General features: G+C 39.1%; 2 protein-coding genes across 3 annotated transcripts; both read right to left on the bottom strand.

The window, feature by feature from the left end:
* Positions 1–2,063: 2,063 nt before the first annotated feature.
* si:ch211-102l7.3 (inactive serine protease PAMR1) lies at positions 2,064–12,139 on the bottom strand. The gene is made up of 11 exons (XM_041063550.1): positions 11,831–12,139; positions 10,712–10,882; positions 10,262–10,387; positions 8,688–8,802; positions 7,826–8,043; positions 6,461–6,658; positions 6,143–6,337; positions 5,631–5,697; positions 5,029–5,297; positions 3,618–3,958; positions 2,064–2,990 (listed from the first exon to the last, which is right to left on the bottom strand). Exons 1-11 carry the CDS (start codon positions 11,934–11,936, stop codon positions 2,418–2,420), a joined length of 2,379 nt encoding a protein of 792 aa, XP_040919484.1. The 5' UTR covers positions 11,937–12,139; the 3' UTR covers positions 2,064–2,417.
* A 2,913-nt stretch (positions 12,140–15,052) lies between these two features.
* slc35c1 (solute carrier family 35 member C1) lies at positions 15,053–20,068 on the bottom strand. Of its 2 annotated transcripts, XM_041042958.1 has the most exons (3): positions 19,953–20,068; positions 18,719–19,230; positions 15,053–16,799 (listed from the first exon to the last, which is right to left on the bottom strand). In XM_041042958.1, exons 2-3 carry the CDS (start codon positions 19,197–19,199, stop codon positions 16,219–16,221), a joined length of 1,062 nt encoding a protein of 353 aa, XP_040898892.1. In that variant the 5' UTR covers positions 19,200–19,230; positions 19,953–20,068; the 3' UTR covers positions 15,053–16,218. The 2 variants fall into 2 exon arrangements, with proteins under 2 accessions (XP_040898892.1, XP_040898882.1); XM_041042948.1 differs by lacking the exon at positions 19,953–20,068 and having other exon boundaries at positions 18,719–19,355.
* Positions 20,069–72,089: the final 52,021 nt, after the last annotated feature.

Genomic DNA, 72,089 nt, shown 5'->3' on the forward strand with positions numbered 1-72,089 from the left:
ACAGAGCGCCGTATCTCTAATGATGCACATGTGGCCCAGGGCCAGCAGTTTTGCATTGCTTTAAGAAACTGTCACTTCCATAAAATGCATGTGTTGACTTGTTCCTGTCCTGATGTAAAGTCATTAATCTTTTACTTTAATAACAGATGTGTTTTTAGCATTTAAGAAGCTGGTGAAGGTCCAACTCAGCTCATTTCAAAACTTGGTGCAGTGATTTTTTTTTTTTTTTTCCTGGCAGGCATTTTGCCAGTACCCTGTGTCGACCTACAATGAGCCATTCACTCAAGAGCAGGAGTGGGCATACAACAAAGTGCGGCACCAACCATTAAATTCAGGTTTGCTCAGAACTGGGTCACAGCACTAATAACACGGTGACAATTCCTCCTTAATAGCTGCACTACATCTAACCTAGCAACCAGTATGAGGATGATCAACGTGCTGAATGACATTAGAAAATGTCAAGACTGGGTCACACTATGGGGAATCATTTGAAAAGCTGGCAAAATTGTTTTCCTTTACATTTTAAATTACTAATAATGACCTGTTTGCCAGTCATACGCATACACAAGTGTTCTCGTAAAGAAAGGATGGTCTAATCATCCACCTCTAGCATCCTTAAAGAAAAAATGCTCACCTGTGGAAGTCTAGTCTTCTTTAAATTTTCTTTCCTGGTTGGGAAAATTGTTAAAATTCCTTCAACTGTGCAAAAAAAATAAAAAATTAAAGAAGTAGAGTTAATAATTTGCAGAGTTTTTGGAGTGAACTCATACAGGTATTGCTGCAGGTTCCTACTCCTCTCCTACTCTAAGGTATAGAAATCCTTGCACCTCCCCCTTGCAACCTAAACAAACACCCTGCACATGCACAGTGTGCACATCGATGCACAGACAGAGGGGTGAGGATTTGAGATGAGAGGTCAGTACCTTCTCTCAGGTGTGGGCGGGGTGTTCTCTCAGTTAAAGAGTAATAGATTAGCAGAGGTTCACCCCATTTTTAGAAGCATGACATCATGCAGCAAGATGGAGGCCTCTGCTAGTACAAAACATTAAGGCTAATGCCCATTAAATAACCTTAAATGCATGAAATTTACAAAAGTGCCTTTGTATTTAAGGTGCATGTGTTTATTGGTTTGCTTGTTCCTTTCTTTGATTCTTGGGTGTGCGGCAGAGTCGCCAGTGTGTTTGCAGCTACTGTCTATTGCATTTTATAGTCTTGACTTCTGCATTTGATGTGACATTTTGTTTTATACATGAAGAATACATTAAAGCTTGGCTTTCCAGACATCATTTGCTTTGTTCTGTCTATTCACTTTATAAGTTGCAGAGGATGACGACTGAACTGCTTACTGTTTGATTGGCTGGGCTTAAAAGGTGTCCTGCACAAAGCTGCGGAGAGCACAGCGGGTGTCTGCGTCTCAGGAGTAAGAGCTAAGTTTAGCAAATCCTCTCAGTGTGTTTCTCAATGACAGCACATGTTGGACAGTCTGCAGAGAAACTCACGAACGCGGATCCTCACATGCTAACAGGCTGCAGACACACAGGTACTGCACACATTTACTGTGACAGATGAACATGCAGTCCGTACGTGCTGTACTGCCATGCACGTGCACACATGCAATAGCTTAGGAATGCATGCAAATGAGGGCAATGATCTCTCAGTGCATTCTAAACAAAAGGCTGTTTGCACGTCAGTGCTTTTTAATGGATAACAAAAATTTTATATAGTTTTAATTTGGAATTTGAAACTGTGGATGCAAACTGAACAATACTGAAAAAAAGTTAGAATATCAACTTAGCAGAAAATAAACATAGGCAAATTTCCATACAGGTGGCTTACTATGTGCAGATAATGACTTATCCTTCTTGGAATAATTTTATCTCCTGGATAGTCAGAGGTCAGACGCCTGGAGCTGACAAAGATTCAGTGCCCAAGGACATGTCAGCAGCAGGAAGGAGAGCTGAAGCTACATGATGGAGACAGGAACTCAGCTCTTAAACATGCTATAAATTTCAAACCTGCTTTTGAATGTATCTTAATTTAGTGTTCAAAAACAGGACATAACAGCATCTGAAAATTTTGTTTATTTTTAAACCTTTATCTACTCAAGGTAACACAGGTATCATAGGGGAAGTGGGTGTCTTAACCAGCTCACGTTGACTTATTTGAAGTGGATTTGACCCAAATACAGAACAATAACATGCACACATAAGAGACAAGAGGAGTGCCAGGAAAGCTGTTCTCACTTCAGATGATATTGACACAGATAGGAGGTACAAAGTTGTGTTCTCATTGTTTGCGCCACCTCCACCATTCCCACTACCACCAACTGAGATTTACAAAACTCAAAAAAGAAATGACTATTTAAGATTTAAGTTGCTGAAAATTAACTTTACAAAAGATACTGAGAAAAAAAAAATCTATTTCATGTTTTTCTCTATCCAGTCTCGAAAGTGGCCTATTCGTGTCTGAACTGTATAAATCTGTTGGTGACAGTTCTTTTCCTCAAAGCTGAAACTCTCTAAACCAAGCAGCTGCCAGCTTGTGCTGGAGGCTCCCTGAGTCTCCTCGTGACCCGATAAGACACTGCTTGTGGATGAAAACGCAGCTGGCACGACGGTGAGGCCTGGAATAACTCTAGGACAAGGGCTTTCAGGACTGGACGGCTTCCTAACGAAACACAGTGTATTGTCGCTAATCACTGTGGTATGTGTTCCTCCTTGAGCAAGTTCTCTTTCACACTGAGCAACATCACTCAACTCAACAAGTCTCGTCTGGCTCAGGGCAGTGTGGCGGCTCAGGTGCCTGTGATTGTTTGGTAAAATCCACCTCGTTGTAAAAGCCTCCTGCACTGTCACCTCTCCTCCCTGCATTTTGGGCAGACACACCAGCAACACACGCTCACTGATCTTGACCTTGTCTTTTAGCTTGAGCACAGCCACATTGGAGTCCGGTGCAAAGTAAAAGTTTGGATGGACTAAAATATCTGAAACCTGTGGAGGAAGAGAGAGAGAGAGAGAAAGAGAGAGAGAGAGAGAGTTAGCAAGTTAAAACACCTGAGAAAATCTGATTCTTCTATGAAGTTTTCTTTCCTTTGGAAAACCTGCTGGCATCAGATAATATGCGTCAAGATGCACAAATATTTCAAATCCAAATCAAATATAGATGTGTCCCAGTAAAGCTTTAAGTGTTCATCAAAATGCCAAAGGCTTTTCCTCCTGTACCATTTACAAACAAAAACCTATCCAGAAGATTATATGTATTTAACTAAAATTCTTTGCTTAATACTTTATCACTGCATCTGCTGTTTGGTAGATTTTGCAGTCATGGGAGAGTCTGTGTGCTGTATGACCTGAAAATAATACAAGAAGTAAAACCAGTGAAGGCTGGAATAAGCATGGTTTTGGTAATTTAAAGGTGAAAAAACATTTAGGCTTCAAGGTTAAAAGTGGAATAAATGTGGTTTAAATATCTTTTCGTTATCTATGCAAGCATCGTTTTACTGCTATTTAAACTGGCAGAAATGTGGTCATTTCAGCCAATTAAAAGCAAAAATATAAACCATCTGAGAGATTTTCACTCAAAAGTAGGTGTTTTCTGACAAGTCGGCTGTGATGTACCCTGAGGTGGTGCTGGCTTTTCAGCCGATCCTTGGATGTCTGGTACTGCATGCCAATGGCAACCTTCACATGTGCTGGGTGAAGGGGCTGCTGCTTGTCCTTGTCTACCACACACTGAGCTGCCACTAGGACACTACGCTGGGTGAGCAGAGCCCCGCTGCAGGCCAGGTGCCAGAATGTGGACTCCTCTGAGGCCTCCTGCTGGTCGGACATGGTCACTCCACGGTACCTGGGGGTGCTGGCAGTACGATCAGGAGGTGAGCGGATATAGATGGCTGCATGCCATGGCCACTGAGTGTCTGAGAGGTTGTGAAGACTGAAAGTATCAAATTTGCCACAAACTGTGGGACGATAACCATAAAAGAAGAGAAGGAGTGGGAGTCAGAGACTGCAATTTCATAACAAACTGACGGAAAAATGATGTGCACAATACTGGTTAGAAGCTGTTCATAAAAATTCAAAGTAATACTTGGGTAAACATAATTCTTCTGTCTTTTTTAAGGAAAATGTTCTGAAACACCTAAAGGCCCACACACACACACACACACACACACACACACGCACACACACACACACACACACACACACACACGCACACGCACACACACACACACACACACACACACACACACACACACACAGGTGTTTCTACTTATTCTTGCTAATTAGAGTCCACCAAACTTCACAAACCAGTACCAAGGTGGTGTAAATTGTTCAACCTCAGCAGGTGCAACAAAACTAATAAGAGGGTCATGAGATTTGTTGAGCACAGTTTGCACATGACCACACAGTCCTGAGACTATTAAGGCAAAATAAGTGAAAACACCTGTGCAGGGGGACAATCTGTGAGTAGGGCATTTAAAGGAACAGCGACATTTGGAAAACCTGTCTATTCATTTTCTTGCTGAGAGTTAGGTGAGAAGATAACCTTTGAACACAGAAAAACTAGGTAGTTTCACCCAGCAGCTGGCTCTGGCTTCGTATGTATCATGCAAATGTGAGGGTGGCCTAAATCTTTTGTATCTAATCAAACTCTCTCTAAGAAAGAGAATAAGTGTATTTCTTAAAACGTCAAAGTGCTACTTTAAATTGATTTAACTTTTTCTGAACAGCGGCCACTGTGGCCACAAGTGGGAATTACAGGATGACGGTTAATCTTAAAATGTCGAGCAACAGTAACACAAGCAGAAAAGATAAGCATAAAGAGTCAAGTCATGCTTTTTAGCAGTAAAACCTGTAAGTGTGTTGAACTGAGTAAACTTGTTTTATTGGTCATAAATTCAACTTTTCATCTGTTCAGTGGTGTGCAGTCTCACTTTAAAGTAGAACATGCACGCGTGTTGGTTTTTCTGTTTGAAAGTAACTCAGGTTTCACTTCAAAAAGCTGTGTCTAAATTGCTGCTGCTCTCACCTGGTGAGCAGGAAACATGACGCCCGCTCCACCTGCCAGTCTTCAGACAGGTGCGTCGAGAGCTTCCTGTGTGGCGGTAGAGAGGTGAGGCACACTTGTACTCGATGCTCGTGTAGACTGAGTGAAAGCCACGGGGAAGCTCCTCCAAAGCAGAGTCATCTCTTTCAGCACTGGACTGCCTGTCCAACGTAAGTGGAATGAAACCAGCTGACAACAGATCATGCATGCCGTACCTTGATGAGAGCCCGAGTCTCTGGTTTGGACTCTCCCTGTGGGAAATAGAGGAAATTTGTCTTAATATCTCCTCATCTACACTTAACTGAGTTAATATGGGAATGCTGTCACTAATGTGACATTCATATCAACACCAAAGTAATTAATTTCAAATGTTAGCTATGCAAACTTAAAGGTAGTTTGACAAAAACACAAGATGAAACAAACTTCCATCTGTAACTTCCCCTGAGTAGACCTTATGTAAAATGTTGTTTCAAACCACTATTTCCAGTGTTAATAATGAACATAAACAACATATAAATCCTACACATCGTTGGTTTTAGTGTGCTACAATTATGTAAATACACACAGTGTGTCATAGAGGGCACCTTGACGACAGATGTGGCTTCACAACACTTTGTCGCACAAGTTCAGACACTTTGGGTTCTCGACAGGCTGTAAGGACAAATCAAGCAGGTGACTGTTAGTGCATGCGAATCACTCTCTGAGCTTCCACTGTCAAACAGCTTTGTTTCAGTAACATGAGTATTTGTAACCAGAAGTTATTCAGAGTAAGCAGGAAGGATTCTAAGCAGAAAATAACAGGAACAAACATATTCCTCATGAAGAAAAATTTAAAACCATTTACTGATCCCTCTTTATAAATGGCTTTGTTTACTATACATTCATCACAGTGCTCTAATTGCTAGATTGTTCCTTTTTTCACGTCAGGATATGTAAATTTCCAGGTAAATTTTCGTGCCATATAAACAAATGGTAGGACTTACTCTATGTGTTGACATTTTGTGCCGTCCTCACATAGTAATGAAGGGGAAAAATAGGCTACTTTGTGCGTGTAACAGTTTGTTCCCAACCCTAATGTGGTTTTGAAAACAACTACCTCTCACACACTTTGGTGGCCTGCTACTCCAGGATCCATTAGAGAGGCAGGTACTCTGGTGGTTTCCACTCAAAATGTAGGAGTTTTTGCAGAAAAACTCAATTGTCTCTGCACCACCCGCTGTGTCAAGAGCAGACCTGTGGTACCCGTTGAGCAATTTGGACGGAGGGGCACATTGGACTCTGCTTGTTTGGTCTGTATAAGTATAAATGAGAGAGAAGAGAGGAAAAGAAAAATTCCCTTTCAAATTCAACATGTGATTTTTGTACTTTCTAAACATAAGAAATGAGGACCGGAATCATCCTGCTGAAAAAGTACCTTTTACACATGTGGGAACTGTGCCACTCCACATGCCATTAGGTAGGCAGGTCCTCTGCTGTGGGCCGGTGAGTACAAAAGGTGGATGGCATCGGTAGGTTACGGATACAAGCTCCTTCTTGAGGCCATATACAGGCAGCAAATATCCATTCACCAGCTTCTCTGGAGGTGCACACACCGGATTCCTGTTGGCTGAAACTGTGGAGAAATGTTCTGACCGTGATAAATGAAAGACAAACCTACACTGAATCAACAGCGGATGCAAAACTGAATAAAGACACACAATTGTTATAATTTTATGGTTAATTGAATTCACATCAGTGGTACAACAGTGATGACAGAGTTTGAAAATCCTCTCATTCTGCAGTTATTTGAGATAATGGGTTTGGATTGTTGAAAAATGATTACTGTGCTAAATAAAAATGTATTTTTTGCCCTGAACGGAATTATGTTACCACAGTTACCTCTTGCTGCATGATTATGGCAATCCCTGACAAGAATGAAAGAGCTTTGGAGTAAGCAATCAGGAAGTAAACCATTTACAGTTTTCTAAGCGAAGCCTTATCTTATTTTGAGTAATTATTTTCTATCTAACAGTTTCCATGAGATTGATGTAACTGGTACTGGAAAGAAACGTACCTTTTTTTATTGTAGCCTCTCTACAACTACCCTATAGTTTGGTCTGTTTTATAAAGATTTTTATAGGTGTTTTTCCCCAGACCTGCCTGTATGCTAAAAACTCTTCTTTGACTTATTGACGTAACCTTTACAGAAATGTTGATGAAATATGCATTGGCATCCACTCATGCTGTACCACTATGATATGTTTACATTATCTCGCAAGAGTGAAAGTCCATGAGGAAAAAATACTGGATAAATGAGATGCAAGTTAGAAGGCAAATGGAGAGGAGCGAGTATGATAAATCTGTGTCACTGACTGCCCGTCTTGCATCGCTGGCCTGTGTAGGAGGCTGCACACACACTGAGGAATAAAAGAAAAAGGTCCATGTGTTCCATGCAAACAGAGAGAGGTGAAGCGCTATGTATGGAAGGACAGTGAAGCACCATCTGTATCGTGCATTCATGACATTTGAAATAGACACCTACAGTACATCATGAATGAGAATATATCGGACTGTTACTTCATTATTCTGTGTACGTGGACTCCACAGAGGAAAACAACTTTGAATAAATAAACTTCAAATAACAAAATAAGAGAAATATCATACATAATAATGCAACATTTTCTTTTGAGGCAACTGTATTAGATTGCATGATATTGTTAAGTGTTTCTGTAATTTTGTCTGTCCTGAGTTCATACTGTATGTATGCAACATTTACATTACCAAGAATGATTATACCTGCCTGAACTCTCCTGAAAAGTAAGAACAAATCCATCAAAGTTGTTGTAGCCGTCTGAGATGAAAAGGATGTGCAAGAGGTTCCCAGAGCTTTTTACTGGAGGAGGCAGCTGATCCCCACAAAACCGGCCAACCACAGGAGAGCTCAGATCGTCGCCGTCACGCACCTCAATGTAGTCGTAGCGACAGTTATGGTCAGACTCCAAACTGAGCAGTGAAAACCTGTAACATGACCAGAGAGGAGCTATGTTTAGCTGATTTTTCACTGAACAGCAGTCTTCCAAATGCTGAACTGTGTAAACAAGAAGTCCAATTAAGTGGGCTCATGCAGGGCTGTCTGTCCACTCTGCTTTGACCTCAACATCATTTGACAGACTCATAGTGAGTTTATCCCTCATAGTGTCAGTTGCTCTTTGGGGAAAGTATTTCCCAGCACATAAAAACAGAAAGCATCCGTCAGCTTTGGCCTGTCTCAGTAGAATTACTGAGTTAGTTACCTGAGTAAGACCTAACAGAGGTCTTCTTATGCCAGTCCATTTTGCAGATATGGAGGGGAATCCCAGAATTTACTCATCACACCGATTTTATCAACATGGTTTTGTGAGACAGACTTTGTATGTCTTTTTCAAATCATTTCACAAAAATGTTTTAGTTGCACTCAAACATAAAAACAAGTTATTTCAATAACAAGAAAATTCTCAAAATGAAAAATGAAGCTAATCAGTGAAATAATTAGGTGTACAACTTGATAAATTGCTATCTTTGTCTAAACAGTGGGAATGTTTGCCCTGACTTGAGCTAGTCCTAACCCTAAAGCTTTCTCAAAAGACTTGACTTTGCATCAGAGCCCTGGAAAAGCGGCCTACCTGAGCTCGATGTTACTGTCCCTCTGCGCTTCCACTGTCCATTCACATCTGGCGTTTGTTGGGTAACTCTCCAGGGCTATGTGACCTTGAGCCCGCTGGATGATGCCTCCACATGCTGCTTCCCACAAAAGTACTGTAATTACTTTTTACTTAGTGAATTCGCATTCCCATCAAATATGTGTTTATCACAGCGGAACCGAGCATTTTTATTGTGACAAGCAGTACCAGTAATGTGACATGCTGTGTGAGAGGGCAGATAATATCCATAAAATGACGAGATGACAGGATCCAACCAACCACTTCAAAAACCATGATTATTAACATCATGCTGGCGTTCATGCTGACATGTGTGTTCTTCAGTGAACTAAAAAAACAAAACAAGAGCATGGAAATTCTCCAGACTGTTAGTCCTCACTAGTAAAAAGCTTTCAACTACTAGTTGAAACTAGGATTTGATTTGGTATTTAGTGGTTAATGGTTCACATTTCAGAATTCACAAAGGCTGTTCTTTCTTCAAAGCACTGGTGAAATAATACAGCCTATTTGATTTAAACACTTTGTTGTTTTGTCTTTTACAGGTTGTACAGGACAACATAAGTGGCATGTTGGCCCCTCTTGTGTATGTCAAACTGACTTGACATAATAGAATGGCCTCCGAGCTGTAATTTCCCCTGGGCCATGAAAAAAATAAAGAATGGAAAAACACCATGAGAGTGAATAACAGGAGTGGCAGCAAGGTAAACCTGTTTGCTTAATGTCACCGTGAGCTTTATCGGCACACATCTCATTTAAATCATCAGGGTATGGGAGCGGCAGCGGCATCATACTAATAGTTAGTTATGTTTTCAAAAGAAAAAAAAAGGAACATTTTTCAACATTTCAACATTTTTAGACTAGATATTAGATACTACAACTAGCTACTAACTATTGAGGCTGTGGTTTTGCTGAAAGCAAATAAAAAAGCATTGTCGCCACCAAGTGACCTTATGGTGCATTACAACTGTGGATGTGGCAGTCTGGCTGTCTGACTGTGGACCACAGAATTTACAATCATCACAGCCCCAAAATTAACGTGTTTACTTGTGTACAGTTGTACATTTCCTCATAGATCTTAAATTGATTCAGTCTTACATATGACAAATACTGGAAATATCAACAAAGCCTGTAAAGCTTTGCAATATATGATAAATGTTTAGCTGATGCCTATTGTCGGTCTACAAGAGCTCTGCCAATCATGACTGAATGACTCAGTTGTCAGTTGGGTTAGTTAGGCCTCATATATACTCTAGACTCAAACATTTCATTTGTTGACTAGCCAAATAACACTATACTGGCAAATGTAATCTAAAAAAATATCACAGACAAAAAAGGTTATACTAATGAAAAGAAGAACACAACATCACTTGGGCATGATGGAGGGCAGCATTTCAATTCTTCACAACTGTGTGTTTCTGAAATGTGTGCACCATGTGATCCGTGCATGCTCTCGTCAGCCATGAGATTCAGAATGCTCGGTCAGCTCTGTGGAACGGTAAGACCTTACACCAACACTGTATTACAGCAGTCTAACTCACTCCGACAGTCCCCTCCACTCCAGCCTTGGCGACACTCAGTGCAATACTTTCCGTTGACGAAGAAGTCATCATTGGCTTTCCATGTTCCATTGTTGCAGGTTTTACAGTTCTCAAACAAACTGCAGCCTCAAAAGGACAAAAGAAGGAAGAGGGTGAGAGTAGCAATTTTAAGACAATTTACAGCTTTTAGCCAGTGTCTAATAAAACACCTTAATGATTTAGTTTATATTGAGCATTTGTAGATTTAAAAAAAAAAACACTTAGTGTCTGGCAGGTCTTTACCAGGAAAACTCTTATCTAATAAACAGGAAGTTCTGTACTTTATAATTCTGTGAGCAGCAGCTGCTTGTTTGGGAAGTTAGCAGGAGCAATGATAGCAGAACAGGACACAAAATAAACCACAGATCATTCTAAATAAAACAAATTGTATAAGCAGCACAGAGAGTGTACCTGGGTGAATGATGCAGGGGTCACACTGATCCAGAGCATTGCGGCAGCAGGGAACAGTGTAACCTACCCTCGACCCTTTTGAGGGACACCTGCACTGGATCAGGTGGTACTCACAACAAGGACGACACATGACGTTCCACTTCGAGCTCGGGCAGTTGTCCCCTGTCACAGCTGTGCAACCAAAACAAAAGACTTTTCAAACTTAATAAAACCTCTGACTTCTGACAGCTTTGTCTTTGGTTGTCAAGATAAAATTAGTCTATAAAAAAAAACCTGATTTGGTTCTACAATTTCTGTTTCTACATTTGGTTGTAAAAAATATAGTAAACAGTGCAAACTCATCTCTATAACATATTTTCCCGTAATCTGATGATCCAGATCAGACTTCTCCCTAAGACACAGATAAAACATTTCATGATGACTGAACAAATTACTGAGGTGTGAAATTTATCTTGGCAGGTGATGCTATCAAGCTCCAGCTGGATGCCATACCATGCCAAATATTACATCTTAAGCTGCCATGGTCTACCTTGTGCACTTTGACCCATAATAGTAACCAGATGGGATGCAGGGACTTATTCAAATATGCCCCAAGATACAAGCAGATATTCTATGGAACATATGATAGATATTGAACATGTGTACTGTATTATACTGCTGTTCTCTGAAATGCAACAAACATACAAGGGAGCAGTGCACAGTGGACTCAACATGAAGCTCAGAAGGGGCTACAGCCAATTGCCATCATCACAGGTTTAAGTCTACCCATCAATAGCTATGGATTTCTGTGCTAAATGAAATGTAAAAGCCTCCCCCAGATATTGAACCCTCTTCCATGTGTCCAATAGCTACATTAATTGGCAAAAGAAAGGCTGTATACTGGCTATGTATTATTCTTATTTCAGTGAGGCAGCATGACTAGAAGAAGTGACTCACTGTCATGAAATATCTCCACAGTTAGTCAGCAACTAACAAGCAGTCAACAGGCTCATTTTTTTTGTTTTGTTTGACAAAAACTAGCAGCATTTTCACAAAAAAGGGACCATGTGATGTAAAAACTATCCAATACTGTGAAAGAACAACATTAAATCAAAACTGTAATAAATGACATTTACGTACCATGTGGCCAAGCTGTTACAGAGAAGCAGAGATTTAAGAAGAGATAGTAGAGCTTGGGATCCACAGGAGTGGGCACAGGCATGTTCCTTATGAGGAAAGTGAGCATGTTGGCTGCCAAACTCACAGCAATAAACTTCCACAGAAGTTCCAAGTAAGTCGCACCAGCTCAGTGTTATCTACAGACCTTCCTGTATGCTCAAAATGTGGTGTAGCTATGGATAAAGAATTCACCCATCTCAGAAAAGCAGGGAAGAGATCCTTAACCCATTCTGTCCATGATGTTGTGAAAGCCTGTGTTTGCTTTGAGATTGTTTATCTCAAATCAACCGTCAGTCTGCAACTGGTTCCCGTTTCTCTGCTCCTGTTATGAGTTCAGAATGAGAGCGCTGCGTGCTGAAAAGTAACAGGGGAAAAATACGTGCTGGCAAAGGAAGTGGAAAGTGCATTTGAGGGAAGTAAAGACACGTTAATGAGGAAAACAGAGTAGAAAGTCCAGAAAGAAATACCCATCTGTCAGTTTTCTGAGAGACGTTTCAAGGAAAGAACAGAAGTGAATCTGTCTGAAGCTGCAAGTTAGTTATTCAAATCATTCTTTTTTTCCCCCAGACACTTCAAAAGTAAAAATAAATTTCTGCACACGCATCGAGCCAAATGTGTTTACTGATGCCTCATCATACAGCAGCTGTCATGCCAGACATGACAATTTCAGAACTTCTTGAAGGACAGACAACAGATGTTCTCTCTAATGACCCTATGAAATGTTTATGATGTCAGTTTCCGCAGATTTGCCAGGAGCAATGAGGCTGATAGGATCGTCACAGCCCATTTCAAAAGGCTGCTTTTCCATTACCTAAGGCGTTACCAAGGAACTTCCATGTTTTGATATCTGTTCTCATCTTCTCCATTACAGCATGTTGTAATCAGACACATTGAAAGTGATGACATGACTTTAACGGTGGTTTGCTGTTTATAAAGACTGTTGTCTTTTACTTTTTGTGATATCTCATACCATCACTTGCTCGTAAAAAATGATTGAGAGACTCTGAGATTATTGGCCACTTGTCAGTAGATTGCTAAACGTTTGCCTTTTCTTCAGGAGCTTGTCTTTATCTGTATTCCGTCCGGTGCTGGGCAGCTGGTGTGAAAATCTGTCCAGCAGGAGTGTGTGAGCAAATACACAGGTGGAACGAGGGGGAAAAAAAATGTGAAAATTACAGATATGCCAAAGAAAGGGAACGCTGTAATTAGAGCCAAAGGTGGTCATACAAAGTACAGTGCAAAGCTGTATTTCAGCTGGAATAGATTTAGAAATAATTATCAAGTCATGCTTTCATGTTGTCATTCTAGTACATACACCGTATTTTTTTCTAAAAATGAACACAAATATGTAGAGCCCTATACTTTCACAGCCACACGTCAACATTTATTTATTTTCTACCTGGCATCTATACAGCAAGTCTGGCTGACAAACTAAACTTGGTCAGGAAAAAAAAAATGTGGATTTGCAACTTCAGGCCATAATTTTTGTTTCATAAGGAAAATATTTCAGGTAGGTAGAACCTACCCTCAACAACTGCTTTAATCTAAATGCAGGTTTAAGATGCATTTAATCATGAACTTGATAATATTAAACCATATAAAACAATGTAACAGGGCTCATGTTGCATGGTGAGAGTGTTTCTACACACAGCAAGAAAAAACTGTCGTGATTCTTAGCTGAAAAACGCTGCAGTAGTAATTAACTCTCCCATCAACAAAATGACAACTACATTTTGACCACCACTTTGAGCTGACAACATGAGTGACTACTTTTGATACTCGCAGCCTTTGAACTGTCAATCATTACTGAAGATTTCGCCTCCTCCTGTCATGTTGAACCTGACCCAACCAGACATGAGAGGAAAGATGAAGGGTGTGGGATTATGTATTCCACATTAAGGCACAGTTCTAAAACTTTCATTTGTGTCACAAGGCCAAACTCACTGTGGAAATTAGTTCTTGACATCAGAGACCAGTGTTTTTTGGTTCATGTAATTACCCATGGTGCTCTGTCAGCTATTTTTAGCGCCCACAGTTGCTCAGAGGAATATTCCATTTGGAGCCCAGAGACTCTCATCCGACCCTACTCCCACATCCACTGACCTTCCTACACGCCATCCAGTGTTGACAATAACCAAGCTACATTCACAGACAATAGGGACACATATAGGGGACTGAAACGCATCTTATCGCCTTAAATGAAGCCCCGGAAGTAGCAAGAATGAAGATGGATAGATATTAAGCTTTGCAGAAGTTACATGCATTTAGCTCTGAGTGCCTTTGACAGCAGACATCTTAAGTACAACTACAAACCCAAGACAGACTAAAATGACCCACTCGCATTTATTACATTAGCTGAGAATCAAAATGAAAAGAGTTAAATTGTAAATCCTCCAAAGCAAATTGTCCAAAGCAAGAAATTACAAATTATATCCTAAGAAAATCCTGAGCACATGGTCCACTTCCTGGAGCTTTCAGCTGCGTTTTTATTTTTGTTTTTTTTTTTGCAGTTTCAGAAAGCGGAAATTAAAAGAAAATCAAAATGACTGAGCAGAGACAGAGAGAGAGAGATACTTGGACTTAAGAAGTGAGTTTTGTCATAAACTGTTACTACATTTGATTAGGATGCTTGGAGGTATAACATTGTTTGTCATTTCTTATGGTGCTGCTTTAAGTCAGAGATGTCTGGTCTGTTTTGGTCATTTCACTTATCAGTCAAACGGAACAAAAAATCTCTCTGTCGCACAAGTAAAACTCGTCAGTGGATTGCAGTCACACATTAAATAGAAAAATTATATTCCATGTTTTCTTATTTAAACACTAGCACTTGTAATTTATTGAAAGACACCACATGTCATTGCCATCTTCAGCAGTGTACTTTGTTCCTGGTGCTACTGGTGACCTAAAAATGGGATGATTTATAAACAGTAACATATCTGTAGATGTATGTCGTCTCATTTTGTTGATACAGTATGCATTTATTTCAGCAGGTCTAAGAATACTCACCTTCTGTGCAGCTGTGAATACTGTTGGTCATGAATCCATAAGCCATGTTCTCACTGAGGGAGTCCTTTGCTCTCCTGCCTTCATACCAAACATCAACTTCAGGAAGGCAGAGCTGTTAAAAGGTTCATATATGCTCCCTCATCACACATCCTCTGCAATGAAAACACATTTAAAATCTCTAATTTCATTATTTAATAGTAAAACCACAAAGTACAATCTTTGTTTATGATAAGAAAACTTAACAACTTTTAAATAGTACACTATCTTTAATGTTTTCTTTTAAACTCTCCGACAGTGATTTTGTTAAACTGAAGTGTTACAATGATTTAAAGACATTTTAAAAAGCTGACAGACAATGGTTTCCCGAAAAACATTCCCAGGCTGATAAAAAGAGGTACCTGCTTTACAATAAAACCACAAGTAAAGAGTGAATGACAAGTGCAAACTAAGAATTCTCAGCCATGGTGAAACTGTATACTGCTGCAACATATAAAGACGTTGACACATGTAAGGCCTACTTTGGTCATTAGAACAACATGTGACCCATGAGACCTTCTTATAAATATTCTGAACAGGGCCTTCCTTCAGTGTGTCCCACTTTTGTATTGAAATGAAAATATGTCTTTTCAGAAACATAGTGTGTTGGAGCAAATAATGCACAAGATTGTGACTACAACAGTTCAAAATGCTGAAGTAGCGTTTTCTTTGGAGGTAAAAGGCCTTTTTGTATGTTAGTTCCACTGACAAGAGGTTTCTGATTACCTTGTCTGTTGTATCCTCTATGAACTACAAGATGTCACAAACATGCTGTTGTCTTGGCTTTGTTTGTATTTGAGAAAACAGGTCAGCTCCTCGCCAAAGGCTACCCTTCAAACATTGACATGATTGTGATATAATTTTTATAAAAAGTGGCAGCAATTTGCACGTTTGCAAATAAAATTTAATCAGAAATAAACAACTGGCATAGAATTTCTGTTTGAAAATGATCCCAATATCCTCAAACTGAGCAAATATCTTATACCCTCCCTGTGAATTTATCCTTTACTTAAAGACTTGATCATAAAAGACACATTATTATATTTTTGTCATATCAATTAAAAACAATAAAAAAAATGCCTCAAATGAATGTGAAGCTTTAAATATATATGTATATATAAATTCCTTCAGATCTTAAGTCAGACTGTATAAAAACCACAAGACTATTAAATCCAACAAAACATGATTACATGTATGAATCCCTTCAATCTACTCAGGTATATTCTTAAAGTTACATTATTTCACATTCTCACGCCATATGGATAAAAGCTGAAGGTTGCTCAGCTTAAGGTTTCGCTGGACAGTGGTTACACTCCGAGGTTGCCCTTCTCCCTTTGAATGAGTTTTTCCTTGGCTGAGTCCTGAGGGTCTCTGTGGGGAGTCTTTTTCATTTCTAGACTTTTGACCCAAGTGTAGGCTGACGAGCCACCAAGAACCAACAAGTTACTGGTCCACCACAGCAGGCTTTTACTGGAGGAGTTATACACTACTGCAATGACAGTCTGCGCACAGGCTTTTGCTGTCCCTGAGACATTGTGTGTGAGTGGACTGGTATACTTGATCTGGAGACCTGTGACGTAGCCGATGGCGAAACCAAACACTCCTCCGAGTGTCATCATACCCCAAAAACCGAGGTCAGTGAGGTGGCTGAAGCTGGCAAGACGGCCCAACTCTCCAAACACGAGAATGAGGGGCAGGAAGAGGACGCAGGCATTGATGTTGTTGTAGTAGGACAGTTTCCAGATGTTTCCATCCACCGCTGGCATTACCTTTTTGGTGTAGATGGCATTGAGAGAAACACAAGCGCTGGCAAGTACCCCAAAAAAGACTCCTGACCAGGAGAGGGACCCTGCTATGCCCTCCTGATCCACACCAAGCCAGAATCCACCTGAGAAGCAAGGACACAGTCGACTGAGACATCACTGTACACAGTAAAGCATTTCAAACTCTAGAGCAGTGCATTTTGGTTTATGCCTTTCCAAATGTGACTATACAACAATTAGTTTTTGAAGGAGTCAACAACTAAAACTTAAACAATAAGTACAATACGGCCGAAAGGAAGTGGACAACTCCACAGAGTTTAGCATACCAGTGGTTGAGGCCTGTTTTTTTTGAGCTGTTACAGCAGCATAATAATGCCCAGGGTCATGGAATGAGGGTGTAATGCTCTCATGTCCTCATACCTTTGGTTATAAGTAGGGATGGGGGCGATCCGATCCAGTATCGGTACCGGGCTCCACAAGTGATTCCCTGCCGACTGCTTTGCTAACTGGCTGCAAAATGTGGACTGGATTTCCTGAACGGAGGCGTGTTTAAATGAGACAGGCTACCATTCAGGAAATCCATTCCACAGTTTGCAGCCAGCTAGCAGGCGAGCATTGAGCAGCACCGTGGCTAACCAACTTTTCAGCACATGTCCGCTGTGTGGAAATATTTTGCGCTAGAAACACCCCGAAGCAAGACAGCAACATTTGCAAAGCCGTTGTACCGAGGGGCGGAAGCTCCGTCGCGACCTACAAGTGGTAATAAGTAGCGATTAGCTCAATGCTAATATAATATGGAGAATCCCATTGACGGGCTAGCGCATTAGCATCGGTCGCGCTATTAACTTTTACACACAAAGGATACATACATATCATACTTGCCCGTGGAGAAGATTACAGCATCATGTTAAATTAACAATAATGATAATAATAATATTAAAGCAAACAGCTCTGGTATCGGTATCGGCAGATATCCAAATTCAGGTATCAGGATCGAATCGGAAGTGAAAAAATGTGGATCGGTGCGTCCCTAGTTATAAGTGTGTGAGGATATACAGACACGTGACAAATTAAAGGAAAAAACTTGTCTTAGTAAGGTGTTGGGACACCAGGTACCACCAGAACAGCATCAGTGCGCCTCTGCATCAATTCTACAAGTCTCTGAATTCTACTGGAGGGTTGGAACAACCTCATTTAATGTTTTAATGATGGTCGTGGAGAGTGCTGTCTAATAAATTGCTCCAAAATCTGACTTCCCTCTAAGGGGACAAGTGGACCCAAACCATGCCAGGAAAATGTCCCCCCACAGCACAACAGAGCCACCGGATCCCCTCACTGTAGGAGTCAAGCCTTCTGTGGTTTTTGCACCACTTAACTCTCCAATATGCATTAATTTGAGAACAAATTCAGCCCCACTTTGCTGACATGTTTCCTATAGATGTAAACACAGTAGTCACTGTCCCTAATGAAACATGAACCAGTTGAACAGTCTTTGTCGCTGAAGCTCCTGTCATCTGTGCCTCAACAATGAACCCTCTTTCAAAGTCATTCGGATCTTTTCTTCTTGCCATTCTGATAAAAAATCTGAATCAACTGAGTCTGCTCAGCATTTTTACACGTGCCACAGAACATGACTGGATGTAAACCGCATCAATGTGCCATGCAGTGCACCTGTCTGAAGCATCAGCATCCATTGTTTCTATTGACACCCCTCTGAAGGTAAATATACAGTTGCAAGGGAAAGTACTTATTTTGATGACTTTTAAAGTGAAAAGTAGAAAATACAACCCCTGCAGCAAACAATGACAATCATTCTTCCTTCAAAATGTAAATACACTGACAATTATCAATTCATAGACTCAAAATAGAAACACACAAACAAACAAACAGTAATTGTGGCATGCACAAAAGTGCCACAGACGTATTTCAGCAAATGTCAAGAGTACTGTGATGCACAGTCTTACAAATCATTTATTATTTTGCCTAACACAGAAAATACTGCGTTAAAACTCCACATACAGGAAAAAGGAGAAAGTTGACCTACCTAGTATGATCCCACAGCACAGCAAGGCTTGGAAAGATGTAGTTTGTTTCAGAATAACATAAGATAACAGCACATTGAAAACTGTGCTGAGTGACCGGCCGACGGTGTAGAAAGCCACTCCGACATATTTCAGGCACAGGTTGTTGAAGGTGATCATGCCGATGAACACGACGGACAGCGGCAGGACCTCCCGAGACGTCTTCACGTCGAATTTGAACGACGGGAAGTCGATGAGCCCCGGACACAACTTGGACAACATCTGCATGAGCCAGCACAGCCCGACAGTCACCACACACTGATAAAAAGTGACAAACAACGGCGCGTCCAGGTCTCGGTTGTCCAGCAAGTAATTATTAAGGAACACCATTGTTATTGAAACGAACCAGTACAGTGCAACCACAGCTGCTATTTTGGCAGCGCGCAGTATGAAAGTCTCTCCGTGTCCGTCCTCGTCCATCGTCTCCGAGCCGGCCAGAGCCATCTTCAAGATAGTGAAGCGCTTCAACGGCGTCCTGTTCATGATTAGAGAGGCAGAGGAACAGCCTGGGTAAAAAGTGGAGCATTTACACTCGCTAAAAATGTAGCTACACAGCAGAGATGCTAGCTATACGATACAAACATGACTGCTGTTTTCCGCCAGCGGCAACAACAGGAGGGCTTCCGGTGTGACTTTTTCAGAATAAAAGCGTCACACATCTAACTAATCCCAACCTGATCGAAGAAATTAGTCTGTCAAAACAAAACGCAAACTCTCACTCTCATTATATACGACGGAAATAGCTGTTATTTATGTATTTTTTTTTAACAAATCTGTTCAGACAGTATATTCTTTCTGAAACATAACATAACATGTTTATCTTTTTGTTTTTTTACAAAAAAATTAATGAATAAATAAATTCCACACTTTTATCTTGAAGGTAGACCCCCAAACCGGAAGTCTCTTTGAGCTGGACTACTTCCTGGCATGAACGAACTTTATTTTAATTTAAAGAGACAGGGTCCGTGAATAAATGTATTTAAAAGACAAAAACTCTCTAAAACCTGTTTCTTTCATTATCGAAACGACGTTTCGGCTTTAAGTGTTTGGTTTCTCCAGCTTTAACTGCATTTACTCCTTCATCCAGTAACCAGTCCATTCATTTTAATGTTTGTTCACCTGCCAAAACGTTTTCTTGATTGGTGCATCGGTTTAAAATAGATAAAATAAATATTAAAAAAATAAAAGTTTTCATACCTTAAGCTGTCGGAGATTGATCTGTATTTGATCGGTCCAGCACAGAAAAATGATGCCTATAAGGAAGTGTTTTGTCTTTTCACTGTTTTTCTCACCCCTCCCATGAGGCAACCACAGAGGTGCCTTTTGTATGACCAGAATTTCCTGGTATACTCCATTTGCCCTGTCAGAAGACTATGCATGGGATAAACGAGAAGATTAAAATCAAATGATTATAGTATCAAAAAAAAAAAAAAAAAAAAAAAAAAAAAAAAAAAAAATGAGACTACTACTACAGAGATTGCAAATTTAATTTCCATGTGGAAGGTTATGTAAAGTCATGGAGGCAGTGGATCATATTAACCTGTTTACCTTTTGCTGTTAGAATTTAAATCTGTCAGGAGTAATCTGAGGATCTCAGACTGCAGTGTGGCTCATTATAGACAGGACCAAGTACCAGGTCTTGCGTTGCTCTGTATATTTCACAAAATATATTCTAATTGACTGACTTTCAAATAAAAGGTTTATTTTAAAGAAGGAGCACATAGTTATTTACTGCAGTCAACAATAGTGTATTAATTCTATATATCCTATCTTTGGTACGAAGAACAACAATAATTTATCATTATTTTTTAAAAGAGATTCCTTGTTGTTTTCACATGAATGGACATTTAAAAAAATTCTAATACTGTACATTATACGTGGGCAGCGGCAGGCATTTATGGTTCTCTGATACAGGACCATTGTACTACAGCCTCAAGACAGTAGGTGGCAGAACATAATCATGAATGCTGATTATGAGGCTGGCTGCAGGATTATCAAGTTGTACTGACAGAACTTGTGCAAACACGATGTTGTTGCATCATAGTGATTAGTATGATTCCTTTTTTATTTAATAGTCAAATGAAGCAGTATAAGACTACAGATTAACAACCAAAAACACAACCACAGTTACCTGTAAATGACAGAGGGGTGTCTTCATTTATTCATACGCCAGTCTTTTCTCATTTAGACAACAGGATTGGCCCTTTCACTTGCCTCAGAACAGCAGCATGGTCAAAATATGGCTGCTGGGCAGTTACAGTTAACTCTAATCTTATACTATACGAATCCATCTTCCTCCAAAAAAATGGAGGCAGTATTTGTGCAGCCTATACAACACATCCATCAGGAGGTGTCTGTCCCCTCATTGTGCCCCCTTTTGCTCGGGCTTTGGAACAGCAGAAATGCTGTTCTGGAGCAGAGTTTACAATTCATAAGACGGTCTGCCTCCCTGACCCCTACCAGCTGCAGAGATTTCCACAATTTATTAGCAAGTACAAAAATGTAGGGAAGATGGTGCAGGTGGTGTCTTGGATCATGAATAACGTGATCTCATGGGATTCGTTTAAATGGCACGGCATTTTCTGGGACATTTTGCATGTCATTTCTATGCATTTTAAGTTTTTCGCGTTTCATTTAATGCTGGATGATCCCACGTGTCATTTAACACCATTTTCACTGGGTCAGGGGTGAGTTGATAGAGAAATGACATATAGTGAAATGATGTGTGAGAAGAAAAAAAAGTACCGTAATAACACTCGAAATGACTTTAGGAAATTGGTAGGTTATTCGTACGTCATTCAGGGACACCAGGTTGCCGTGGTATCTACACTTTGTTTTGATGCCCACATCAGAAACTGTACAGGAAAAAATCAGTTATGGGAAATACATTACGGGTTTCACAGACACTAATGTTATAGGCCCCTGGACTCCAGAGGCTGGAGCTTAATTCTGGATCTCAAAAATCACAATTGGAATTTGAAACGACTAAATTTTTTTTTTCCTTTGAAGTTGTGTGGCTATTTCATGCCTAAATGTTTTTGTAAAGCCTCCCAACATCATCTGCAGTACAATATACTTCCTTCCACTTCCTTTGCCTTCACATGTTACATTTTACACTGAATACTATAAACCTCTAAAACTGAAAATTTGGAAAAAATGGGAAAATGTGACAGTATGGCTACATAGAGTATTTATATTACACACAACTTTGTCAGATATTAGGGGAATTATACAACAAGGCTGTCACAATGATGAGGCTCGCTATGAAGCTTTTCCAACTGTAGATACAGTAATTCACATACCCTCCAGATGGCACCTTTTATCTTTTACCACAGTAAATGATCTGTGATACCTCCAATTATTCTTCCAAATAATGAACATGTATTTCAGAAACACTAATCTGATCTATGGTTTCAAGAGATACATGGCATTTTTTGTTTTTCATGGAGCTAATGTTGCATGTTGCCACCACAGAAACAAATGGCACACTTAAAAAACAAAACAAAACAAAAAGTAAAATAGATTTAGTATAAAGCTGCTGCTGTAAATCTATCTAGCTGTTGTTCTGTCCGCTCGAATCAGCTAGTGATAAGTGCCAGAGTGACACACTTATTGAGTCATAAATTAACACATATATACTCAATCCTACGTGTAAGCATCTAGGATGTATTTTACTTTTCTCTCAACCTTTCTGTTAAATGTCAGGGGCCTCATTCAGCAAACATTTGTGAAGGATGATGGCCACTTGATAATCCAAATGACATAAATGCCCTCATCTAAATATCTCTTTGCTGCATTTAGCTCTAGTGTCACAGCTAAAGACACGGTTTATGTTCATTTCAACACTCTGTAGATGGCCAATTTAACAGATGTTTAGCACCAGAAGAGTAAAACAGGTGCAAACACGCCAAGATCACACAATAAAAAAGACTTGTTGCTTGTGATTGGTCAGAAACAAAGTCCCTGGCAACAGCTCAGCGTCATTTCCTGTTTTGTGCTACTCTCAGCAGTGTCCTTGCATGAATTTTAAACTGAGTTTGAAAGGATGGAAGAGGAGATTGAAATCATAAGGGAATATTTTAACCAAGGACATTCATATGATGTAACTGTCGACATGATGTGCTAAGTCATGATGTGACCATTGCCACAGTGAAACAACCAATCACAGCAGGGTAGAGTTTAGTGGTTGTTTGTGCTTGACATGAGTTCTGTCCAGTCACAAACAAGAAGAGCTGTCTCACCCTTTCTGTAATCTGAGATGTGTTTTCTCAAATGTTGTAGTGTTTTGACCTTCAGGGTTATTTGTTAACGTCGGCTGATTAATGATTAATCGGTAAGAAGTGAAAAGAAAAGTCAAGGAAGAAGCTTCTTCCTAGACCAAAGATAACAGACCCCCCCCCCTTATATAAAGCCATGGGTTTTTATTCTAAATGACACCACAATTATCAAATGAGGCCATTGTGACTACAGTTTCAGTAACACTGCAGAACTAACCCAATGCCACTGCTGCGCTGCTCTATAGGTGATTTCTGTTCATAATGAATCTTCCAGCAAGTAGGGTGAGTAGATATTGGGCCAGTGAGGGTGAGCTGTGTGGTACAGTCCACAGGGCAGCTTAATTTCAAACACATATAATCCTCCCTTGTGGACCAGGGCTGGTTTCCCAGCTATACTGCGTTTAATACTTTGATCTCCCAGTGGTTGTAACAACCTCCACTTTCTCGCTGTGTAGATAGAGACAAGAAAGAGCTTTGGTCCTTCTTAAGGATATGTTCCTTACATTTGGAGAGTTACAGTCAGCTTTAAAAAAAATACAGTTGTTCATGCGTGTCCTGGATTTCATTTATACAGTACAGTTTGTGCCTATGTTTATATATTCCATGAGTTGAAGTAGGAACTAATATTGCTTTTCTGATATTATACTATAGAACCTACCCGAATGACCAGTTCGATGATTTATTTATAAAAACAAACTAAGATAAGAGGAGAGTAAATCATGAAAACCTGTACAACTGGCCCAGCAAAGCTTTTAATTTCTTTTCCTATTATACTGAGAAAAAGCTGAATTTGGCCACTGTCCTTGTAGCTTGGCTACATGAAATACAGCTGCAGTGTACACGCAGCTGTCCTGTTTGTCACTGTCAGACTGACATGTTTGGCTTTGTTCAGTAGGCTGGCAGACTCCGAACCCCTGCCATCAGAGACCAAGACGAGTCTGATGACTCATCCTTCTGTGAGGAGCAACAGCCACACTGAGGAGCAGCGTGATGACAATGGTGCTGCCATTTTGTAAAGCAGAGCTTTCCAGCCATACATCCTCTTGTGTGTTCCTATTTATTCATGTGGAGCACAGGTATCTATCCCAGCATGCAGTGGGCGGCATAGAAACACCCCATATAAGCCAGCAGTCAAATAGCATAACACAGACTCAGACAGCACAAACACATTAACACCTAAAGGCAATTTGCAGTGGAATGAAAGTGAAACAAAGCCACATGAACAAAGAGGGAACATGGGAGCTCCACACAGACACGCGTTGTTTGGCTTTTACCTGAGAGACTTTATTTTCTTTCTATTTTCTTTTGAGTACTTGTGCTCATCTATTGTTCTGTCTGTTCCTTCATCTTTGTTAGATTTTTTTTTATTGGCCTGCTAAAAATTGCAGCTGCATTTTTATGTATGAAATGATGCCATACAAGTAAACTTGAACTTGAACCTCTACTGTGCTGCAAGGGGACAGAGCTAACAACTGAGCTACAGTGCTACAGATACAAGCTTTGTATTTTCATTTGCATTGGCCAGTATTTTGACAGTATGACTATTATCATGACTAGTCATGTCAAGTCAATATGCACATTATCTAACTGATGTGCTCCAACCATTCATTATATCATCCCACTAATCTTTTGCAGGTTTGTGGGGCTCAGCCTATCCCAGCTCAGACTGGGCAAGAGGTGGGGTACATCCTGAACAGGTTGCCAGTTTATCACTTACAGACAGACAACCATTCATACCTACACACTTGGAGAACATGCAGTCTCCACACCAGTATTCCAGTGGATTCTGCAAAGTGGCAGTGGCAACCACTGCACTGTAATAACTGAAGACTTTCTAAACAGAGAAGTTTAAGTTTTTAATTTAAAGTTATTAAAAACACTTTTCCAGAATTTGTCACAGTGGTACATTTTCTCCAAGCTAGCAAGAAAATTGAGTTGAGTTTGCATTCATACTGCAACACAATGTGATATCTTTAAATTGTACATAGCAGTTGACAGATGTTATCTTACTGGACTGAATATATGTTGATTTTGTGGAAAATATGAATCCCTCATCGATATGTGGATGAATTTATATTCATGTTAGCGACAACTGAGCAGAAAGGAAATAGAGCTGAAAAAACCCCCCCAAATCAGCTAATATACTATATACAGGTAGTTTTAATACGCTTGAGACATTTCTGGTTAAGATAAGATTTTTTTTAGTTAATCAAGTTAAACTAGTCCATCCCTGTGGACTAGTTTAACACATAATGTGCATATGAGTGCACAAAGGTCACCAGCAGACTACCTCACCGTGTGACTCACTGGTTACAACACTGCTAATGAAGCTAAAGTGGTTGTATACTCCATGCTTGTGTTTCCACTCCCCTGCACTGCTGCCCACGGGCTTGGTTAATTATCTCCTTTGTTTAAAACTGGTCTCACACCAGCCTTGAATGTGCTGTTAGTAGGGTGAATGAGCAGTTTGTGCTTGATCAATAATAGGACTCCTCTGTAGCAGTAAAAAAACAAAAAAAAAACCAACCACCTTTCTCTCTTCTTGTGTGTGTTTTTCTCTTATTCAATCATCCCCTTTTCTTGCTGTTTATCCTCTCCGTTGTTTTTCCTTTCATCAGTTTCCTGCTTCATTTTCCTGCTTTCCGGTCAGTGACTCATCTTCTTTAAACCAAAGAAAAAGGCCCAATGAGGTTATCTGCTGCATGAAACAGTTTATTTGACACTGGCGATGCTCTATCGTTTTTTCTTCTGTGTCATCAAGGAACTGAAGGGCATCATCTGTGGTCTCTTCAGCTGTTTGTGGTCTGGGGTGAAGTGCCTTATTGGGAGCTTTGTGATTATTAGTGTTGACCCTCATAACCACATCCGTGACTCTTGAGGAAAGAGTGAGAGGTGAGGAGAAGCCAAGCCTTTTATGTTAAACGTTTGGTTGCAGCACCATTGTAATACCATACAACACTGCCAGGTAATTTGATTGTTACCACGATAAAGAATAAACATACATATAATTGTTGTGTTGTGGAAAAAATAGCACATGCACAGCCACCCAGCCTTCCTGGGAAAACAAAGGTGCCCGTTAAAATTAAAATTTAAATATGATTCAGGAAAATGCAAACAACTAGCTCCAATTACAGTAAAACATAAAACCAACTTGAAATGTACCAGAGAGAACAGCAAGAACATTTCCTTAGTGCAGTGAAAGTATCACATGTCAGACAGTAACAAACACAATATCTCAGCTATGGAACAAAATAGATCTTTGTCAGTGATGGAGTTTTTTTCCTCAAGCTTGTGCTTTATTGCCTTTCTGATTTCAGCCTCCTCCAAAGCCAGGTTTCTCAACATGTAGCCTGGAAAAATAGCAAGTGAAACATTGGTTGTACTTACCAATAAAATTCTCACACATAGTCATGATTTACAGGTTTCTAAACACAGCTCTGCAATATTGTCACTGAAGACATTTTAAATCTGCACACTGAAACCACAGCAAAGTGTGTGCAGAGCAATAACTACTATTTTCTGGTGTGACCCGAAGCAGTTAACATTTCTTTGATGGAACAAAACATGAATGCATGTTTCTGTATATAGGCTACTGTATATGCATGTATGTATGTGAAGGGACTTTATTCACTATACTACAGTACAAACTATAGCCTCAAAAATTCTTGCCTTGAGGGTGTACCTGGAGAGATCTTAAAGTGTTTTTTTTAAAATAATTGAATCTATATTTATTCAGGCAGTCTGATTAAGTTATCTTTTCCAAGAGAGACCTGAGAATAAGAAATAGTCACAATCAGCAACACAGAAACAACACAGATGCCTTCTTAATTACCAGCCATGACAGACATACAAACACCTGCCAACGTACTCAAAGCCATCTCTGTAGTAATTCCTGCTACAGTAGGTGCCTCCACGACCACATTTTACTGTGATGACACACACAGAATCACAAGGTGAAAACAGTACCAGCTATGCTGTCGCAGCTGGTAGTGACTTCTGAGTACTGATGGGTCGGAACATCAACATGTTAGACGGGCGTTGCGGCTGCTGTGATCCCATCGCAAGACTGTCTCTAGTTTCACTTGAAAGAAGTCTTAAATAAACCTAGGGATCAGCTTTGCCTTACAAAGTCTTTTTTCTTATATGGATGAAGCCCAAACTCATTAAGGTTTTATTTGGAGGCCTCAGGCATCTGAGCAATAACAGCTGTTGGAACTTTGTCAAAGACAGTCAGTTATTTCTTAAAGTCTCAGAAAAATAAATTCTGACAACAAAAAAAAGAAAAGAAAAGAAAAGAAAAGAAAATGTTTCATGGATTTGTGTGTACTTAAAGTCAGTTTGTGGGGAATAGCCTTTCAACGGGGGCATCATCCTGCAGCTCATGGGTTTCATTGAAACACAAAAGAATATGAGAAAAAAAGTTGAGTCACATTAATCAGTCACATTAATTTAAAAACAAAATAGCAATGATTTCATCCTCAAATTATTTACATTATATTATTTTGTAAGCCAAGGCGTGTTAGATGAATCCAAGGGATGTTAGATGATTCATAACTTCAATTATAAATCATAATGTACTTAATTTCATGTTGGCAGTCATTCAGAGAGCATTCATCATAATTTTAGAGAGTCCTCAGTTGCAGTTTGGGCTTTAAATACTTGGTCAACTTTTGACTTTTCATCTCTTGCATCAAACCATCCCTCAAAATCAGTCACCAGGAAAAATAACTCATCAGTGCGAAAATGACAAATGATTAAATAAGTGGGACAGCCGTGCATGTGTGTACTCACATTTACAATGTGTGCGTGTATGTTTATGTTGCAGAGTGTGATGGGGCGGTGGGGGCGGGCCACTAAAAAGAAGCTGTATTCTCGATTCTCTCATGGCCCAGGCGGCGTTTCTGCTGACATAGTGAAATATTGATGTGGAATAAATTCCCATCTAATTAGAGTGGCTGAATTAATCGGGAAGTGTTTAATTAGCAGAGTTTTCTTTTCAGTCGAGGGGAGGTTTTGATCTGAGCCATATGGTTGTTCCCTCTGATGTGCCGTGGTTCAAAGCTTTTTAAATATGAACTTTTGTTAGAAGCTTCAATGAAAATGAGCTTTTTGGCTGCACAGAGTAAATTGTGTAATAGACTTGGGTGGTATGGGATACTTGTAATGTTGTTACATACTGTATTTTAAATTCTATATTCTGTCATGTCACAACTGACATGTGCTGATTTGTGGAAAACTGGAATCTGTTTTCTGGTACTGGGAATATTTTATGTGTCACCTTGTGCAGCTGAAACATTTTATGTATTTATGAAGAATTCTCCCTCCGTCATCAATGTAATTTATTTTAGTAGCTTAATCCACCACACAGTGGCTCAAGTTTCTGATTTACATTATTTAATGTAGAAAAAAACAAGAGAATAAAGCCACGTTAGCAGCTCTGTGAGGCTGTGCTTAGGCAGGAGCAAACAGCAAACCCTCACGCTCATACAGATTGATGTTTAGCAGGTGTAATGTACAGATGAGGCTCATGGGAGTACTTGGGTCTGCAGATAGAAACCAGGAATAGAGCAAATTAAAAATCTGACCAGATGATGGCTCTAGATGAAACTGTTAAGAGATCAACAAAGTTATTACAATTCATCCTGAGGGGAACATGAATGTCTGTACCACATTTCATGGCAATCCATCCAACACGTGCCAAGATAGATAGATAGATAGATACTTTACTGTCCCCATGGGAGAAATCTAACTTGGGATCCACAAAGCTAAACATACAGGGGCAGCCAGCACCAGCAAACAGGAGGTATCAAAGAGCATGAAACCCCCCCCACAAAAGTACAATTCATACGCAGAAAAAACACAAACTCTGTACTCTAAACTGCAGCCAACTCTGCTTATTTTAGGCTACTATTTAAAGTACTGTCACAGGCACAAAGGAGACCTTAAACCACAGGGAGAACCCAGGCTGCCAGCAGAGCAGCGCCACCAGAAACAAAGACATTGTACTTAAAGCCATGACTGAAAACCCCATAGTGACTGTACATGTAAAGCAAAGTCCAAAGTCCTTCTATTATATGTAGAGACATTCCACTAGATAGGTGAACACACTGACCTTCTGGTGGTGCTGGTCTTTAGTTTTCATCCTCCCCACACCATGAATTTCTGTACCAAATTTTTTGGCAATCCATCCAATAATCATCGAGATACTTTAGACTCGATCAAAGTGATGGACTAAGCGACCGACATTGCCATACCCAGAGGCACACTTCTAACTTACTTAAAAAAATTCTATAGGTCCCTGTCCACTTTGCTGATGCCTCCCATTTGTGCGACTGTGCGACTGGCTGAATGGATTAGCTGTCATTTTGAAATAAAGGCTATATAAAAAGAGTTCTTCAGATTGCCAGGGTTTCTTCAGTAAGACTTCAGTAACTCCAGTAACATCCAAAACTGCACAGAGGAGACATACTGTTTCCCTGACAGATTCTTTTGCTACATTGAACATGTCAAGGGTAGTTAATTTTTCACATCCCATCACACTGGCAATACAATGTCCCTGAGTATGCTCACTGATGTCTGCCTGACTTGAAGCTACTCCCTTGAAACTGAAAATGCAGCTGCAAAGTTTTTTTTTTTTTTTTTAGATTAAACTATAAGTGCCTATAACCAGTTCATCAAAGCTTGTTGCCTTATAAAACATCTGTTGTGGCTCATGGTGCATAAAATGTAATGGATTTTACAGAAATTTTACCTTTAAGAAATTAAAGGTTGAGAGGGATAATTTCTGTAGCATAATCATGAGACAAAGACAAAATGACAATATGAATTTGAACTAACAAACAAGAAAACATGGTACAGTTTAGGGGCTTTTTACAGTAGGATAAAATGTAAATAAGAACACATGAATTTAAATATACTCACCAATGTTCAGCAAATAAATAAATAAATAAACATAAAAGAGAAGGCAGCCTTACTACACAAATAGCACGACATGAGATTTAAAATTACCCAGCACAAAGCTGTGAAATACAACGTACATATCAATTAGGCAGTAGTCTTTGATAACACCAGCTACTTGTGAATCACATTGCACATTAATTTCACACAAATGTGTGTATATGCCTTACTGTGCAAACTCATAAAGTATCACTGGACGTTTGTGGATGTGATTGATGAGATGGTCAAAAAACAATCTGCCCTACTGTCATCAGCACATCAGTGATAAGTGGGATGAAGGAAATAAAGATGGCAGAGCAGTCAGTGGTGCGATTTATGAGTTTGGATTTAAGTACTGCTGAAGATGTAGATGCATGCAGATGACTGTTAGACTCACTGTATCAGTAGATGTATTCTAAAATGTGTTTTTTTTTCTGTGAGCACAGCTTATGTGGTTGCAAAGGTTAATAATATTGTCAGTCCTTCGTTTATTCCTATTGTGTTCAATTTAGTTTAAACTCACCATTTTTATAGGGCTGCTGAGGGAGGAGAATGTACAGAGGATTACTGATTTCTTTATCACTTTTGTTCACTTTTCACTGCCAAATGATCCACAAGGAAAAGGTCAATGAGGAGAGTTTGACACCATGTGAGGTGAAGATGTCTGTCCAGCTCTAGTTTGGATGCATTATGTGAAGTAGATATCAGGCTCCAAATGGTCATTTACGAAAATTGCTCACCCAATGCCGTGAAAGTTTTTTTTTTCTCCTGGTTTACTTCCATGTTTCCATGAATCTCATTTCAGATTTACAAAAGTGTTCAGACCCTTTGCTGTGACACCTGACCAATTTGTGGTCAGGTACGCAAATCCAGGTATGCAAAGACTTTGTAATTTCAGTAATTTCTGCCAAAGAGGCTTCTAAGTACTATTGAAGCCACTTAATGGCTGAATAAAAGGTATGAATACTTTTGTACTATGAGAGTTTTCAGGTTTTGATTTTCAATAAATTTGCAAAAAAATTCAATTAACATGTTTTTTTGTCAGTATGGGTTATTGAGTGTATATTGATGGTCAAAAATATCTGTTTTATCCATTTAAAATCTGAGACACAAGCCACTGTATCTAACGCAAGCTAACGTATAAGCATTAACTTTCTAATTGTGAATGCTTGATTTTAATGCCTGTTTATGGCAGCTGGATAGCTAACATTCACATACCGGCCCCCTTAGCCTCCTGCAGCTGACCTCTGACTTCACTGGAGGGAGACAAAAGGTAGAACATTTTCCCGGCAGGGATAAATAATCTGTCACACTGCTATTATCATTCTGGCATCAACCATATTCTTCAGCGTTGTAAACTGGTAATGTATGCATACGCTGTTACCTGTTTAGATAACAAGCTGAGAGAGGAGAATTATCACAGCTGCTCAGCTTGCAGTGCAAACATGGCAGTGTTTGTTTGTTGCTGGGATCTGTCTGTTTGCAGTGGTAGGTCATCACCTCAGGAGTTCAAAAATGCAAGTGGATGACCCTTTTACAAAGTTTCTGTGGCTGCGTGTAATTCAAGGCCAAAATTGCTTCAGTAATTCATGTTGATTAGAAAAGGTACTCGGCTCTTGTATTAAATTTAGTCTAAAGGGTGGGTGAATATTGGCTTGAGCAGCTAACATTTACCAGATGATTATGCTTGCTTCCTGAACTGTATTTGGGAATTAGATGATTACAGAGCCTGTTGTTTTTCCTTTACATATTCAGAAGCCCACAGCAGAGTCAGTTTTCATTTAAATCATGTAAATTGGAAAGGTGTACAAATATTTGCATGATTATGGTTTGTTGTAGTATAGCTGGTCAAGAGGTCCGCATTCATTCTTCAGCTGGACAGCCAGCTGTCAGCATCAATATGCTTTTTTTCAAAATGGCTTACAAATCAAAACCATCTCACAAGGAAAACTCTTTAAGGCGATGTGGATTCAGGATCAGGCAAACGACCTGAAGAAAGATAAGAAGCTACAGCAGTTTTCACCGTCACTGCATGAGAGTCACTACAGTGGAAGTGTGGATACTGAGCCCAGCTTTGATATGTAACATCAAAATAACAGTTTGAAGAATAGAATTTGGCACCTGTCATAAACAACATGGCCAGTTTACTCTGCTCTTTGTTATCATCGATGAGCACAGAGAGTTGAGGAGTTGGCTCAAGTGAACTGTCAGGGATCTCTTTTGTTGCCTCGTGAAATGTGACACTGATGACTGAGCAGGGGAAGCAATATCACAGTCTCGTCTTTTATCCTGTTTTCACCACTTCACCATTCAGGAAGTGTCACAGAGAGGAGATTAGTGGACACATCTCCCCTCTCACCATCTTGCCACGCTAAAATCGTTGGATTTTCTGCTGTTGTTTGTGCAGATGCAAGAAATCAGGTGAGAAAATATGGATTTGGATCTAAGTGTGTGAAGCTTTGGCAAATGCCCTTCAAGCTCATAGATCAATATATATGACAGGTGTTGCTATATATATTGATTTTATGAAAAGGAAAACAGCAATTTTTAAAGCTATTATTTCTTCTCAGTAATTGAACTACAGTATATGATTCTGTACCATGATTGATCATCTGATCCTACATATGAACAAATTAAAATACCATCATTTTTTATTTGCTGTGATGCTTTTCTGAAGAGTTAAAACCATCCTCTCATCTTTGTTCCTCACATCTGAGTCACACCTTCTGATTCATAATTAACACCAGACAACCATGTGTCATTCAAACCCAAGGGGGCTTTTTAATGGTGCCGTGGGGGCACAGTATTGAGAAATAACAGTATCAGCTCCTCGCAGCTGTATTGTGGTCATTCTGTGCAATGAGGCTGTAAAAGTCTCCTTTATTGTCCTTTTAAAGTGTAGGTAGAAAATGCAGAGAACCCATCCATTTTGATGGCTTTTCTCGGAAAATCCTCTCTTACACTAAATGCTAATGATGGGAAAAGCGACCCAGAAATCAATCCAGGGACCGATACTTGGGTAAGTAACTTGACTAAGGAGGTTCTGTCTTGGACACACAAAAGAGAAATGGTGAGCAGCGATGTAATCAAACAAGGTCAGTGAAGGGCCATATATTTCTGGAACAGAATGGACTCTGTCACAGGGTTTACTAATGGGTTCTTGACCAGGAGTGGAGGGGGGGTGGAGACTCTAGACTGCAAGACTAATTTCATTTTAACCAGAGCCAGCAGCTCTGTGAACATCATTACACATCTACAATCTATTTTGTCCTATAGATTGTATTGAATTTTGTCTGTAAGGAGAACTGTGGATTTTCTGATGTCGCTCACACAACTATAGACAATACTGTTCTTTTTTCAGTCTGATCGGAGTAAATGTTAAGTACTTTACATTGTCTAATAAATGCAAAAGCGTTTGACTTGCCGGCCTTGGAGTGAAGGTAAAAGGAACAGACAACTAAAACATATTTTTAATCGGTCATTGTAGAAGGCACCGTAAATACATCGGCAGTAGAAAAGAAAATGTCAGGCAAGTTACACTATGCTTTATCGTCTAAAAATACACATATGCTTTAATCACTGATTTAATAGTCATTCATTGATTTGACTCTTTTTTCTTTTTTTGGGAAAGATTCAATAAACTACCAATAAGGCCTTTTACTTTTCACAGCATCCACGCATGCTTGCCAGTGTGTTTTTTTTTTAGAAGAACTTGCACAAACATAAATTTGTTCAGCAGCTAATTCTAAAGTTTTCGGTGTCAGCTCTCAACTTGAATGTCTTTTCTCCCATCCTTTCTCGAGAGCGCATGCAGATGTCAAAATATGTATCATGCATTCTTTAGAATAGACAGCAAGTGTTTGAAGTAATTTTGCTAAATTATTACTTTTTATCAACTGAAATGATTATTTCTTTTTCTGGGTGAGAGTGATGGTAACTCATAAAGAGAATAGGAGCCTGGTAACAGTAATATGAACATCCAGCTCTACTGAGGATTTTCCTCAAATGAACCCAGCATACTGTGGTAACTTTAATCACTTTCTTCCCTCTTTCCCTTAGGTTGAAAGTCTGTATGAATTAATGCATTTCCTTTTTAACCATTACAGATCATTGGGGTCAGGAATAACATGGTCTATTGCTATTATGAACAAATATTCTTGTACTTTTCTGTTCTATAGGATTCGCACCAAGCGGTTCTAAGTATTTGCAGAATAAAAGCTTGCAGCTATTCAGTGATTTCATTAGCAGGATTGGTGATTAACTGAACTCTGATGGCTGCAGTTTATGATTTACAATCGGACTCTGAAGTGGAGACAGCATACTGTCCTAGGTTGTCAATATGCTACTGCGGGAAGTGGTGCTCGTGGTGTAGCTTGTGAAATCACGCTTCATATCACCCTGCGTGTGTCCTGGCATCATATTCAAAATGCAGTATGCAAACAAGCAACATCCGTACTATGCATATTTTTATGACACAATCTTGGCAGACAGAGGCGAGTAGCACATAAAATTATAGCCCCAGCCCAATGTATAGTTCTTGGAGAAATTCCAGCAGAGCCAGAATCAATCTATTGCCAGCTGCAGCTGATTCATGGCCTACAAAGTACAATGTTCATGAGTAAAAAAAAACAAAAAACTAAACTACAGGACAAGATTTTTTCCTTACATGATAGGCGTTAGAAAATATTCAGCTGTATACCCTTTACATTAGTATCTGTTTTCAGAAATGTTTTGTAATAATGACTTCTAGAGATCTAACAAATGTACAAACCAGATATCACCAAAACAGTGTATTTGTTTTACTATTTACCATCCTAAATAATAGAAAAGATCTCCGCACACTTAGATCGATGCAAAATACTGCATCGATCTAAGTGTGCAGTATCATTCATTTTCTGAGCCGTTGGATCAGACCTTGAAGGTCTGATAGATCCTGCGCTATTTATCATCCTAAGATGGTTGGTAAATGGAAAAAATGACAAAAGGGGGCTGCATATTTAGTCATTGTGTATGTACCCATTCTCTTGTAGCATGTCCCATGCCATCGGGCAGTTTTTGCTTCATACATTGTTTAGTAAACCTTAAAAAAACCAATTGACTTCACCCTATTATAAAAAAACTCTAGGACAGGCACACATTTTTATTTATTTTGGCTTATACACTGGAAATCACATCACACAGTATCAATATAATTCCTAGAGATTAGTGTCTGGATGTCAGTGTATCATGGCATTGGGACTCCTTCAGTTAACAAATTGCAATTAATTATTTTTCCTTTCGTTATTCATGAGTAATCAGGAAGCAGACATCAGCAGGATTTTCACATTTACTTTTTAAAGACACGTGAAAAGTGAGTTTTGGGGAAAAAACCACACCTCTGAAGTTCAGCTGAGAAAAACCGGGTCACAGAATGAAGTTCTGACCAGTGAAGCCCAAAATTAAAGCACATGGTGGAACAGTGTGGGAGCAGCTTATTTCATGGGCTAGCAGTAGACAGTTTCAGGACTTCCTACTGACTAGAGAGCATACTGTGTGTGTGTGTGTGTGTGTGTGTGTGTGTGTGTGTGAGGTGTGTGTGTGAGGTGTGTGTGTGCGTGTGTGTATGAGTGAGTGAAAAAGAGAGAATGTGTGAGTGTGTGGCAGCAAGCTGTTCCAACCCCCTTTTCCCCACATTTCCATCTGTCACACTCTGCTTGGTTGCTGTGGAGAAAGTATATATCACTCAACAGCAGTTGCAGAGGATTCAACTGTTATCAGGCTCAGACCTGTCCAACGAAATCCTTTAGGTGGAAACTGACCATGGCCATGTAGCAAAGATCAACTCAGTAAATTACTTTCACTGCTCTTCAGCGCTGTTGTAAATTTGTAAGGTTTGATCATCCATTTTGTATAATCTCACAAATGTTCTTTGCTGTTCAGCAGCACAAGAAAGGAAACTATTAATTGAACATGCACGGTTTGCTCTGCTGCATTTATTAGATGGGTTTACCTCAGGTTGTAAAAGTTAATACAAACTCTTTATTCCATGAATCCCTTTGTCCACTGAAAGAATCCTTTTAGGTAGAATAATCAGAGAGAGAGCTGACTGTGCAGCATTTCCAATCAATCTGTTAGGCAAAATGCTTCATTCAGCGATCACTCAGATTTGTTGACCTTGCAATGCACATGTAGCAGTCGTTTTCTGCCTTTCACTTTCACTTTACAAGTTCATGTCCAATTTTTCATAATTACTGCCCACAGCTTGCCTTTACCAGGAACCTTCAAATCGAAAGAGCACAGAGTGAATTTGGCCTTTGAATGTTGAGCATTGTTGAATGCAAGAGAGAGAACTGCTGAAAAATAAAACAAATGGAAGACCCTGTCAATGCCCATTCTGGTCTAAAAAAGGAAAAGATAACTTTTCTGCTGTTAAAGGAACACCTAGAGAGCCCAACAAAAGCAAATAAGTATTGAAAAGAAAATATATGTAAAAAAATGCACAAATTGTTCATGTATTTTATGGTTTAAAATATGTAAAAGCCCTTGACAGTCAAGGAAGCTGTCAGTCTGAGCTGTCAATCTATTATTTCTGCCTTTTTCTACTGATATGATGAGGCAATTTGTCTGACTTTTTCCCGACTCAAAAAAAAAAGTTATTAGCTTAGAAAAAGAGGAACAAAATAGGAAAAGCACAAAAAACGGAAACAAAGGTAGAAAAAGTGGCATGTAACTAGGTCTGCTTTTTTTAGCAGGTAATCATTCTTGGGAGGAAGTTGTGTGGCACTGGGTCGATTGCTGGGCAAACTTCAACATGAAAAAATGCGGTTAGAAATCCCATGGAGTTTATCCCATCTAATCCAATGGGAAATCACAGTGCGGTTTACCTGGCCTCTTTCTTAAATCCACCTTTTCCATCTTCTCCATAGACTCAGTGATGTAGGTGCTTGTTGCTGGCTTAAGACACTTAAGTTTATGCTGTAGTGAACATTTATTAATGTGAAATGAGATATGTGTTTGTTCTGTCCTTCAAAATGATTCAGAAACCACCCTATCTACCTATAAAAAAAAAGAAAAAAGAAATGACCATTAGAGCATTTAGACTCACATAGGTTATGAGTATGGTGTCTAGTTTGATCAGCGCTGCCACGAGGCTTTTTATGTTTTATTGCAATTCTCAGAAACACTGACCTACTGTAAATGCCAAATAGGGATTAATCCTCTCCTCCATATCTGAAAAATCTGTTTTTTTTTACAGCTTTTGAAGCTGCAGCACAAAGGGTACAATGATGGACTCAGCTTAGTTTGATTCATAACACAGAGCCCAAAATATATTCCTCCTTAGGCATAATGTGCAAAAACGGCAGTTTCATTTTCTTCATTCTGTTTAATTAGTTCTTTTTAGACTTCAGTGTAAAGACCAGAGACTTTTAAACAAACAAACAAATCACAAAACGGTGGCAAAAATGCCCACAAATAGTGTTGCAAGAAAATAAAGATATAAACTTGTTTGGACTAATATTCACCAAACAGCTTAGTTGGCCACAAACTCCACTCTATAAAGCAAATGTAATGAAATCTGCCTCTGGGTTGCATTTTACAGCCCAAAGTGATATGTAGAGGAGGCAAACAAAATCAGTGGTAAGATGCCAGTGGAGACAAATGGAAGCAGATTTGCTGTGGGTCAAACAATCTGAGGTGAAGAAATGTCTGCTCAAGTTCAGAGTGAAAGTTTATAGTTATACGACTTCATGAACGGAGAGAAACACAGGAAGAAAAGAGCTGGTCTGAGGAAAATAAGAGAAACTGGGGTTTCTGATACATTTGGAAATCAGTGTGTCTGAACTTTCACGCTGAGTTGCTGCTTGTTGTCAGCCGGGGAACTTGTTTCATTGAGTTCTAGTGGCCAAAAGACACAGTCTGAAAAACAACTCCAGCTGCCAAAAAGTCTCTTTTTCTTGTTCCTAAGTGCAACCTGCTCGTTATTTTGGAATGGAAGAGAACACAACTGTGCATATATATTTTGTTCAACTCGTGTCCGCACATTTTCTTCCTCAAGTGAACACATTCAAGAAGCAAACTAGGCTGCTCCTCACAAATTAGCTCTGTCAGTTTACCATCAGCAGGCATCTAATTAGAGTCGTCTTATCTGGACTAAAAAGACCAGAGTTCCATCTGTGTGTCTTTTCTTGAGAAGTCCAACATTACTTTGGCAAGAACATAGCACTGCTGATGTTGATGAAGTAGGACGTAACACACACAAACAATGACCCATACAAACTACTGAACTGCGTTACTGTGTATTAAAACTGAATTTCTCATCTCGGAAATGAGTTATAATTATTGACCAGAAGAGATCTTTTCATGCGGGCTAAAAGCTTGGCCTTTTCCTTCAGTTTCAGCTAACAGTTTCCTCCTCTCCATTATGCTCTTCTTATCTCTCCCCACTGAGGTGGCAGAGAAATTAAATTACTTATCTCCAACTTCATTAACTCTCTTATCTTTGCTGAGGCACATATCAAACAGAATTTCTCTTAAACATCTTCCCCTATTCCCAGCCTTTTTTATGCATAAGATATTTCAGCAAGACACAAGAGAACTGGATGTATTAGATGTAGCCTAATATGGAAAAGAACTGAATTCTATTTCATTTGCCTGACATGTTGTACAAGTGCTGCTTTCAAGTCTTCTGCTCTTGGGTCAGCTGAGTCCATACTGTAACCTGTCTGGATTTGCATGAAGGAAATGCATCATGATTAGCCAGCTAATCATTTTTTCTACACTAAACTGGCATTTACTCTGAGAAAAAGTTCATGGTAATTACAACGTCAAACTATATTACTGCAATGTATGATTGAAGATATGCCATCACTTACTCATATTTGAAGAGAAAGTTAATTTATCAAGTTGAAGACCAAAAATGTGTGAGCTGTATGAGTCTTCCCTTCACGGAAATGCAGAGTGGTATTGGTCTCAAACTCCCTCCTCATGTGAGCCAGCAAAGGAGACTAACAAACAGAACACAGTCTGTTTGGCAAAAGTCCTGCGTTGTCACTTTTCCCTCGGAATGAATTAAACTTAATATGAACTTCTCTCTGCATTGCGTAACATGTCTTAGAGCAGTTTAAGTTTTCAAGGGCAAACCAAACCTGGATTGGTGAGTGCAATATATATACACACACAGACACACACACACACACAGACACACACACACACACAGACACACACACATGCAGCAAACAAAAATGTTTCTAAAGCGATATTACATGGTGGATTTATTCATGACCTTGCATTCTTTTCACTTTCTGATGAATTTTCAGGAGATGGAGCATAAACAAAAAAAATGTATTGGGTTTCACTTAATTTAGGCAGTGTATCAACAGTCACACTGGAGACCAGTCACAGTGATTTAGCTTGATATGAACACTATACTGCTACTGTTGGGGCTGTCAGGTGTAGCAGTAGCTCTGCATTAAAAAATCAAAACTCCACCAAATGTAACACATTTCTGTCAAAAAAGAAAAAAAAACAGACTAATATATAAACCTGAAACATGAGTGCACAGAAAAATGCATTTTGCATTAAATTATGCAATATTTACCTTGTTAAGTATGAAAAACAAATTATTTCTCTCACATCATATTGATTTAGCTGCCATTCACTGCAGTCACAAATGTTGTGGCCGCAGTGGATAGTCTCCACACATGAACAGTCTGAGAATTCAGCTTGAACGGTGAAGACAAAGATAATCCATACAGAGTGTGATTTGCAGAACATCTGCATATGAATGTTATGCAGTTTTCCACAGCCAAGATTTTGTCTTGTCATACGAGGAAATGCAGGTGTAATTGATCACATCAGTGATGGCTGCATTCCATTCAGGTGCTCCAGTTACAGGGCTGCAGTATTGAGAGTGTGGTGGTTCACTGACATGGCTTTATGCAACACTTAAATGGAACAGAGACATAGTTAATTTGATTAATTACACCTGCCGTGCCCCAAATTCATATTGTGTACTTTCAAGCATGGTTTGAGTTTCTAATGTGTTTCAGTTGGAAAAGTGGCAAAATAAAGTAGACTCAAAACAATCAGTGTGGATTTATTTAAAAGACACAAGGCTTTGAGTTTGTTGCTGTGCTACACTATTCTCCCACAACGCATTGCACAAAGGAAATGGAGGAGCTGCTCACATTTTGAAACCGAAACTAACCCAGTGGTTCATAGTGATGAAACAGGAGCTCCTCAGATAGATAAAATATAACATTCTTTGAAAAACCCTTTGCTGTGTGTTCTGTGTCTGTAAATTTTAATTGACAGATTCTGTTCTCTAAAGTTACAGGTTGATTAACATCTGACCTAGTCAGTATTTTATTCTTTCCTGTTGAAAAATGCACAATATAGTACATACTGTATACGATTAGTATGCAGTTATGCATTTGGGACGCTTAATTTCCTGCATACCCTTGGTCCACATGTGTTGTCAGCTTTTTATTTTTGGCTGATTAGACTCTTTCCAGAATAATGCAGGCATCTCTCATCCTTCTCTGCTGGATCTGCTGGACGTGTTAGTATGGGATAACGCACACCTTCATGACAGGCATTTTTTCTTGGCAGATGTTTTGATTTTTTATGGTATGAAAAAACACAAATGTTACCAATAAAATTAGCAATTGCTCTTTTCTATTCAAGTGTTGCCAGTGAGCCATGACCGTGTGACAGTGAGCCAGCGTGCACAATGAAACTGAAGCAGCTGGATGGAATTCAGCCATTATTCATTTTTAGTAGTTACACCTGTGCTTATATCACTGTGACATGTCAAAAATATGTTCTGTGAAAAAAGGTCTGTCATTGTGTATCCAGCAAACTTTCAGCACAGGTGAGAACCATGCCAGGTAAACACAGGCAGCACTAAGTAATCTGAAGATGCTTGGTCATCTTGTGTTGTCAAGCTCTGAAATTTTACATGTATAGAGTAAATTTTAGGTAAGTGTGTTAGGTAGGTGTAAAGGTATTGAGAAGGACACTGAGATGCTCGTGTGCTTTTGTTTACAAGCCATTTCAGTCAGTAAACAATGCAGGGCTGCATGTTCATGCAGAGCAAATAAAAAAGTATAATGCAATCTGTCACTATGGTTAATTACTTCTTTACCAGTAACTAAAATTAGGATTTTTTTTTCGTGAGATGACTCTGAGACAATATAAAAATATCACTTCCATGGTTCAGACCGTTTCTATGGAAACTGTCCAACATGCATTATGGTAATGTCGTTGCTGTTCAGAGGGAAAAGAAAACTTCAAAAATAATTTTCTCTGAAATGAATACATATTGCAGATCTGTTTCAGTCTAATTTAATTCAACAAAAAACATTCACATCTAAGTAAAAATCAGGAAGAGGGAGGAACAGAGTAACACAGCCAATTTGGCCTACACGAGTCATCTTTTATTTCTCCTGCGTCTCTGCTGATGGTTAAACAGTCCCACACTGAATCTCATGTCACGACTCTACTCTCCACAGATGACTTGTTGGGGCTGTTCATGCTTTGGGGTGGTATCTCCTTCATTATGTTTTAGGCTACCACAGATTTCTGATTGAATTCAGTTACTTGTCTTTTTTTTTTTTTTTTTTTTTTGCTCAGTGTGTCTGAAAAACATTTCTGATGAGATGGAAAATAATCTGCAGCCTACCTCCTGGTTTACTTCTCTACTTGTTCTTTCTACAGAAATGTGAGTCTCCCTGCAGGACAGACTTCACTCTCAGTGACAGGAAATTGGCTGTTGCCTTAGAGTAACTGCCAAGTGTGCCATGGATATAAAAGAGTGACCAGCTGATGTTCACCGTACAGATTCATTTTCCTTTGTTTCCTGTCCAAGCTTCTGCTTAATGTGATCTGTGCTGATTGACCTGCTACTGCAGCATGGGCTGCATGTGCATATTTGTATACACACACACACACACACACACACACACACACACACACAAAAATCTATAGATACATGCAGATCTTAAATTAATGTTTGTTCTTGCATAACTTGATCATATTTGTCTTTTTTCATCCCATAAAGCTCATTGTGGGATATTTGTTTTTAAAAACCCCGAGCACACATTTTTCTTTGTGAGCATGCTCATGCTTTGAAATGTTGGTTCAAATGTGTTGTTAAATATGCATGAATGTGTGTGTGTGTAAACAATGTCACGTGAAAGTGGGATGAACAAGAAGAATCAACAGTGGAAGTTAATGAAATATTAATGTATCGTGCTTAGTCGAAAATCACACCATTAATAAAGTGTCCTTTAAACTTAACTGATGAGTTTCTGTTCCTGCTTGTTCTTCTGTAAATTCAATGTATTTAATTTCAGACCAAACACCCATAAACATAAACAATATTTTAAAAACATCCCAGTATTCCCCATTATTATCACAATGTCCTCAACACATCAGTTATGTTTTTCATGAGTTTCTCTTCAATTTCCAATTGTGTAAGATCACAAACTAAAAAGGTATTTTTAGATTCAATAACCGTGCGCTGTAAGATTAGCGCAGTGACATTACTGTATAAAACAACCCTATCTCCTAGAAATTACTTTTATATATAACTAAACAGCAACGGCAAATATGCTCTGTAGGAAATGTAATCTCTGGCTGGATTGCGTTCCAAGGCACATTTTTTTTTTATTGAATGAATGAAGCTTTATGTTTATTAACGGCAGCAAAGTTGCCAGGAGGTTGTCTGGGTGGATGGCAGACGCACAAAGCACATGAATGTTACACCAGAGACATGAGTTCACATCATATCTGAAGCCAGTGTTCACTTTTTCTGTACGATCACGATGTTTCCCCTGACCTGGACATAACCATGTAAAAGTTTTATAATGCTGTTATCACTACAAGTGGTTATCGCGCTGGAAGATCAGATAGTTGGCAGAAGACAAAAACTTTGTCTGTGAACATTTGACTGGTGTGTTCAGCAACGTGCCAAATATGCAGATTAACAATATATCCTCATTATGCTAATAGAAAACATAATCCAGTTACAATTACATTTCCCGCAAAACATATTTGCTGTTGCAAATTAGTTGTGTATAAACGTAATGTCTTGGAGACAGTGTTGGTGTGGTTTGCCCGACAGTATGTAATGCTGCATTAAACCAGTAAATCATCCAGCTAGCCTCCAACTGTGTTTCACGATTTACCTTAATTGGTTTCATCTGCATCTATATTTCCCACTTTATGTGTGCTGTGCGGTTTGCACTGGTTAGCACGTGATGCAAAGGTTCCTCTGGTTCAGACACTAAATATTCATGTTTGCGAGTTCAGTATGTAATCCCACTTTGTGACCTTCATATGTATGAGGGTAAAGCAATTGGCATTTCTGGAACAGAGAAAGGAGGTCTGTGTCCCAGTGATAAAACTGATGGGTAGTTCAAATGCTGAACTACACTTGGTATTTCCAAGTGCACAAATCTGTTTCCTACTGACCTTGCACATTAAATTCATTTGATTGTCAGTTCATATTTTCCAGAGAGCACAGTTATTAAGTGCCTCCATTCTGATAAGTTGAATTATGCTAAAATAGCATTTCTGCTGGCAACTTGATAGATGACTTAAATCGCCTCCACCACTGTGCATTTTCTCTGAGATTTATTTTAATCAATTAAGATTTATTTACATCAGTTTTTTTAGGTTTACTGTTTTGTTTGTCTAATAAATCCACTCCTACAACCTCTTACGTGCACTGGCAGGAAAGGATTATCAAGTGAAAGTGGGACTTCCTGAGATTACGAAAAAGAAGGTGAAGCTGCTGTCAGTGTCTCCGACAGAAAGATATCCTATCTATCTATCTATCTATCTATCTATCTATCTATTATACATATATAATAAATTAGGTGATTTTAAATCAGAAAATTAAGAAATACCATAAAATCATAAAACCTTACAAGTAGTATAATGAGAGTGGGAATTCTTCAGGGGCATCAATTTTTCTTTTCTTCTGCTAGGTGCCACGAATTGTAGACGTGGGTCAACACTGGCATTGAGAGTCTACCAGGTCACCAGTACAAGGTAATAAAATAAATATCCACAGTCTATATGTAATGTCTGAAACAATGGTTAGCTATGGAAACCCATTTTGTTCTGTTCTAACTTATACACAGACTCATTCACCTGCAAATGACCAAAATCTCTGGTCACTCTGTTTATCTGTTGGTGCAAAGTATTTTAAAAGTGACAAGTTAAACACATGAATGCTTCCGAGCTGCAGCAATGAGATGTGATCCTTTTCTTTGACTTCTTCTGATATGATGCAGACATGGCTTTAGCAGAGCAAGATACATGACGCTATTACCTACAGAGAGTGTTGTGACTAAGCAGCATGCATTTCCATACAGATTGCATTTGTCTCTGCTCGGCTCCCGTGAAGTAATGAGCAGCTCCAGTATGTAGAAGATAACAGGATGGAGCTCATTTCCACGTACCTGAACACAGTCTTGAGCAATCTTACATCACGCCCCTCTAATACAAGACTTATTTGACCAACTAAAGAAGCTATCTGCTGTGTGTACATGAGCAGCTGGCATCACATGTGAGAGTGTGGGATTCAAGCTGCTGGAGCCCTGTTTAAAAACAGACTTCGGTTGCATTTTTCTGCCCACAGTAATTGTGACTGCTCCAGTGTTCCAAAAGGATTTTCAACATTTCTCATAGAAAGCTTTGGGATTTCTGTTCATTTCTAAAAATCCTATAAAACCTTCCATTAACCAGAATCATGTTTGATTGTGATTTGAAAAACAAATTCATCTTGTTATTATCTTATCTTGTGTGTTTTTCAAGTAAAGAACCACTTGCAGTGAAGTTAATAGGAGTGAATCCCCTTGGACTCCTTTTGGAGTTGGGGCTACATGACTTTTTCCAGCAGGATTGGTTTCAAATTATGATTGAGTCTGATGAATTTATAATTGGGAAGAATCTCGGGACTATGACCAGTAAAGTTTCGATGGAAAGCAAAGCTGTCCCACCTTTTTAAATCCAAGCTAAAAGTTTGTTTTGTAATATGCAGTGAGATTTACAATCTCACCAAACTGCTGTCAGTTGAGAGTATTGGTGTCTTTTTAAGAGGACATTTGCGCCCTAAATACCTCCATGAAAAGAAAGAAAGAAAGAAATTCTGGAACAGAATATGAGACTCTACCTTTCATGACTGACTCACATTTTTATCATAAATTTCTGCACCTTTCTTTCTCTCCTCAGGCATGTCAAATGGTCTGCCCTCTCCATGCAGTTACTCCTATTTAGTTTACACCTGAGACTCATTCTCTCTATATGTGTTTTAAAAAGGCACATCATTCCCTGACCTGTAAAAAAAAATGGATAAGTGATCCATAATAAGAACTGATCCTTGTTGTATTGGCTCATTTCCCTACTTCTCTTCCACGCATTAATTCTAATTATGGCCAAGCTGTTTCACCTTCCCCTCTATAAGGATTTTCAGAGTCGGACTTTCCGACGTAGCTGCCTCCCATGATAAAACGGGGACAGAAACATTCCTCTCTGCCAGAGAGGCAGCAGATTTGTCAGATGACACATGCAGAGCCAAACATCTGCAGACACACTGCCAAGTGAGCACTAACAAGTACTTGTGGACACATTAGCTTCGATATATCACAGCATTTAGACGGTTTGATGCTGTTACACAGTATGGGACATCAGTCTATTTAATGAACGTTTTTTGCTTATGTATCTATTCCTGTAAAAATAAAGATGAATGTATAACTAAAAAGAAGGGGGGGGGGGGGGGGGGGGGGGGGGCTAGTAGAGATATTTATGTTGACATTAGTCATCAAAATGCAGCATACAGACAGTTCTTTAAAACTCTGGATTTGGATGCAGCTTGTTTCAGTGCCTAATGGTTCTTGAGCTACAGAAAACCACGGAGGCTTTAGCACCTTGCCAAGTTTTTGCTGAGGGCGATATGAAAATAGCTTGACTATACTGGAACTAGCCTTTGAGGGAGGTTTACATGAGGCCAGACAGAGGCTGAAAAGTTCACTCATTTGGTTAATCTGGATTTTGGAAACAGCATGTTAATTCTGCCACGTCTGTCCCAATTTAAAGGAGTATTTTCTGTATCTGGAGCAAACAGACCTGAACCCTGAGAGAGGATTTGAGCAAAGATTTGTCTTAATAGCTCTATTTTTTTTTTTTTTTTTTTTTTTTTCAAATAATCCAGATGTCTGCCATTTGGAAATGTTGTATTGCCACCTGAGATCATCCTTTTTGAAACGATACCAAGTATTATTATTAACAATGTGATTTTCAGTTACTTTTAAAAAAAAAATAAAGAGAGAAAGACTGAAATAAACAAACATACCACTCAGAAAAAAATGGTCTCTTTTAGCAGATCAGCCAAACGTGACAATGTGCCCTCCCTCCCTTTTTCTGAATCACAAGTCTCAATGTTGCTGTTAATGATGCATCTCACAGGTGAAGTCACAGGTGAAAGCACAAACATCTCTGGATAGTCCAGATTGCGTTTGTTGTTGTTGAATTATTACTATTACTACATAATTACATACCCAACATTCATTGTTATTGTTTTTCAATAAATTGTTCTTAAAATTAATATTGGTAAAGTTGAGGCTTTAGAACAGTGGGAGAGATTGTCATCATATTTTTTTTTTAAGTACAAAAATAATCTAACATGGCCATAATTTCTGGGGAGAATGGTCTAATATTGAGCAATCAGTGTGAGGTGGGGTAAACTGCAACTGAACTGCAATGATTTTTCCTCTATTCAAAGGAAAAGCCAAAAAAAAAATTGCTTTTTTTCCCCACAGCAGATTTATTCTATTGTCACAGTTCAAAATCAGGTATGCTATTGTGGAAACTTTTATTCTTTTTATTGGATTCTATTTAACAAGAACAAGACAAAAGACGAAGGACTGCTACATGACCCTTCCATAATTACGTATTATAAACTACGAATAGAAATTCTCAGCATTTCAGAATCCTCCTCTGACAGAAAATCCACATTTCCACCCGACTCTTTTGTAACAAAAGCTTTCAACAAACACAAAAAAGAAGATAATTTAAAAATAAATAGAATTATTGGAATTCAATTAAATAACTATCTTGCAGATTCTAAATTAACAGAGTTTCCATCAGCAGTATTAGCATAAAGGCCAAGCCAGTCACCAAGCCAGTGGTGGTGCAGAGGCCTTTTCATTCAGCACGTGTCTCAATTGTGATAGTGGTATTATTTTGTGTCTGTAAACCAGATACGATTAAGTTAACGAAACCTTTTATGCCACTCGCCGCCAGTGAAACAGCTGTAGCCTCCTCAGCTTTGTGGAGTTTTTTGGGGGCATTTTACCTCCCACAACTATTATGCTCCTCTGCACTGTTTGCAGCCTCTGAAGACAGTTATTTTCAGAAAAATAAAAGAACTCTGATGAACCAAATTACAGACAGACAAAGTTAGTGTGTAGCCAATGAACACAATGAGACATTGTGCTAAACTTAACAGCTAAAGAGCCAGATACATTGTCTGCCTGTAGGATATGTGGAGTGATTTATATTATATTGTACATTCTGTGCCTAATAAAGAAGAACGGTTGTCTCCAGAGAGGACATCCTGGACTTTCCGACCAGACCATTTAACTTCCCGCTGCTTGAAAGTTAGATTCCAGGGGTTGATGTCATAAGTCATTACTGAATCTAACAAAGTCCACCCACTTTTATAATTACATATACACTCACATCGGCAGTTTATTAGACACACCACGCTGAAACTAATGCTAAATTCTGCTTTCATGAGGGTTAAAATATTTTAGAGATTTGTTGATTCAACTTTATGAGATTTGTTGATTCAACTTTGACGGCAGTAGACTATGGTACTGCTGAACATACTGTAGTCTGAGAAAATAAGGCTTCAGGGAAACATGTATAAGTTGGCCTTTATCAAAATAACAAACAAGTCAAAGAGCAATTATAACCCATTCCTGTGGTATACCGAGTGCTGTTTTACTGTGGGTGTGCAGCATCCTGTGGTATTTATTGAACTCTTACAAGGCTTCTCTCTCTCTCTTTCTCTCTCCTATTCTGGTGCCTAATTTGAGACCATACCACAGTGTGGCAGCTAAGTAAATTGAGTTTTTCCAACAGGAGTGCTTGTTTTCCATCCTTGCTGGTTGAACTTTGACCCCAACAGTCCCCTGTAGGTGAAATTGAATTGTTACTTTCTGTTCTTCGCAGCACACAGTTTTCTGCCGGCGTGTTCTAATTTGCAAAAGCTCTCACTCACCTTCCACAGAGGTCAAGGAGTCATTTTCTTCTCTAAGGAATCTGTTTCTCAAATTACTATTCTTAACAAACAATCCCTGCCACCACTCCACACATGAAAAGAGTGCATTTAACTATTTTACGCCACACAAAATCCTACTGCGGACCAGACTTTCTCTGTTACCGGCATAGCGGTGATCGTATTTGACCTTCCAAAGCAAAAATTAACAGCCTCCAGCTCTTCATAAGGCAATAGTTGAAATCCCTGCACAATATGTGCCGTTCACAAAGCTGTCTTTTCACTTTTGACAGGTGTTGAGCATCAGCGCTGTTTTTATATCCGGTTAAGTTGCACTTGACATCCTGTTGTAATAATTAGACCTTTTAGAAAAATGAATATCGCCCTGGAAAATGGATCAGCATTTCTATATTCCCCTCTTTTATTTCTGAAGTGCTGTTGAAACCTTTATGTTTCGTTTTTGGAACTTTTTTCTTTTTTTTTCTAAATTTGGAGATCTGTAAATAACCAATGAAAATAGATGAATGACACAGCATTCACGCTATTTACTACAGATTCTTCAGATTAACTTTAGTAAATTAACTGCATGTTTGAGCAGCTGTTAGTGTAATTACTAGAAGTTATTAATTCATTAAGTTCAGTTGCTTTTATTTCTTTCTGTAATCAGTTGTTTTTTCGATTTTCATACAACTTCCCACTGAACTGACACGTTCATATGAAATAAGACCATAATAAAGATGCCATCGAACACAAAGGCCTCCACTTGTCTCTTTGATTATTGTGAGTCAGTTTTTGCATTAATCTAGTCTCTGTGTGAAAGGAAGATGATATTTTTATGGGCACTGTATAATTGATGCTGATGTGAGTAACCACTTAAAAAGTGATGATACGCCACCATCACCATAATTACCTTAAAATCCCAATGGGAAGTGAGGCCGGAGTAATAAGAGATAACTCACTTCTAATGCAGTGTCTCATATTACTTTTTTTTAGCACTTTTCATTAATGTCACAACACAGTGAAAAATACATTGGTTTTTCTTTTTAATATGTTCCGATAAACACGTTGTTTAAAGCACACACCCTTGGGATGCTACTTTCTCTGGTTTTACAAAGCCTCGAGATTAATTCAAGTCATGTTTCAGTGGTGCACTTGAAGAAAGAAAACACCTAGAAACAACACTTAGAATAATCACTTCATTTAATGGAAGGCATTGTCTTTAAGTGCTGTTTATTTATCCAGACATGAATGAAGAAAACTCACTATAATAATTTAAACAGTGTAGGAAACTTATTCTTGTAACACATTCACAACACAACTGCAACTTTAATACCCTACATTTTGACACGGAACGTACTTGCAGAGGAAATACAACGCTTTGGAATAAAATAACTCAGATGCTGTGTCATTTCAGGGCATCCAATTTTATGTTTTTGAAATGTGTGTGTTTAATTTGTGACTTTGGTGGTCCTCAGTGGTAATACGTTACAGACAGCTCTGCACCGGGTACCCCGCCCTACTAGGGATCTGACCTTTGAAGGAACTGTAGGAGCTCTGGCTGAACTCAGGTCTTCTATTAAGGATCTTGTGCCATTGGCTGTACAAAGCTGCCAGAGGCTAAATAAATTATTCATCTATTTGCTATTATTATTTTAGTCTTACAATTGCTGCGTTGTTAAAGATTTTAAATGGCATCAAATTACATACCAATATAAAACGGTAGCTAGCAGGGGAGTGAGAAAGGAGCGGAGCTGGACTTGACCTTTAACCTGGTGACATCAGCCCCAATGCGCAGGAAAAGGGGAGATGCATATCAGGAAGCCTTCAGAGCTGGGAAGATGAAGCAGAACAAATTCATCATGGCAGCCGGTGACAACAAAGTGTGAAATCACCCTCATCTGTGTCAGGGTTCTGAGGTGGGGCCTCGAAACCAGTTAATTGACAGCGCAGCTAATTACAGAGAGTGAAAAAGAAAGCGGAGTGTTTTGTTAGGCCTCCTTTAATCGTTCACATGTATTGAGCTTGATAGTGCACACTGACATGTAAAATTTGCATATAGGTGAGAGCCAATCAATGAATTGATGAAAGGGCTCAAATTCAGTTAAGATGACCTGAATCTCCCCGGTGAAAGTCTTGTGAATCTGTGTATGTGTGAGTGTGCACGCATGTGCACATGTTTCTTAAAGTATCTTATCTGTGAATTACTTTTCTATACTTTTAACCGCTGGAGTGTATTTCCAATTTGCCCAAGAGTCTATTAGCACTCAGTTTCATTTACCAGCACTCTAATAGATGTTGACACTGAATCTGCTCCACTTGCAAATCCAGGAAGCTCACTTCTTCAGATGAGCAGGGATGTCTCGTCAGCAGCTGCAGCAGATGCTTTTTGAGATTCAGTGTGACAGCACCAAACCAGATGGCCTGTAGAGTCTGACCCACATCTCAGGAAGTTAGAGGAGATGGTTAGGGGCTTGAAGTCGTGACAGAATTTGTAAAGAGCCATTCAGATTCAAAGGAAGCGGCACAGAGGGCTCACACACAGGACTGGCTTTATTGCGTTTCCAATTACCTGCCTGGCACTGGAAGTGCAATTGGACATTTAGCCCTTGATCGAGCGAGAGCATTGTCTTAACTTGTCCAATCTAGTCTGAAAGTTTTTTTTTTCAGAAGGTAGCTAACACTCACAATACTTTACTTTTGACAACACATGAAGGAAAAAAAAGGTCTTTTGTAAACCAAAATAGACTTTAATACTTCATGCATTGCTTAAAACCAATATGACTCCTCTTTCCATGTTGTTGTCTGCTTATACACAAAGCCTAGGGCCTTAAAATACTGTCAATAAACAGTATATAGACACATTTCAGGCAATGCTGTATGTTACTGAATATTTAAAAATTTTAAAATCACTAATTTTAAAATACAATCCTTGTGGTGTCGAACCGATTTTCATTTCATTTTTGAAAACTCATTTGTGTTAGGTGATTTACAAGCAATTTAATACCTTCAAGCTAAATAAAATCAGGGTAAATCAGCTTGTTGGCTTGTGATGGAGTATCCAATATTTGTACATTTGACATAAAATCAGTGGCAGTTAAAACTAAGCCCCAATATCTCGACCTACAAACAGTTTGTAATAATATATGTTTTATTTCTTACATGTATCAACATTGCAGTCATTGCTGCTTTCAAAAATGAAACAAATGAAATGAAACTGCAGATAAATCATACGATGTGGTTTGCCATCTGATGATACAGCAAATGTTCCCCTCGCAGCATGAACGATTTTTAAAATGGACTCCAAACTTTTCTGGTGAACCTAACTTGGCCCTCATTAACGCGTATTATTCTCTGTTCTTTCTCTTTTCGACCGACAGTAATAGTGTGAGTGATACAGGCAGTGAATCTAACAAGCATTTAAGCAATGAATTCAGAAGGATCAGTCTGTGATTTTTTTTTTTTTTTTTTTTTTTTTAACCCAGCATAATGATACTTCTTGCCAGCTGAAGAAGTGTCAAACTGGTCTGCAAACTAACTCTCCATTTACTGTCTCCATAAATATCCAAGAGGAGCTGAATCAAGGGCAGCTGGGCTCGGTTGTAGATCCTGGAAATGTTTCACCTCACATCCAAAAAGCTTCTTCAGTTACGTGACTGTTTCCATAAAGCTGCTTCAAAATACACTGAAATTTACAGCTGAAAAAATGTCCACATGCCCGACAAAATGTACAAAAGCATGAGGCTAACTTCTTCATATGTAGGTGTTGCATAGAAATATACTGTGTACAGCTTCTCATAACATTTTATCCAGTCTGGATAGTGATCATTTCTGCAGGCTTACAGTCTACACAGAATGCAGTGCTGCTGACTGTTAAGGCTTGTGTCTCATTACATGTCAGGAGCTGCAGGATGCCGCCGCGCTCGCTGTGAATTCTGACCAGAGCGATGACAACGGCTCTGTGGCATCAACACCTCGACACAGTCACATTTTCCATTTCACAAGGCCAAGCTCAACACCTGCTCCTCTCACCCACACATTCACATGTTAGTGCATTAATACCTGTGAGGCGTCTAACTGAAATAATACCACTAGCACTTAACCTTAAAGGGCCATTGCACCATTTGTTCACATCAAGGTTCTTAATTTACCAGACATAGGGGGTCTAATAAAAGATGTTATCAAGTTGCATTATGGGAAGCGAGGGACACAAGGTTTTTGGGCTGTGACCCACACCAGGGACTAAAAATCAGCATATCCTGGCCTCTGTTGCTTTAATTTTGATCATTATTTTTGAAAAATTTAACTGTTACAAATACATGCCTCACTCGGGCCTTTATTTGCCATAATCTTATTCTAACTAAAAGCCTGAAATCAAGTCTAAAAGCTCAGTCAGCCTTGTGAAGATGCAAGGGCTGAACGAAATGTCCTCATGTTCCAGAAATTTCCTGTTAAGGTCAAAAACTCAAGTCAGTCCTCACAAAGACAGAAGTACAAGAGTAGACACACACTCACACACGCTGCCTGCTAGTCATACAGTTCTTCACATCTTTCAGATTTCTGCAGTAAGTGGAAAAGAAAGCCTCAACCTGTCACACATACTGGCGATAGTAATATTTTTAAATGTGGATTTGAAGCTGTGAACTACTTTTAATAATATGTGTCAAGCTGTAATGACAGGCCTACTGAAAGTGTAGCTCTCTCTCAGTCAGGCCTCGTAAGTAAGTGAAGATAATTTCACTAAAATGGTCACAAAATGACTGCAAAGTGGTCAGTTGAGGACATTTAATGCAAACGTGGGAAGACGCTGAAACATACTGCATTACTTCAGTTGGGCTTGTAGTATGTCCAGGAGTTGTTTTGCATTTTTCTCTGAGCATCACTTAGGTAAAAAGCAATTTTGAGAAATGACTTGGAGGCAGTATCGCACGTTTTTTTAAAATGTATTCACCGGGCAGAATTGGACTGTCAAATAGATGATGCTTTGACTGAGCAATTTCCAAAATAACTTTGTTATAATCAACATAAAATACCCTCCACACCCATCTGCGTGTGTTGCATGCTCATGCAAAAACGATCCAGAAATGTTTCTTCAATCTCCTCTTGATGCCAGAACATTGCACCTGTTTGTATTCCAGATTTATAGATTTTTTTTTTTTTTTTACTGAATGAACTTCCACTACTCACTGTAGTTACGTGGACTGTTGAACATCTTTGGCATTAATTTTTTTCGAATCGCACCCATCAACTACAATAAACCCTCCACCAAGGGTCAGCTCAGTCGCTATGACTGACAGAGCGCCGACAGCTACAATCAATACCAGCTGCTAAACGAGGGAACTGGGTTGGTGTAGAATTTTTAGAGGATTTCACGTGCAGTGAGCTGTTTACATTTCAGAAAATGTCAGCTTACAGAAAGTCATTTGTTTCTGTCTCTGTCTCTAATCATTCTGCTCAGCACACTCGAGCCACAGGGTGCTGGTGTTTGTCTGGAATCCCATGTTTATATCTCTTGTGTGTCCTGGAAATCACAGACTGAGATGTGTGTGTGTGTGTGTGTGTGCACTCAAATTACAAACATTCCTCTCTTCATTCCTCAGTAGCTTGATGTGCAGTGCAATGCAAATACTGTACTTCAGGCAGTTCATATTAACATATTAGAGCTCCTCTTGTGAGTTTTAAGGCACCGTTCTTCGTGGCTCATTTCCATTTCTCATTTCTTGGCTGCATTCCTCTGACATTCAAACAGTTATATCCTCATGGCACAAAACTATGCATCTAACATGACATCTTTTCCTGTCATTGTTGTCATGTACCTCAGAGGAAATCATGCCTTCTGACCTGAGGGGACTAACACTTTTAAATTAGCGATCACTGAAGCCGTTCACATGTCCACTGAATATCATCAACATTACTGAGATTAAATTCAAATAAATAACAAACGGTGGGCTGACTGTTATCGGAACAATTAAAGGTGTTTCATGCAAATATGGATTCAGTCAATGTTAGTTGATCATCAGTCATTAATAGCAGATGGATTTTGTAAACCTCTAACCCCTTAATGGTCTCACCCACCAAAAACCTACAGATATTTTTTTTTTCATATCATCATTTATTTGAGCACTAACAACAAAATTATATATTTATATTATTTTCAGCTGGCCCCACTGTTTTTTTGTTGGTTGCACCAACACACATAGCAATACTAGTTTAATAATTAATGTTCATCTCAGCTGCTTGGTAGAGCACATTTAGATATCAATATTACACTAATTGTGCAGTGTAGACCAAAGGATTGGACTGAAATGTATGAGCAATCCTTGAGACAGAATAGAAGAAAGAGTCAAAGTCAAAGTTTTCCTCTTAAAGAATATGTGTGATGCCAAATTATTCTGATTTGAAGCACAGATTTAAATCTTTTTGCTTTTTGCCTATTTCTAAATAGACTATATGTATGACGTGATGATTCTGGTGTCTTTTCTTCACATGTTTACTTTTTGCTCAGTTCCCAACAAAATAATCCACACAAATATTGAGCAAATCTAAAAAATGCATCAAGCTTGAGGGAACCTAAAGTAGAAAATATAGAGCCTGTTATGAATGTTTCATGTGCTCATACGTGCTGTGTGAGCTGTGGACAGTGCATTATCAACCAGTGCTGTATCACAACAGTGACCTGAATGTTTGCCTCATGTTAAAGATTAATGAAAAAGGACGCAACACGTCAGTCATGCCCCTGCCGAGTACGTATACAGGCCTGAATGTATTTCAGTTCTAAATTTATTCCTGAATGTGAAATACTATCATGACTGACTGATGTTTTTAATCAAAAGTTACATGTTTGAGGGGAAACCGTGTGTGTTTTCAACAGAAACAGTGTTGGCCACAGCACATGGCGACAGCACATGGTCACAGCATATCCCCTGTTTTTTGGGGGGGTGGGCCAGTGCAAGGTTTTGTTTGATAGAAAAGGGAAAATTGCACAAAAAGAAAGAAAAATGCAGCCACTCCATTTAATGCTTTGAACACCTCGTTGTCCAGAAGCAGGCTCCTCAAAAGTTCATGAATTTTTAACATTTGCTCCACTAAGGGAGCCAAGGTTTTATTTATTTATTTTTATGGAATAATTTTACATACAATGTCCAGAAGGAAACGTTTGGCAAAATAAAGATATCCATCCATCCATGTGTGACTATGTGACTTACTCTGTGATAGTTTTAGCAATCAGAGAATTTCATGTGTAACCCAAAACTGTAGCCACTTAATCACATGGCTTTCTGTGGCTCTATTGGTTTTTCACTGCCCTCCAACTAGTACAAATAGACCATTTACATGCATGATTCAATCAATTCAATTCAATTTTACATTTTCAGTCACTCAGAATTTAAAACTTGCATAAAAAAGTTTCACCCTTCTTGCTGTGTGGACCCTCAGGACTGCTATGTCCTCTTTTTTAGCTGTGCTGCATAGTCTCACAGCACAGTCGCACAGTTTGGTTTGAAGCTCTGCATGCAGCCTTGGACATGAATAACTAGAACAAGTTACAGCATAATTGTTGGAGTAGTGATCTCACGACTTGATGGTTGCTGCTCCCAATTAGTGGATTGGTTTTAAAAATGTGGATGAGGAAAGAAAGTATTAGGTTGTGTTCCGACGAGCAGCCTCTGTATGCGGGCACATTCAAACCGTACAGCTTTTATTATGTTGTGACAGGAAAATACATGAGGAAAATTTTTTCAGCTAATCAGATTGAAGCCACACTGTTAGGTGCTTTGCAGTCTGAATTTCTAGCACTCAGTCTGGTCAGTGAAATACAAGTTTCATCTTTCAGTACCTGCAGAATGACACATAATGTTTTCATAACCACAGCACAGTTAACTAAATGTGCTGCAGCATGAAACACGGCTGCATATGTCATCCTTTGCTATTGCTTATTCTGTCTATTGTGACAGAAATATATCAGCATGACAGCATGCTGATAAATGCTGCGAAATATTCTGCAAAAATATGAATGTATTCATAGCTGATTTTTTATTTCTCAAAATTTGTAAATAAATCTTTTTTTTTGTAATCACAATAATACTGTGCATATTCCACAAAGGGGTTTTCCTTTTTCACTTGACAAGTTATGACAGAATGAAAAGCATCTGTTCACAGAGATTACAACAATGAGCTATAGTGCACCGGGCATTGTCAATAAAAGCTTGGACTCTAAATGTAAAGTGTCAGAACATTCAAGTAATTCTAAACATCTTGCAGTTTCCTGTAAAGTTTGACTGAGGGTTTCTGTAAACCAGTCTTCTTTTCCTGTGAAGTTTTATTCTGGCCAGTAGTGTGTTTAAAATTCTTGTTGGGGGTGGGATGACTAAAAATGCCCTTGAGAGAGTTGCTGAGCCAGACATTGGTGTGGTTGCTGTAAAAGTTTGAAAGTTCATAAAAATTTATTCACTCACATTTTGAAAAGTCCTTTGGTGTCCTCTGACTGTAAGGTTTAAAAAACATGGGAATAACTACATCATCATCCCACATTTTGTATTTGACATTATTTACACACAGAGTTTTTCTACCCTTCAGTATTGGGTAAACTGAAGGTTTTGAAGGTGACATTCTGTTTTCAGCATGTGGAAACTTGCCTCTAATACAAAGATATGACAGGATTTGAATATATTCTCCATGGATGGATGTGTGTATGTGTAAGTGGGCACATGACTGTGCAATTTTTTTTCCAGTATTTCCAACAATTAAGCTTTTACATGAATCCTTGTTTGTGAGGTGTTAAAAACCCTGTGACCCACCAGTAACTTTTTTTTTAATTATTATTTTTTTCCTAAACAAGTAATTAAACAAATGGGGTAGCATCTGATTGGTTTGACTTGGACTGCAGGCACAGGTCCAGATTTGCAAGCCTGGCATATGAGGAAGTGTAAGAACATCTGGCAGTGCTGCTGTCAGCTTTGTTAAGCTGTCTGACTGATGGAGATGTTAGCATACTGCCGGCTGTACATGCAGGGAGTTTGCTCGCTGGCGGTAGCTGTCCCTCATGATACATAATCATCCTGTAATGAAAAAATAAAACGCTATGTTCCTCAGTGGGTGAAAGCAAAATGTGGTTTGTTAAAAAAAAAAAAATCCAAGAAAACTAACTGGACTGTTCTTTACAGTGGGAAAAAATTAAACCCTTAAGCTACTGATTGGGTGACTAGATTATTGCATGAATAAGCAGGTATATAGGTGATCCTAATTAAGTACTCAGTGAGTGTATATATACATAATTTAAGGACAGGGTGCTGCTGTCTTTGGGGGTTCAGGTTATAACCAGAGATCCAAGGGAATGTTTTAACATCAAAATGCATTTGATTTCATTTTAATGGTCTTCCTGTGTTTGGTTAATGCTCAGAAAAGATGTAAACACACGTTCACTTTTTTTTTTAAATTAGCATTGTAAAAAACATTGGGTTTGGGAGCAAATACATTTTTGTTCTACAAGTCTTACTTAATTTAAGTGCAATTAAAGCTCACCAATCTACAAGTCTTTTTGAATGGACTCTTAGTTACAATCTTTATTTCTGCTGGTGGTTTTTCTTGACCACTTTCCACTTAGTAATGAACCACACTCTTCATCCTGCATCATTACCGGCTTGCAAATGACCAGATATTTAAAACACAAGCTTTTGCAACAGTTCAGTTTTCAGTGTGCTCACTTCCTCTGAGAAAAGGATCTGCACTCGTGGCACCACTTATAAACTTAACTGCAGGTTAAAGCCTGGTCCCAAAAATCACTTCAGGTGTCTTGATTTTTGAAGTACAACTGCAGTAAATTCACCCTGATTAGGCATGGCGTAGCGCTAAAATGACTACACAATTTTAGCTTATTTGCTCACAACCGGGAGTCGTAATGTTTTTATATTGACATTTGGCTCCTTTACAAGAAGGAGCCACATGCTCCTTTACATCAATGAAACAATCACAAAATTGTTCAACAAAATGAAAAGCAATCAGCAGGATTCTTACCTGCCGTGATCAGTTAACAATGTTTTCCCATAAAATGTAATGAGCAAAAATCCATAAAGTCAGTAATTGGATTTCAGGGGAGGCAAAATTAATAACGATATCCCCATCTATGCAAGGCTGGGTGGAAATCTGAGATGTGTGTGTACAGCATGAATGGTTGTGTGTGTGTGTGTGTGTGTGTGTGTGTGCGTGTGTGTGTGTGTGTGCGTGTGTGTGTGTGAGGGCTGTGCATGATGAATAATTTTACAATGCCCATTTCGCTGTCTTGGTATGTGATATCTTAAGTGGTTAAGGAAAATTAAAATTCATGTAGAGATAGTAATATTGTGCTGTAGATCCAATTGGATTTGAAAGTCATTTGGGTGTGTTTATGACTGGAGGATGATGTCATTGGGTTGGATGTGGAGAATAAGTAATTTCGCAGTATCACATCCAATTTAGCAAATCTACTTTGTTCAAATACCATACCTCACTTAGGCTTTAACCTTATCCCTCACTATATGGCGCCGGTGGAGTTCATGAATTTATTACTGCCTCAATCGGATCTTTTTGTTATGTGATAAAGGTTGAATATGTAGATATCGGAAAATCGGCTTTTGTGGTTATCATGGCTTAACGTAGCTCGAGACTCATGCTGGATTCGAGTAATCTGGTGCTGTGGAGGAAGCCTGCAGCCACAGGAGGGCTAAGGGAAGAGTAAAAGAAGTAAAATCTCAAAAGAACCAGGTTTAAAGAAAGACCAGATTTCTATGGAAGGAGGGCTGAAATCTCTTCACAAAATTCAGTTTCCCCTCTTCACATTAAGTGGCACCTGGTCAAGGTACAAAGTGTAGCGACACAATAAACCAAATTCATTATATGGTCGTTTCATTTTAAAACCATGAACATCAACAACATGTTATAACAGCCTCCACTTTTCTTAGGGCTTATTTTGGAACCTGGCTGCAGGGATTTTCCTCCCATTCAGCCACAAGAGCATTAGTGAGGTTGGTCACTGAGTGATAAGGCCTGATTCAAAGTCAGTGTTCCAGTTCATCTCAAAGGTGTTGGATGGATTTGAGCGCAGGGCTCTTTGCAGTCCAGCCAAGTTCTTCCACACCAAACTGGGAAAACCATTTACTCCCTGACCTCGCTTTGTGCACAGGGTCATTGTCACTTTGAAGAACAGAATAAGGTCTAGATTAAACATGAAAAACAGCCCCAGACTTAAAACACACAAGTAATGTATGTGACTGTATCCGTTCTGAAGTGGGTATTTGAGCTACTGAGTGTCCAATGATGTTTCTAAATTCCCCTAAATCTTCTCTGATCACAGTTTTCGTGTGTTTCATGCGTTTCAAGCATCAAGGGTGGGTTGAAACACTTTTAGACTGAGGTGGCGCTTGTGCGTCTCTTAAACTCAGGGATATTGTGGTTTAAAGAAAAGTCCCACCAATAAAATCTCCATGAGTTAATGTTGTGCATCCACATGTGTTTCAGCTTCAATTCAGTCTTAATAAAGAAAAATTCTGTCTGCCTTTCAGAGAGTCTGAGAAAATCAATCATACAAAAGCCCAAGGAAAAAAAAAGTCTCCTGGCCATCTGTTATTGTCCCTGTGTTTTTAAAATAGATGAAAGAACAGAAATGGTGGAGATGATGGACATGATGGAAAGGAATAAAATGAAAAATAAACATCTTGCAGCCTACAGTCCTGCTGTAATTTACACAGCTGGTCTAACAAAGACAGATTCTGAGAATCAGAACTGGCCGATTAAAATCAGCTGAGAACAGATTCAGTAGATGTTTTTCATCTAACGCAATATATCTAAGAGAATCAAATCTGGGGGGATTGAAAAGCAGGTTATTTTGAACCGTATTTGGCATTAACCAAAACACAGGGTCTGTGCAGAGCCCTGTCCCGATGATAGAGGAAGAGACTGATGGGAGGACAGGTATGTCTTGTTTATGGGTGATAGTCTCATTTTTATCTCCTGGGATTTTGGGATATTCTTTTCCTCCCTCATCCAATGCAGTGGAGGTGAGTAGGATTGTTATCATTTTAATGGGGACTGTTTCTTAATTTCTTCTTTTAAAGTTTTGTTTCAGTTTTTCCAGCAAAATGTTCAGTGCTCTGAGGAAGAAAAACTAAAATTCTCACTTCCATTGTTGCGTTGGGTTGGCTGCAGACACAGTCACACATGCACTCAAAACTGCAGCTATTTGTACAACTAGAGGAGAAGATATTTTTGTGTGTGATTTGAGTGAAGTGACCCTTTAAACAAACAAGTCACCCTGTTTGTTTGAAACATCCTATCCAGCAGTTTGGAAACCAGACTGTGTCAGCATGCACACTCGGCTGTGGAAACTATTATTTGAGGAACAGAGGGTGATGTACGACTATCTTCTAATACCACCATAGCTATTCCCTCATGGCACATTAACTCATTTTTATGGTTTCTTATCCAAAGCCACTTGCTTTCTTTTTCCTAATGCTTCAGATGTTACCTTTGTGGTCCGATATAATTTATTAACCTAAATCTTTGAGGACACAGGTAGTTAATAGCGGCTGCAAATCAGCTCTAGCACCTACAGGGTATATCCTCACTACCAGGCATTGCTGTTGAATGTAGCTACAACTATGCTTATATATGTTATTTCCCCACAATGCAGTGAGGTGTGGAAACTAAACAGTAACAAGTCACTCATCACAAGGCTGATGAGAGTACGAGTTGCCTTTCTAATCGAAAATCTTACCTTCGATGCATTATTTCTCACAGAAGTTAATGAATTGATTTGGGTTTGTTTACTCCCATTTGTTGATACCAGGGACTTCAAGAATTGGGTTTACACTTGATGAACTGACCTTGAGAAATACCAAAATTATATCCTGATTATATATTCCCTAGCATTGCTGGCACTAAAAAGCCCCCAAAAGATTTTTTTTTTCCCCAAAGGTTAAGACTAATACACTTTCCCTGTACATTCCTTGACCCCTTTTAGCTTTCCTGGTACATGTTACCACTTCCTCCTGGGAATATGTTTCTTCCACAAGCAATTTCCTCTTTTCTAATGCTTCTGTTTTGTTCATTGCAGGTTTGCCTGTACAGATAATAGCCCTATATATAACCTCAAATTATACTTTTCTAAATTGCTTCTTTTGCAATTCATGCCCAGTTGCCAGAGTAGGTTGTACACCCCATTCTTTTGTGTCATAGGACTCTGTTAGCAATTGTTTTTCTTCCACCCAGAGATAATGCACTGCTAAGAATTTTACACCAGAGGCAAAAAGCCAGAGCTCCAGATTGAACTGTAGATATTACAATTTTACCTTCACTGGCAAAATACAAAAAATTGTATTTACCTACAGAGTTGCATCTGTCTTTGTGTGCAAGTATTGCATCAGACAATCTTCCAAAACCTTTGACAGGCTTCTCCAGCACTGTCTCAGCTTTCTCTTTGTGATGGTTTCCCTTTGCAACAGACAGCCTTGTTGATGTGCATGGTTTAATTTTAGTTTTGTGATACTCTAGTAATCCACAGAGGAGAAATTCTGCTACAGTACAGTGCCGCTGGGATTCGATGCTTTTTTTCAGGGACACTTCAGTGGGGTGAATGTTTGCTGTCACGGGGATTATTTGGGTTTAGACCTTCACACTGAAGGACGATTGCTGTGTTCGTTGCATCATCACGCCGCACTACCTTCATCCTAATGCAGTTTTCTTTCTCGTTTGAGTTGGTGAGCAGCCCTCTTGGATAGTATGTGCTTGTGGTCATAGATGTGATACTACCCATTCAAACAGGTTGATGAAAAAAACATAGCACCACTAATTATGTCCTTATCCACTTAATTCTGATGACTTCACACCTCCATGACATATTTGGATTAATAAAGGGAGGGTGTTTAGCCAGACATTAAAATCTAAGAAGTTAGCTCAGTTACTGTAGTTTTTAAAAAAAAAAAAAAAAGGTCACACATTTCTATTAGTGCTCTTGACTGAGTCGTGAGGAGGATAGTTTCTCTCCTGCTCAGCAGTTTTTCAACCCTCCACTTTCACGCTAAATATCTCCCCCTCTAAACAGAGAAACAGAGGAATCTAGGCCAAAAGTGACGCATTTCTCAGGACTGTACCTTTTTATAGAATTGCATTTTCCCCTGCTCTTCTCCAAAATGGGAATTAATTGCCTCTGCCATGCAACATTTATAATGTTCCAGAAAAATCTCAAGATGGCCATCTAGTGCTCTTTTGTAAACCCAGCTGGGAACCTGGGAACACTCTTGTGCTCATCTCTCTGTTTTTTCCAGCAGTTTTTTTTCTCTCGGTGCTCTACAACCCATTATATATTCTGAGTCTTAAATTTGTGGGTTATCTAAAGCTTTATGTCCCAGTGCTTTGCTCTTTCTCTCTCTGAGTGTCTTTTCTTGGGCTTTTTTTTTTAGCTCTCACTTTTCTGTTTTCAGATTGAAACTTTTCAACTAGGCATAAAAGGATTTCAAAATTTACAGTGCATTAACTATTATTTAACATGTTTTTTTTTTTTTTAAATAAACACAGACTTTAATTTAGATTTTAGTTGTCACCTGTTGTTTATGTTTTTAGTTCTGGCTGGCAAACCTTTTCTTGGACTGTCTGTCCTCCTCACACTGTTTCACCCCCCTTAATGATGGGGAAACAATTTTACATGTGTGCAACAAGGCGTCACTTCCAGTGCATTCCAAAAAAAACCCAAAATGAGTTTGACCACCAAGGTCCACTTTTTTAGCTCTTTCCAGAAATTTCAGCACATGAGTGCCTCTCACCGATCTGCTGCCTCCATCAGAAGGAAGAAGACACATGAGCAGTAATTTGTTTTAAATTTAGACAGCTGAAAGCACTTCTTTAAATTTAGGCTATGGTCATCCTCATAGTTAAAGGAACTGAACACTGACAGTTGCTAGGAGATAGCATTTGAGCCTCTTAATAAACCCTTTTCACAGCATAAATTTTGACTTGCAGGAAAAACAGAGTTGAAAATAAAAACACTGCTGATGCCTCAGTTTCATTAAATATCCCAGTAAGCTATTCCATTTGCACAATACAGGGTCTAGATTAAGTGGAATATCAAATGTCATTGAATATAAATACTACAGGCCATCTTGCAACGGGATAACACCAGCATGTTGACATTCCTATCCATAAGTACTCAGTAGTCATTTCTACATTATTATAAGAAATAACATCATCTCATTCTCTTCTAATACTTTTAATCTCTTCCAATGGATACTGTGTTTGTGGCTTATCTGACAGGTGGCACATCCAAAGCTGGAGACAAACCCAGCAACTTACTCTGTTTCAGGCTAATGGACAAATCGCTACTCAGTGGGCAGAAAACTGCCCATGGCTCTGTGCTGCATCTGTTGATGGAGTCTGTACCTCTGGCTACACCATGATTAGTGAAGCCAGAGCTGCCATTTTGCATTTGACAGCTGATAAATAAAAATATCTTCTTGAAATCAGTCCCTTTTTTTTGGTGCCAAATTGTCATAACATGGCCATCAGAGTGATGCGCCACACCGCACTGACTGTGCCAAGTCATTTATGATCTATGCTGTGCTTTGTGAGAATCTAATTTGTCGCTGTTGTTTTGTGAGTTGGCCTGTATGGGAACGTTATTGATGAGGCTGTGCAGGAGGATCCCTGAGGACAGCTGAGCACGGTGTTATTAGAGGTGCACTGCTGTTTGAACCTGCAAAAACTCATTTTAAGACTATTACTACTGCTAACAACTGCTGTACCGCATTCACTGCTATGATTTTTCTTTTTCTATTATGGTGCAGCTTCCAAGTAATGTAAAGACAATATGAAAGAGTAAGAAAAGTCATCAACAGTCATAGAGTGTTTTAAAAAAAGGTCACAAAGGGAGGTTGGATGGTTTTACAGGATAATTCTGGTGATTTTCGCTGTTGGCCACATTTTCCCCATCATAAGAATAGTCTGTTTTCAGTATTTATCACTCCACTGTTGGGCTTTTCATGCCTGCAGTCTGCCAGAAGCGCTGCTCTCAAATACACACTCACAACCCATGCACCTCCCACACAAAGCAAGCTCCCACAGAGAAACCTAAAAAGCATTTAAGACAATAACACTCACTCTGCAGCTCTCCCGCATCCTTAAATAGCTGCCATTAAACAATGCCATGTCAGTTCACTACTATTGTTTTAGTTTGAATATAATCAATAATTTTGACTAGTGACTGTGCTGTAGAAAGAGCTCACCAACCTCACTTTCCCGTGTATCCCACATACAGTATAACCACCAGGTTGATGTGCATTGGGTACCCCAGTGAGTAGTTTGCATGTACATGAACACAACATCGATGTGTTTGTGCAGTTTACTTGATAATGTTCGGAAACTAATTACATGGCAATAAATGCAAGCTGAATGGCTTTGTGGAAAATCTGATGTTCATAGGGCCCACTACAGTATTTGTTAATCCCCTGAGTCCTAGTTTGTGCACTCCCATTATTTATTTATATTATTATTTTTAGGAAAAGAAATGCCTTCATTTGGAATGTGTGTGGTACTATGTGTGTTCTAAGACACTTAAAAATAAGCTGTGTGTAAGTTGAAATCCTTTGGGGTTGCTGTATGTACACAGGTTTTCAACACAATGTATGTATACTTTTTCAGGCTCTATTTGTAATCACCAACAGTGTTTGATGATGAAGCAAAAACACAGGTTAAAAGAAAGATAAAACATTTTGGATTTACAGATTTATGGATGTCTATAAGTGTACATGGGGGGAAGTGCTATTACAAGAAAAAATGTGCTTTGCTGATCCTTGCAGAACTTCACATTCTGAGTTATTAATCTAAAAGGAAGGGGTGCACAATGCTGCAGTTGGGGGCCAAGATTTAAAAGGATGTTAAATACATGCACACACACCAGCTAACCGCCCCCCCAACCCCAAATTCAAGAGTGGGTGGTGTGCTAGTCTGCTCTATGAAACCCCTGGGCCTAAAATAAACCCTGAACCAACCCTGTGAGGAAATGAATCTCCTCTGTTACCATGTGTCAATGTCACCGCTGTTCACAGTGAAGGGGGCTGTCCTACATAGTCAATCTCCATAAAGAACTGCTCACTAAGTGTGTGTACGTGCATGTTCTTGTCTGCATGTGTGTGTGTGTGTGTGTTTAGTTGCATGCATGTCTGCACATTTAGTGAGTGACAGTGCGGTAATGAGAGGGGATGTCAGTGAAGAGGCCAGTACTGATGTGCTGTCACTGTGGATCTTCTCAAGGTCTGATCGGCCTCCTCAGGCTCATGTCTCTTCAGGCCAACTGCCCAGACCTTCGAGGACAGAGGCACAACTGCATGCCAGAGAGAAGAACTTATTTATTCATTTGTATTACTCATTTAGTGTTTTTTTTAAAGTGGAAGTACCACAGAGGTCAATGATCTAATCCTTCTAGGGTGACCTTTCCCAGAAAGCAACCATCCAGGACAACAGCAGAACCACAAATGAACAGCATGGAGCAACATGTGCAAAGAACAATCAGAATCATAGTTATGAATTTTGACCTATTCATTCATGTGCATGGACACGAATTTCAAATTTTTTTGTGACTCTCAGCACAACTTTCAAACTGATGTGTTTCCACTGGAAACATAGTTTTTGAATGAATGAAGTCCTACATGGATTAACAGCAGTGAAGTCACAAGGTGTTTGGGGTGGGAATGATTTCAGACCACATTTGTACAGATGGACTAACACAGAACACTTTACTGGTTTTTACAGGTTTGGAAAAAGGGTTCAAGTTGCCAAATTTTAAGACGAACCACTACCAGAGTTTGACTAAACTTCCTGTGTGACAGCCATTCTTGCACTGTTTTCAAGAAAACAACAGAGATGAAATGGGTCATTGATTTGTGAGCATCGAATAACTTTCAAACCCACAGCATATTTTCTTCTGATAATAGTGGATGATAGTAACTTGTTAATAGCTTCTTTGGGGCCTTTATGGGTTGTGTTGTTCCATTTCGTAGTGCTCACTTGTCCGCACCCGCCTGTACATTGGTGTCAGTTTTGCCTGCTTCAATCCAATTTTTTTTTGTTAACAAAAAATGACCACACTTATTTGAGGCGAAGACTTCACTTGTGTACCACAGATTGGAACCACAGCAAAAATACTGTAAGTGTGAAAGCTGACCAGCAGGACTAGAGAGAGGGAGGTCCGTTGAGCAGTGTTCCTGATAAAAACAGTGTGAAAGTAAACTTAAGAAGTTAAACTGAATTTTATTCACAGTACACTGTGGACATGTTACCAGAAATATTTTTATTTCAAGACATGTCGGAAAACTGGGGTTTAAGAAAACACTCCTGACATCTCAAACTTAATGGGGCATTTGGCTTGATTCGATCTAGTCCTCAATAGGAAATCCTGAGTTACAGTTTCTAATTAAATGCATACTCAAAGCTGAATTAAGTCTGAGGCGAGTCAAGGGTCACATGAATCTTGAAGACAAAGGTCCAAGTCAAGCTCTGGAGGCCCGCTCATAACAACAGTTACTGACCTCTTTACGACTCTTTCTTCCTTTGATTTGACGCTGCGCTCTCAGGCGGTTCAGCTGTTCTCTCACTGTCATTTAGAATACTTGTTATTGGAAGCGTGTGCCGTCTGGTCAATCCATCATGCGATACTCTGGACGACCGTGATGGAGGATGGATAGACAGACTCATCCAGAGCAGCTACATCACCTCACAATGACATTACAACAATTCGTTCTGCTATTCCGAGCAGTAGCAAAACAAACGTCAAATGAGTCAACACACCGAAGCTCCTGGGAACAATCAGACGCCAGGCGTGACTGGCCGGCTTCTGTGGCACAGATCCAACCAACCTCTCTTTCTCAGCTGAAGGTCAACGCACAACACTTTCATAAAAATCTCATAATTCAATGACTTATCCAGCTCCTTGCATCCCACATGTAAACAAATCCAAGTCTGTACAACCAACAGTAGAGCTATACTGTGTGCTCTGTTCCGCAGGGTGTGTAGAAAGAGTGCCTGGTGATATTTATTTGCAAGCACAAACACTGAGTCACATTAACATGTCTCTTGAAGACCAGTGGCTGTATTTATTTGTTTAGGTAGAACATTGCCTCAATTAGTTATTCCTTGCTATTTTTCATTTTAAAAGCCGTGGCACTCACTGGAGAAAAGGCGGTAATTGGAATAGCTTTACAGGCCTAATTTGCTCATTTTGAAAAGCCATCAAAGCAGGAAAGTTATTTTTCTCCAAAACAAAACAGAAGGTGTGAAGGTTAAATCTAAAAAAAAAAAAAAAAAAGACACAGGCACACACAAAAAAAGCTTATGGTGTCACACAAAGATTTAAACAGCAAGAATTCCCAAATGACTAAGCTGCTAATAGGGTACAGTGTACAAAAATCTATATTTAATCATGGTAGTGTTGAACGATGGGTCTGTAAAATAAAAGACCTAGAAATAGACACTATTTGTCATTTATTCAAATACTTTTAACAACCAGAGTTTATATTCACAGGCAAGTCACCTCTTGTGGTTACGTGAATAATGAGCTTGTGACTTGAGAAGCAGAGCTGAGTGTGGTGTAGACTCTCTGAGAGGAAGCTGAGGAAGTGTATGAGTGAGTCTACAAATTGCCTGACTTTAAGCAGTTTTATTTGGCTGAAGTTAACTACGCCTTAACCATAGAGGTAGAAGATCAGAAAAATGTCACACAAATAATGTTTGATACAGTCAACTGGGTTGTTTTGACCAGAAAATGAAGAAAACATTCATATTGGTCATGGATGGTAATGATATGATATGCGGTTGAAAAGTAAAAGCCAAACATGGCTCCAAAAGTCATGCAACACTACCACAACAGTCCATTAATGTCATTTGAAATGTACCTTGTTACAGTGTGTGTGTTCAGCTTCATTCTGTTTACTGCTTCAGTTAGGACAGAAAGAGAATTTAGATTGTTTTTCAGTGTGTGAAAAAAAATCCACCCACCACACACCCACACACCTTATCTTATTTAGCAGATAAGCCCTTCACTACATCTGTTTATGATTATCCACTAAGAAGGAAAGTGGTCGAGAAAAAAATAAAAATCATGATTTTTTCCGCAGTAAATGCAAAGAAAAAGCTCCCACATTTTTAAAATTCAGTAGAATGTGTTCTGTATTCAGGAGGAATGAGAAGTAAAAGTGTCACCAAAGTAAACTTTCTTGCCAAGTGAATTACAAAAACAATGACATTAATTTTCCGTTTTGGCCTACTCAAAGACATAACCGCCTCAGAGGGTAACCATGAGGAAAAAGCTCGAGTCAGAGAACGAGGACAGAGTCTAACAAGAAAACAAATTGGTGCCTGAACTGTTTCCAGGCCCTCAGAGATGTACTAACTGCAATTTTAGAGCGGCAGAGGGAATTAATGCTGTTAATAAGGCAGGTTACAGGAAGAGTCCTTTATAGTTATCCTCTCCTGAGCTGAAGGTGACCTCCCTAATCAAACCCAACGCTGCAGCACTCAGACATTTGCTGGCCTGTTGGCTCCGGAAATTTAGCAAAGCCACACTCTCGAGAGGTTCAGATCTGTGTAATAAACCAATCAGGGCACCTTCTGATAACAAATGGACTCTGGAATTAGCTCTCACGTCTGCGGGTAAAATAAATATGATTTAGAAATGCATAACCTTGAAGTTTATTTTCAAAATGAACCCATTAGTCACAATACTATTTCAGGAGCATAGCTGAATTCAGAGAGTACGCCATTGCTAGTTTGTAAAACTTTGCAATCTAAGTCATGAAAATCCAGTAATGCAGAGATCATTTATGACATTTAAATGACATTTAACAAAACATAGGCCAATTTTTGCTGCTTTCACATTGTGAACAGATTGTTAGTTTTCGCTTGGACAGACTAAAGTCAATTTCCAACTTTTCAGATTTAAAGGTTAGGGCCTCACCTTGCCGAGTCAAAGGTTTCCTGAGACATAGAGGAATAATATTGGCTGTGGAGTATTTGTATAACCATTCTGTTTTGGGAGATGACAGATGGCAAGCTAGATGCCATTTACATGCCTTTGAGCTTATAGCTTAACATTTACATTTAACAAATTGAGTTTAGAGTGCGAAATGCACAGTTACAAGCACAGTGTGTCAGAGACAGAGAAAGTTTTGCCTTAAAACTTGAGTGCACGCTCAATAAAATTTACCTCCTGGATGTCTTCTGCAATAAAAACTGACACATACAGTACATTTCGGATAAATGAACTGTTTATTGATTACTGACACTGCGTGCTTGTACCTAAGATGAAAAATGATTCTGCACACTACTCATTTATTTATTAAATGGCGCACTGTGTTCCCCAGATAGAAAGGGGAATTGCATTGCTGTTTCTGTTTTGTGTTTATTGATTTGTCTAAAGCACTTGATACAGTAGAATACCCTCTTCTTTGAGCTGCTTTTGAGGCAAACACATCTAATTGGATTCTATCTCACTGACTGATCTTAATACTTGGACTGCTGTGTCATCACGTTTCAAATTCAAAAAGACACCATGTTATGTAAAAGGTGTCTCTTAATAATATGAATGCATTAAAGACAAAATGCCACATAGTGTAATTCCTGTGGTTGTCTTGATAACAAATCAGTGAACCTGAAAAAGAACGTTTTTGAGTGTATTGCACAGAAAAACACCAACACTTGAAGATACTTTGGCCTCCTGGTCACTTTGAGACATGGCAAGTTTATTTTCATGTTGTGCTTGGTAAAAATAAAATAAGAAAAAGCCATAAATTGAGCAGCGGGTAGCAGGTAACGCATTCTTATCACCACTGACAAAAAGCCAATATGATTTAAATTCCTGATCTTGAGCAGTTTCATGTTGTTTGTAACTGCGTTTTGGGGGACTTTATATTTTCTTACTTTTAAAATCCAGATTAACATAATGCGCTAATCACATTCGATGCACGTGAATTAAGAAATGCAAGACTCCCTTAAACTCTACAACATTATTATTCTGAGGTGTGTGTTAGATAATGGATTAGTGAAGGAACATGTCTTATTCAGTAACTGCCATGTTGTTATGTGATGTGTCTGATGTAGTTGATTTGATTACAATGCTTTATTGCTTCAGCAGGGAAACTCATCATGGGGTCACAGAACTGTGGTTCTACCATGATAACAAACACCAGTCAAAAGTGCAATTTGCCATCAAATGGAAAACATGACCAGCACATTTGCAACTGCTTTAAAAAAATATATAAACAGAGAATCAACACAGAAGACTAAAATCAGATGAATAATATCCTACACATTCCCTAAGATAACATTAAATAGAAAATTATACCCAACACATCCACACGCTGTGAAGGCAGTGTGTGAAATAGATCATGAAATGTGATCTATTGATTCGTGTATATGAGCACAAATTTTCCATCTTACACTTAGCACAACTTTCAAATTTATGTCATTCAATTTCCAACTCAGTGACACAGCAGTTTGTGTCACGAATTATAATAAATATAATAAATAATAAAAACAAATAGTCACGAATTTAATCTGATTCCCTGTGCACATAAGCACTCTAACATTTTACATTTTTCTTTTCTCACATACATATTCCCAGGCATCACTGCACAGTAATCTTAGGCCGTGACTGACCCAGCCCAGTAAAACAGAATAAAATATCTGTCTGTCTGTCCCTGTAATTTCTGCCCATCTGCAGTTACATCCACCTCCTTCACCCCTGCACAATCCATAAACTTTGATCAGAATTACAGATGTGGTAAAAAGCTGCAGCCACAGTTTGGTACATTGGGGTCAGCGGTGTCACAGGAGCTGATTAATTTATTAAAATCATAATCCCTCTAGACTTCCCCTGAAGCATACGTGACCCATTTCTCTTTAATATAGCAATGTAAAACTTTCACACGAGACTCCTGAAAGAAGGTAATATGTGCCCTAAATGCAGCAGATGATTTAGCACTTCCATCTGTTTAACCTGCTTGGCTTAACTGGTTTGTCTCAAGATGTTAAAATAACACCTAAAACACCAACCCATTCCCTAGTTGAAGTGTTATTCTGGGCAGGAGCATATTTCAAGCACAAGGATGAACTGTATGTATCAATATACAAAATGCTGTACCTGACACAGATTCTATATATAAGTAGCAAAATGACATGACAGAGAACAGATACCAAAATGGATATAAATGACCTTTAGAGAAGTGTGCCATCTTAAGAGATGCATGCGCAAGTATCTGCTTGTAATACACCCAGACTCGCTCCACTGGTACTCTTTGTATCCAATATGCTACCTCGCTATCTCTGGCTGAGCAGCAAGGGAATCGTGTAATTGTTCACAGTGGAACAAGAGTGCAAGGGGCTTCGTGATATTAAAACACAGCTGTACACAGATAGTAGAACTTATTAACTGGCAAATGGCCAAACAGGGCAAATGTAGCTCTTGAATTTGTTTTGTCAGGCGTCAGGCTTGATGGTGTGCAACTTCTTCTGTGGTATAAGATAAAAAGCAAACTCTGTACACTCTGTAGTCAGCGAGCTTTACTCTGACCCGGTGGGAAAAGCAGTCCAAACCTGATGAAGGGATAGAGTGTGAGTAACCGCTCACTGTTCCAAAGCTGGAAGTCAGCGATGGACTGATGGACTACTTTCTCCAAAAAGGAAGATGGTGAGGATGTCTCTCTGGATTGCCAGAGGATCTCAATTTGAACATGAAAGCAATGCTCTCTGAAAGGTGCAGCGTGCCCTGACCATCCAAGGTTCACCATGTACCTTGTAGCAGACATGGGAGATATTTCTCAACCAGAATCAGAATATTTGTGC

This window comes from Toxotes jaculatrix, chromosome 1, assembly GCF_017976425.1.
Source record: "Toxotes jaculatrix isolate fToxJac2 chromosome 1, fToxJac2.pri, whole genome shotgun sequence".
Classification (NCBI taxonomy): Eukaryota; Metazoa; Chordata; class Actinopteri; family Toxotidae; genus Toxotes; species Toxotes jaculatrix.

Coding starts and splice junctions, on each gene's coding strand:
- si:ch211-102l7.3 (XM_041063550.1), bottom strand. CDS start 11,936: ATGCTCACTTTCCTCATAAGGAACATGCCTGTGCCCACTCCTGTGGAT. Junction 8,803..10,261: donor GAGTGGAGGGGACTGTCGGA/GTGAGTTAGACT, acceptor TGTGGGAAGCAG/CATGTGGAGGCATCATCCAG. Junction 6,659..7,825: donor TACTTTTCAGGAGAGTTCAG/GCAGGTATAATC, acceptor ATTTCTCCACAG/TTTCAGCCAACAGGAATCCG.
- slc35c1 (XM_041042948.1), bottom strand. CDS start 19,238: ATGAACAGGACGCCGTTGAAGCGCTTCACTATCTTGAAGATGGCTCTG. Junction 16,800..18,718: donor GTGCTGTGGGATCATACTAG/GTAGGTCAACTT, acceptor CTTGCTTCTCAG/GTGGATTCTGGCTTGGTGTG.